At 33.3% G+C, this 72,089-nt stretch overlaps 1 protein-coding gene across 3 annotated transcripts; it reads right to left on the bottom strand.

The window, feature by feature from the left end:
• Positions 1–13,619: 13,619 nt before the first annotated feature.
• LOC107868120 (OVARIAN TUMOR DOMAIN-containing deubiquitinating enzyme 7) lies at positions 13,620–43,549 on the bottom strand. 3 transcript variants are annotated; one of them, XM_016714713.2, is made up of 12 exons: positions 43,330–43,549; positions 42,773–42,879; positions 41,657–41,732; positions 39,916–40,065; positions 39,726–39,787; positions 32,602–32,686; positions 32,348–32,494; positions 32,112–32,232; positions 30,627–30,730; positions 30,394–30,491; positions 26,949–27,091; positions 13,620–14,475 (listed from the first exon to the last, which is right to left on the bottom strand). In XM_016714713.2, exons 1-11 carry the CDS (start codon positions 43,375–43,377, stop codon positions 26,962–26,964), a joined length of 1,128 nt encoding a protein of 375 aa, XP_016570199.1. In that variant the 5' UTR covers positions 43,378–43,549; the 3' UTR covers positions 13,620–14,475; positions 26,949–26,961. The 3 variants fall into 3 exon arrangements, with proteins under 3 accessions (XP_016570199.1, XP_047266759.1, XP_047266760.1); XM_047410803.1 differs by lacking the exon at positions 13,620–14,475 and adding an exon at positions 14,512–15,098; XM_047410804.1 differs by lacking the exon at positions 13,620–14,475 and adding an exon at positions 21,389–21,526.
• Between the last annotated feature and the right edge of the window lie 28,540 nt (positions 43,550–72,089).

The raw sequence follows: 72,089 nt of genomic DNA, 5'->3' as shown, positions 1-72,089 counted from the left end.
ATTTATTACAATAATGATGGGATCTAAACTTTATTAAAATGGGATTTATAGTTTTTTTTAATTAAAAAAAGGATAGATAATAACTCAAAAAAATTATAAATAGACGAAGAACAATTCAAGTATCAAGAAATAGGCTCAAGATGAAAAGGCTTTACGAATAGTCGAGAAAGAAGAGGAGAGAAAAAAAGAAGCAAGAAAGTAGCAGGAGAAAAAAAGAAGTGAGAATTGGTGTGTTTTATTGAAGAAGACAATGAAGAAAAGAATTGATATACAAAATAAAACAAATAAAGCAAAAGAAGAGTATTTTTTATGTTGATGAAATAAATGCTGAAATATATATATATATTGAGAGAGGGGGGGTGGTAAGCCACTCGTTGTACCATCTGCCTCATAAGGGGATAATAGATGCATTCTAAATATGAATGAGGGGGTTTCTAGAACTTTTACAAAGTTGAAGCATTTTTAAAAAAAGTGTTACATTTGAAGAGGGTAATTATATATTAGCTCATTGAGCTAACTGACATATATAAATTAACCACATAATCATTTAAGGTTTATAATTAGGATGAAATGAAGAAGTCATATTATGAGGGGATGGGCACTAGACAGGCAATGGTGAAATGAAGATTCAACGATGGAGCAGAGAAGATGAGAGCCAGCAAAACCCGTTTTGACCTAATTCTTTTTATGGGTCTTTTTGGGTTCAATCCATAGGGCCAATTTAACAAACAGGTCATAACTAGTAGAAATATAAGACAGGTTTGGGATATTTTGCCACACCTACTTCAAAACAATAATGGTTGTTTGGTGTAAGGTATTAAAATATATAGTTTTGAGATAAAAATTTAGTGCTATGTTTAATTATCAAAATCAGAATAACTTATTTCCAGAGGCAATCATTACCTAAAGCTGGTGAAGCAAGAGTTTTAGACCCCCAAATTAGGGGAGCCCCATATTTCTATCATGACCTCTATATATATAGACTTAATATTTTAATAAAATATTAATTTTTTCATGGTAAAAAGGTAAATATAAAACTACAAGGAAAGATATTTTAGATTTAATCGTTTGATTAGGAAAATGAAAAGTTGATTGGATATTTAATATGACTTTACTTTTTACTCTCTTTTTTTCTTCTTGGAAAGTGTTTGGAAGATTGAACACTCTTTTTTCTTTTTCTTTTTTTTAGGCTGAGATACTTTCTTTTTTCTTATATATAGAACAAAAATTTTTTACCTTTTTCATTAGAAATTTTATTTATTTACTCCATTGTTTCAATTGCTTAAAAAGTGCAAAATTTTATTATTTCTAATAAGAGTTGAAAAATACTGTTAAGTGTTGATTTTAAAAAATATTATTTATTGTTATTTCTCAAATTTCAAGTTCCGAAAGAAAAACATCAAAGCAGTCACAACATATCGTGGAATCTATTCTTCAAATTTCTAATCAGGCTCCATCATTTAATATTCTAGTTTTATTTTTAAATTTTATCTTATATTTGTTATTTTTGTTATTTGTATTGTAGGTAGTTTTAATTATTTTATTTATAATGTAAATATGTCAACTAGAAAATATGAATTCGGTCATTCAAAACTCAAGGAAGAGAGAAATCAAAAATCTAATAGCATCTCAAAAAGGAGCTCTTGATAAATTATTTACAAACAATAAAAGAAATAAATCGAAAAATATAGGAGAGGGTTCTCTAAATGAACAAGTCACTAACTTTGTTGAGTTAGATAATAATAAAGTTCAAGAAGAAGAAATTATTGAGAAATTCGATTCCAACCAAGATTCTCAAGAAAAAAAAACTTTTAAATGAGTTAAATAGTTGCACTCCAAAAAATATATATGATTCTAGTCAATGGACTAATATCAATACAATGTTGAGAGATTTATTAATAGAAAAGGAATCAATTAAAATCACCAACCTAAATTTTCCTAAGGATAAATTCTTAAGGTCATTTTCTAATGCACATTATTTTCAAAAATTAGCAAATGGAGAAAGACATGAAAGAAAATGGCTAGTTTATTTTAAAGATTTAAACAGAATATTTTATTTTTGTTGCAAGTTGTTTGATACAACTTCTAATGCTAGAAATAATAAACTAGCTAATGAAGGTAGTAGAGATTGGAGAAATCTTAGTACTAAGCTTAAAGCTCATGAAACAACAAATGACATATAATTAATATGAGCACAAGGATTGAATTAGAAATGAGATTGCACAAAAATAAAATAATCGATAAAGATGTTCAAGAACAAATTAATAGAGATAGAGAACATTGTAAAAAATGTATTGTCAAGGATTATTGCCGTCACAAAAATTCTTGGGAAAAATAATTTGGCATTTAAAGGAAAGAATGAAAAGATCTATCAGGAAAATAATGAAAACTTTTTAAGTTTAATTGAAATGATTGCAGAATTTGATCCAGTCATGCAAGAGCATGATCGGCGAATTAAAAATGACAAAATTCATAACATTATCTTGGACATAATATACAAAATGAATTGATAAATTTATTGGAAAGTGAAATCAAGAATTGAATTATTTAAAAAGTTATAGAAACAAAGTATTTCTCAATCATACTTGACTGCACTCCAGATACAAGTTATCAAGAACAAATGTCTTTTATATTACGAAGTGCAGATATTTTAATAACTTTAATAAAAGTTAATGAGTATCTTTTAGAGTTTTTAAAAATAAATGATACAAGTGGAAAGGGTCTTTTTGAAGTTATTGTAGATGAGATAAAAAATATTGGACTTGATATTGATAATTTAAGAGGACAAGGATATGATAATGGATCCAATATGAAGGAAAAACACTAAGGCATGTAAAAAAGACTTTTAGATATAAATCCAAGAGCATTTTATACTCCATGTGGTTGTCATAATCTAAATTTAGTACTTTGTGACATGGCCAGTTCTTGCATAAAAGTTATTTCATTCTTTGGAGTGGTACAACGTATATATTCACTATTTTCTTCTTCAACTAAATGATGAAAGTTTTAAAAGATAATGTGTCCAGTCTAACTCTTAAATCATTGTCACAAACGTGATGAAAAAATCGTATTGAAAGTATTAAAGCAATACAATTTCAAACTCTAAAAATTAGAGATATTTTATTGAAATTAGTAGAAGTTAGTGAGGATCCAAAAATAAAAAGTGAAGCCAATTGTTTAGCAATACTTGAGCTTGAAAATTTTGAATTTTTATTAGGTATTATTATTATTTGGTATGATATATTATTTGCGGTTAACTCGGTTAGCAAATCATTACAGTCACAAGATATGCAAATTGATGCTGCCATAGATCAATTAAAAGGTTAGATTTCTTTTTAAAAAAATATAGAGAAGAAAGACGTATAACTGCTATGATTTCTGCTAAAGATATTGCATCTGAAATGAATATAGAACCTGAATTTCATTCTAAACGTGTAATTTATAAAAAGAGACAGTTTGATGATAATGCTCAAAATTAAATCACAAAGTCTCTTAAAGAATCTTTTAGAACTGATTATTTTTTATACATAGTAGATCAAGTCATATCTTCACTTCAAAATAGATTTGAACAATTCGAAACTTATGAAAGTACTTTTAATTTTTTATTTAATGGTAAAAAATTAAAATCACTAAATGACGAGATTTTGAAAAAATACTTAATCATGAATGTTTTTTAAAGTATAATAATCACTCAGATATTGATGGTCTAGACTTATATTCTGAATTAAAAGTGTTACAGAAAATAGTATAAGTAAATGATAATAATCTACTCGATATTCTCAACCAAATAAAAAGACTAGATTCTTTTTCAAATGCATACATTGCTTATAGAGTAATGTTAACCGTTCCTGCTACAGTTGCCTCGCTAAAAGAAGTTTTTCAAAATTAAAATTAATAAAATCTTATTTAAGATGAACAATGTCTCAAGAAAGATTGAATGGATTAGGTATACTATCAACCGAGAAAGAATTATTAGAAGAAATTAATTGTAAAACCATTATTCATAACTTTGCATATCAAAAAGTTAGAAAAATATACTTCAAATAAAGAAAAATTCTTAAATAAAAAATTATTTAAGACCTCTCATTGAAGTCTCGCTTTAGGCCCCGTCAACGTTGAGTCGCCCCTGCTTATCCCGTGATTAACAAATAGTACTGAGATAAGTTATCCCACCCAAAGGGTGATATAAATAACCTCACCATAATTTACCTTGAAAAAAATCATAAAATAACAAAATTACCCTCCAAACCCTTTAATTATCACTTTTCATATATGTATATATATATATATATAAGAAAGAACGAGAGCTTTTGATAGTCCTCACATCAAATTTTTTTGTTAATTTTATCCCTAATTTAAATTTTAATTATTCTACAAATTTTTAACTATTTTGATAAATCTGAACAATTATATGGGCTTATTAAATGCTACAAAAGTGACGTGTCATGAAAGAATGATAGTGACACCATAAAAACTATTTATACAATCAAATTCAAAATTGATCCAAGGATTTATTGTCTTTCTATTTTGTAGTTATTAATTTTACTTTAAATTTCATTTTTCCTAACAAATTTATCATGGACAAGTAATTAAAGTATTTTGACATTTTCTTTCTAACTTAGTACATACTTAATTATTAAATAAAAAATATTTTTTATATATATTTAAACATGTTTGAAAATTTAAGTTTTAAAAAAAAATAAAACTCAACTTTTCAAATATTAATGATACTAAATAATGTAAAATGAAAGTAATTCATTTTCACCTTTTTTATGATGAATTTAAAAAAAAAAATGGGATTATCAACATTTTGTAGAATTAAGGAGAAAATAAGTAATTTAACATGAAATATTAAGCTAAATAAGTTAAAGGATATTTTTATAAATAAACTATATATTCTTAGAAAAAATGCAATGTATATCATTTTTAGTACTACAAACCAAACAATCACTAAAAAATAATATCAGGATAATTTATCCCAGGACAACTAATTACAATACAACTAATCCCAACATAACTTATTTCCCACGACCCCTAATAATTGTATGATAAAAACCACAAGATACCTGTGAATACTATGGGGCTGTTTGGTTTGCGGTATTAAAGTCAATAATCTCAGAATAAAATAATAATCCCGGAATAAACTTTTTATCACACGTTTGGTTGTAAATATTTGGGATAGCTTATCCCGGGACTAATAATTAGTCCCGGGATAAGTTATCCACCCAATTGGTGGGATAACAATCCCAAGACTATTTCTCTTTGGTATAAAATTATACAATGACTAAAATACCCTCAAAATCTATGATTTCATTTCACTCATCTATATATATATACTAGTATTTTAATTATGAATTTTAATAAAATTTAAATACTTAATAATTTTGACATAAATTTTATATTTACATGAAAAACTTATTAATAATATATAATAATTTATCAAAAATTTAAATCTAAAATTCAAAATTCTTATTCCATCATTATCTCCAATTATCCGCTTTCATTGACCCGCCTTAGATAAAGTATTTCTTTTAATTCACCCATATATATATATATATATATATATATATATATATATTTCATTTATGAATATATTATACGTTAAATTTATTTGAATAATTATTCTCTAAAAAATAATAAAAATATCAACACCATTGTTGAATTACATATTTTAAATTAAATAGTTTTTTAATCACTTGAAAATTGATTATTATGGTATATATCAATTAAAATGAATTTTAATATATTATATGAGTGATATGTGTTTAAATGAAATGAAATAAACAATAAATCCTCTTTTACTTTAACAAACTTAAGTTGAAAGTTATCATTTCAAACTAAATAAGATGTAGTAAGATTTTTTTAAACACATACGGCATAATCATGGAAAGGCACACACAAAAAAATTAAAGCTAAATAAGATGAAATTTTTATTTTTAAAAATAACTATTTAAAGCTTGAAAAGAAATTATATAAAAAAGAGCTAAATAAGATGGAGGGTATTTTTGTAATCATTTAATTTATTCTTAGAAATTATATCATGCATATTACTTTAAATACAACAAATCAAACACTCAATAAAAAATAATCTCAGCATAACTAATCCCACTATAACGTATCCCATCATAACTAATCTCAGCATAACTTATTTTTCAACCAAATGAGGGCATGCTCTTGTAACTTTAATCAGATAAAAACCACAAGATACCGGTGAATACTATATGCGCTTGTAACTTTAATCAAACACGGCTTTTAAATGACAAATTTATTCGATGAAATAAGTGTTAGACAAAAGCTCAATCACCACATTAAACATGACTGCTAAGCGTCTGAAATATGAGTTAAACTACTGGTACTATTGCGTATAGAATAATGTTAAATAGGTTGTATTAGTAATGTTGGAATTAGCAATGATGAGATTAATAGTGTTGAACTTATTTCTTATTCAGTGTGTATGACGTTTTAAAAATAACATATACTGTTGTATTTTTATTTTAAAAAAAATATATATTATTTATTTACAAAAATACCATCCACATTCTATTTTTTTAATTTTTTTAACAAAGCTTCATTATTCCTTCTTAAAGATGGAAAACAAAAAAAATGGAATTCTCATTTGAATTATATGGGGGTAAATTGTCATCTTGATAAATTAAAAAGATATGATCCACCAATTTCTTTAGTCTTTGCAAAACTTGCTCAAATGTTTTTTTTTTCTTTTGCAACAAATCTTCAAGGCTCTTATTCTAGATTCTCAACATAAAAGGCAACAACAGCTGTATTCATTAGACTGTGCAGAAAAGAACAAAATGTAGCACTTGTTAATAAATTTTATTTGCCTATGTTTCTTTAATAAATTTCACTTGCCTATGTTTCTCTCATACGGGACTTGTAGCCAATTTAACATAATACCGATAGTAATATTAATAACAATTAGAATTCATATTCGCGCGATGAGCGGACAACATTATTAATAATAAATTTTTTTATATGATTTATTTGCATATGAACTTATATTTTAATGTGAAAGAAGAAACCTATGATTAAAGAGAAAATTGACCTAAAGGAGATGTATCTCATGAAATAATCTTTTGAAATCCAGAGAAAATTGACCTAAAGGAGATGTATCTCATGAAATAATCTTTTGAAATCCAGCAAATAGGGAGTGTCTTACAGTTTGTTGGAGTTAAGAGGTAAAAATAAAAATGTAATATTTCTTTATGGATCGACATTAAACTGATAAAAATTAGATAAATCGTACTTGACTCCAATTAATAATTAAGTACAAAATGGTTCAACCAAATCTGGCAGTATTCGTTAGACGTGAGAATTATACTGATATTCACTCCATTCCAGAGATGAGGCAGTTTACTGTCCATTGTAGTAGAAGGAGAGTTTTATAAAAAAAGATCTGCAACAAAAGAAATATTGCTTTGTGATTAATACCACATTGTGTTATTGTGTAATCTAAAGACAATGAGTGCACATCTGAATATTCAATATATTTAAATTTTAACCTAAAATCTTCTATATACATAGTGTCCCGGTCTAAGCATTGGTGAGGACACACCTTTACTTATGATAGCTACTAATTTTGTCGAGTTGGATTAAAAAAAAGTACATGGTCTTCATCTTGTAGTGAAAGTAGAAAACACACAGTAGATTATGGAGGTTTTATATCTGCATTATCAAGTTTTGAAAACACGCATTGAGCGACACCATTAAAGGACAAATGTGGCAATCAAGCATACAGAAGTTATTATGTCATGACAGCATCTCTCGCATCAGTAAACAAGCCAGCATTGCCCCAGTGATTCTATAGAGCAGTAACCATAACATTTCTCTGTTTTGTCTCATCACCCACATGGCGTTGTGAAATCAGTTTAAAGATCTATCATTCAATACTTCAAATGTTGGTAGGAAGATTTTGACCCATTAAATTCTTCAAATAATCACGAAAATAGGACCAATAAAGAAAGAATTAAATCGCTCGCAGATTATGATCCAGGTGTTTTCAGAAAGGCAAAAAATTAAAAACAGAGCGGCACCATCACGTGTAAATTCAGAAAATTCAATAGTTATTGAAAACCCACCAATTTCGATAGTAATTTCAAAAGATTTGAAAAACAGATGTTAATTCAAAATACAAACCTCTAAATTGTCCCTATATAGAGTGAATCATAAAATGTTACGACTTACAGATTAAATTTGTAAAATGTGTTGTCAATACTACATCAAATGATTAAGAAGAGTAAATTGAAATAAACAATCATGCCACCGGGGCTGAAACTTGATCTAAATTTATTTCTCTAAATTAGCTATGAGAGAATTATGTTATGAAATGGTATAATAAAATAATGAAACAACTTCCTAACATATATCAGCATATGCACATCTGCAATTGAGTATCTTATGCCGGAGTACAGAGAAAATTATAATATTGTTATACATATTTTAACTTTTTTTGAAATCAATGCACGAAAAACAACAATACTTTGGTAAGAATAAAATTACAGCAAATTCAAAATATGATCATATAGAGATACATATGGAAACATGCACGAAACAGAAGGGAACCACCAATGTTGTCTAACAATAGCATAGTGGAGAATAGTGGTAAGAATTTATAAAGTACGTCTTCATTAAAAAATTTATTATGCATCATATTCTACTTAATTTTTATTCAAATGTAAGAATCACTTTATTTTATAGCAACAACAGTAAATGCAAAACTATCTTGTATACCTTCATCTCGAATGTGCAATGGTAAAAAACACATAAATACGGAAAAATCAAACGGTAATATTCAATGAATACCCATGGATTTCATGATTCAAATTTGGTTAGAAAATTAACAAAAGTGTAGCAATCTGTTAAGATAACTATGTGGAGATATATCAAAATCACAAACTTAAAATTGTTTATCATATTTAGGTCTAGAAAATCTGATTAGTGAAAAACTAACATTGCGAAATTTACAAAGATCTCTTTCTTCGATCAAACATTGAGGAATAATCTCTATATAAATAAATAGAGATAGACAAACAATAATTGAAAAAGTAATTGATGAAAATAAGATTTACTAAGTAACGACATTAATATTTTAATTTGCAGTTAGAATTGTTAAAACTTATGAAAAGTCCTGTTAATAGAAAGAAATTAAGTTGAAGAAGAAGAATAGTGATTTGACCTTTGATATTTTCATCATCACATGCCTCTTGATTTGCAGAAGTTCAACAAAAAACTGAATTGTGATATCGCACGAACATAAAAAAACATTTATGGCTAAATTACAAAACAAAGTGTAACTACTTAGAAGATGAGGGTTGTGTGGAGAAGTTAAAGACATGGTTATTGAAATTACCTTTGATGACTAAGAAGAGTAAATTGAAATCAACAATAGTGCCACAGGGGCTGAAATATGATCTAACTTTATTTCTGTAAATTATCTACGAAAGAACTCTATTAAAAAATAGTATAAATAAAATAATGAAACAACTTCCTAATATCTATAGTATATGCACATCTGCAATAAAATATCTTATGCTAGAGTATATAGAAAAGTATAACATTGTTATACGTATATGATAACTTTTTTTTTGGAATTAATGCACCAAGATTTATAAATATCTCTATACTTGGTGATAACTATTAGCAGTAACTATACTCTATCTTGGTGTCATAGCCATCTTGAATCAAATAAAGAAACCAGAACGATGAACTAAACCTCAAATTTTCACTTCCCAACTCTATCAAAAACAATACAGATAGTACCTGGTTTCCTACCTGCAACCCAATATTGTGAAAAGTAACGCCTTCACCTCAACAATTAAAATGTGAGGCGAGGTGAGGGGAAGATTGTTTATTGTTTGACCATCACATGCTATCAAGTTACAAATTTCTGTGGAAGCCAAACATATGATTACGCACAAAGCATTAACTGTCGTTGTCAAATATTCCATTTCTCTTGGGAAGCTTTCGGCATACATGAAATATTTTAAAAATCTTTACTTGTCATTAAATGAATAAGAAAGGTTGTTATATATTGAGAGTGACCAACAGCTAATTTGTCATTGGATGTTAACATCTGAATATGTAATGATTATTTGAATTAATCTTCTCTAAATAAAATATCCTTATCATGAATGAATTTGAAAATGCACCTCTTAATTCATGCCTCAATAAAACCCAAAAGATGATTGTTGTAATTTTTGTAAAAAACTATTATGTCCAGCGAACTTTCGTATCTTTTTGTTGTGAGAACCAACAAGTATGGAGAGCTAACACAATATAAAATACTGAGTCAATAATGAACAAACTGAAGGATGTTTCAAAAAAGAGAAAGGAGTGATATGATCTTACAATAAAAGATAATTACACATACAATGTCGTTATCCATTTGTAGAAAGTTACTGGTGAGAAGTATAATGAACGTACTTTTAATGTAGTGTGCATTCCATGTCTATAGCGGTAAATGCATATGTCAGAAAAATTTTAGATGAGGCAAAAGGATAAAGGGCGTCTAATCACATTGCAACTGAAAATCAAATGTAGTTATAATTTTCAGTTATCAAGCTACAACATATAATAGTATTATAGTTCAGATAGAATTAGAGCACTTTCTGGGGTATTTCTTCTAAGAATTTATCAAGAACTGAGTTAAAAACTCTGTGTGATTGATTAAAACAAAATAGGTATTGCACCAGAGATATATCTAAACAGAAATAAAAGAATTACATTTGTTTTGAGATTTAGACCATTCACTTGTATATATTTTTGCTTTACTTACTATCATCGTCTTGTCTAGTTTGGAGCTAATAAAAAGAATCAAGCCGCTTGACTTTTTGTGGATCCAATATAAGATTTGATAAGAAACAAAGGAAAGAGAAAATAGATTAGTACACCAAACGCTAGAGAAAGAATCAAGTAAAGAAACTCTTTAGAGGTAAGACGACGTACCATTGATCATCTTCAGAAGATTCACAAAGAATCCTTATTTATGTGGATATTGGTAGTTTTGTTCCAAAATGTAAGTGCTGAATTACAATGTATACCAGCATCATCAGACTTTTCCTTTCATCTGTTAAATCCAACAATGTAAAGATGATGATTTTCTAAATCAATTACAACTATCTTCAGTAGAACTACTTGAGAAAACAAATCAACTAAGGTCTGATAGAATAGGAAATCAAGTAATTAGAGGTTGTGCATATTTTAAATTTCCGTCTTTGTTGTTGCTCCTCTTCTAAAAAGCAAATAAAATTTATTATTTCTTATTTAATTACAGAAAAGAGAGAAGCTTGAAGGAGTAATTAGGGTTTCGATTGAAAGAGGAAAATAAGTTTTTAAGTTAATTGAAGGAAAAGACACTTCCCATGAAGAAGGAAAATGCTGAAAATATAGAAGTCCAACAAAGAGATAAGATGCATTAGTAGTTTTATTTTAAAACTGACATCATTGTTGTAGAGGAACGTGAAAGTAGGAAGGGGGTTATATTTGATATTAGTAACTACCCAATTTAAAAAATATAAATTAAAATAACAAATAGGAGTATTAGTTTTTCAACAATCAGTTCTAAAATTAACTTTTTTGTTTAGTAATTTAATTTTTGTTAAAAAATAGTACCATTACTTTTTTTCTTTTAACAATAAAAATATTAGTATTACCAAGGTTAAGAAATAACATTTTAAAAAGTTATTATTACTTTGTTTTAAAAGTATGAAATGATTTTATTAAAATTTGATCAAAAGGAAGGCTAATTATGTAATCAGATTTAAATTTCAAACAGATAAGATGAGAGATCTTATCAAATTGATAGAGGATAAATTCAAATGCAATTTAACTAACTGTCAAATTTTGTTTTATCTTTTAAACAAAAAAAGTAAATTCAAATTAGTAACTATAAACTAACTTAACCAGTTTTTTGTCCTAAACTGTCAAGTGACTTATTTTTATGTTGCCACTTGACTTAATGTGAAGACTTTGTACTCTTTTTTTAATAATATATAGAAAAGGAACCAAGTGAAAATGAAGTCGCCCGTGCTCTAGAGAGCAAAGACCATCGCTTTGTTTTGTTTCTTGGAAAAATTGAGATCATTTGTTTCTTGAAAAAATAGACGGATAGAGAAAAACCAAAAGAATTTGAGGAATATTTTTATCTTTATATATATAAATTCATGGTATCAAATCCTGTCTTATGTATTACTAATACCATCAAATGAAATGTATTAGTAATACATCCTATAATATCAAATAGGGTGTATAACTAATATATGTATTAGTTATACAGTGTTAAAATTGCTACAATACAAAGTTATTAAATAATACTACACTCAATACATTTATTATTTATTTAAGAGTTAATAGTCCGAAAAATATTTGTACTTTGCCTAAATTTGCAGTTGCGCATACTGAATTTTGCGGGGGTCCTATTACCCCCTGAATATTTTAAAAATAAAATATATACCCATCTAAAAGCTCATACCCAGATTTTGTTTCAAGTAGTGACCTGCACGCGCTGTCACATAAAATATTACTTTTTTTAATATAAAAAACTGATTACTTTTATTTATTACATTTTTTCCTTTGTATTTTTTTTTTAAAAAATCTTTTTCATTTCATTTTGTTTTTTTTATACCCTGTTCTCATCCTTTTCTTTAACTTCTCCACATTTTTTTGTCATTTTTGGGTCAAAATTTTTTAGGAAAACACATTAGGATGATTAGATTGAGGGATTAATAAGAAATTACTATAATTTAAATAGGGCTTGCAAGTGAAAGGTTAGATTTGAGATAAAGCCATGGAAGAATAAAAATGAATTCTTGAAAATTTGAACATTGATGAATAGAGAAAAGAAAATAAAAATAAAAAATAATCAAAAGCTTACATGGCAAATGTGTTTTGGTGAAAGAGAGTCAAAGAAAAAAGAAAATGAAATTGATGAGACTCATTGGCGATGAGGAAGATATGAAATTAATTTTAAACACCATTGATGAATTTTGAAGCTTTTTAGTTTTGTGAGAGAGAAAAAGAAAAAAGAAATTGAATATAACAAAAAAAAAAAAAACCCAATGTATTCCCACCAAGTGGAGTCTGGGGAGGGTAGAGTGTACACAGTCCCTACCACTACCTCCAGAGAAGTAGAGAGGATGTTTCCGATAGACCCCCGACTCACGATAAAGAAAAGTAGACCAAAGCGTAATTAAATAAGAAGCAAGATGGGTGGCATAACATGACAAGGAATAAGACACATAAAAATAGAAGTCAGAGCAATAAAAAAAAAAAAGAAATTGAATAAAGAAAAATAATAATTGAAATTATATATATTTATGTAAAGAAATATTAAAAATAAATTTTTAATATATAATTTTCGTTCTCACAGAAAGAGTGAAATGCACTCACTTTGCCACCTCAGCATTTGGGGAGCAAATAATTTCATTTTTAAAATGTTTCAGTATGCGCAACTGCAAATTTAAGCAAAGTACAGATATTTTTCAAACTATTATTCCTTTATTTAACACACTACCAAACAACCCCGTGCATTGAAAATTTACGCTGCCGGATCACTTATAGCTAGCCGCAGGTAATTATTTTATAGTAAAACGTAGTAAGTGAAGTGAGGCATCACAACAGGTAAAATTACTTGATAGTCTAAAAATCATTTACATCGTTAATGTAAAATATAAATCTTAGAATTGCTGGATATCGGAGGATCCACCGTGGGAGTAATTTTAACAACACCAAATGATTTGAAGGAAACACTGGAAGACCCAAGTTACCTATTTCACTGAGGCAACAGCAATGCATTAAAGCAAATACTTAAAAACATCACAAAAATTGAAGAAATGTTGACGCCGTTAAAAATATAAACTATACCACCAGTCTAAGAGGGAAAATTGCTGTTAAGGCACCAACAAGCATTCTATATGCAACCAATTCAGTTTCTCCCATACTCCATATTTCATTTAGTTCAATATCTCAAGGAAATGCTGGATTTTGTTGAGTAAGTCCACTGTTCTCCAGAAAAATTGAGCTGGTTCCAGTTCACACTTCTCACTCCAACTTACCAAAGCAACTAAGCAGAAATAGGACTGGAAACTAGATATGTTTAAGTCATGAAGAATATAACATAGGATCCGTGTGTTGCCCCATCGAATACCAAGGTACTCCTGAAAATGAATGGAAGTCCATTCCTCACAAATATAATCAGTTGATTCAAATTCCTCTTGGATTCTCACCTCCACGTTCTCACTTCCAATGAATCAAGTCCTTGGATCACAAAGCACTGTAGCATTTTTGATGGTCCTCCAAGGCAATATATCAAATAATCAGCAACTACGAAATATAAAGTATAGTACTTCAGGAGATCAAGCCTCCAGAAATCATGCTTGTGACTTGTGAGTCATCCATAGGAAAGATATGGCATCCCATCCATGCTCTAAATCATAGGAGAAGATGGTATCAACATGGAAAAACCTACACGCATTATTTGTTTGAAAACAGTGAGTACAGGCCTGATACATCAGATGAACAAGATTACAAACTAGCTACAATAAAAACGGGAGTACGGAACCATTAGGATGAAAGAAATATATAGTAGCACTTGTTTAACCAATGCCACTGTTTCAACCAAAACACACACAAATGCTATCCGTTTTGGTCTGCAACTGTGACAATGACATTTATTTTTATACTCCCGTTTCACAAATAAAACCATTGCGCAAAGCTCAGGGAAAAGAGTAAACATTAAGGGGTCATTTGGCTGCTGATTAGGAGGTGCTTATTCATGTATTAAATTCTGCATAATTTATACCATGTTCAGTAGCATTCTTTTGCTATGTATAAAATTCAATACAACAAATACAGTATGATTAGCAATTTACACTCCCCCATAACTAATACATGTATAAGTTATGGGTGAATATGTGCATCATCTTATGCAGAATAGAAGATGGAAAAATTAATGGAGTACATGAATAACTAAAAAAAGGCAGTCCGGTGCACTTAAGCTCCCGCTATTCGCAGGGTCCAGAGAACGGCTCCACTACAAGGATGTATTGTACGCAGCCTTAGTTTCCAAGGTTTGACCCCGTGACCTCCTGTAATACAAGTTTGGGAAGTACTTATTGCATTAAAAGATTTCAACTTAACATCAAGAGTCTAGAGTGTTCAAGAGAGTGTGGATGCCACAGAACCAATACAAGAGAAGATAAACATTATATTTTAGGTACTTTTGATCATAGTATAATGTACATGTAATTAAGGGGCATTTATGTTTTTTCTTATTTTAAGTTAGCCCTAGTAGTATAAAACTTTAAATAGAATATGATCAATATTTTTAGGACGGACAATATTTTCAGGTCAACTCTCTTGGTGAGGTTTATGGATTGGATCTCTCTTGAATATCTTTTGGTAAGATTATTCATGTATGAGTTTAATTCTCTTCGCCATTGAATGCAATAATGTAATTGTTTGTTCAAATTAGGAAATTACAAATCTATATTTGTTTCTAATTTACTTCAATTGTGGGATTGTTTCATTCTTTTTTTTCTATCTTCCATCTATTTTTTGATTATCCATTCAATCTATTTATCTTGTATCTCGTTTTAAATCAATTGGTATCAGAGCAAGGTTAAAGAATTGTTCCTACAATTCTTAATCTTAGGCTTGTATCATTTGAAAATTCACAAACAAATACAGAAAAATCAGAAAAAATTTAAAAAAGAAAAAAATTGGACTGAAAATTGAAGAAATTTTCAAGTGGTTATTGTTGGGAATAGTTTAAAGTGCTTGAATATCAAATTCGGGAGCATTTAAAGTTGATTTGAAGTTGATTTTGCCTCAGTTTCTTCGATTTTCGCAGCTGAAATTTCAGTACTTTCTAGAGTGAAAATTTTGAGTTTTTGAGCTCTCTTGTGTTTACCCCCATCTTTTGGATCTAAGTTGTTTTGATCATGGGTAAATTATATTAGCTTTCAATTTTGGGATCTAAGGATGAATTTGGGGTAAATTTTGGATTCAAAAATTGGGCAATCTTTTCTTGTGTGAATTATAGTGAAATTTTGAAGTTTGAGTTAAATTCTTACTTCGAAAACTATTAGGTGATGCTTAAAGTATCTCATATTGATTGGGTAAACTTGATTTGAGTTGGGTCTTGATAGATTTGATGAATGTGGTGTTTTGAGTGATCTTTCTTCCCAAACTCTATATTTGAATTGTTTCATTTATGGGTCAATCATATCGTATGTAAATTTCTTTAGCAAGATTACATTGAGTATTAGTTCTACTTGTGTTTTCTAGTTATTCTTGTGTTCGTATTTCATTTCGCGTCAATTTCTTTCGTACTTTTCTCTTTTTAGTTTCATAGAAGGGGAGCCTTGGAGTAACTGGTAAAGTTGTTGTCGTGTGACCAGGAGGTCACACGGGTTCAAGCCTTGGAAACAGCCTCTGGCAGAAATGCAAGGTAAGGCAGCGTACGATACACCCTTGTGGTGGGGCCCTTCCCCGACACCGCGCATAGCGGTAGCTTTAGTGCACCGGGTTGCCCTTTTTTTTTGCCTCTTTTTAGTTTCATTGTGTGTTTAATCCATTTCTTGTCTGTTAGTGTGTTTTGTCATTCTTTTCTATTGATATAAACTCTACTCCGAAACGATCCTAGAAAGCTTACTTTGAGATTATAGAACCGTGAAGAGACTAAAGAATACCCTTGAGTGGTAAAAGGCTTGAGTAGTGAGATCATTTGAGGGTGGCCCTAAAAGCCTACGACCTTTGAGGGTATACACGAGCGGAAAGAAAATTGAGTGTCATCGTTTGAGTAATACACGTGAGAGAGTGAATTGTGAGGTCCATTTTACTAACCATTTTTCTGGTCTTAATTATATCTTAAAGGGAGGTTTGGATTCAATGGAGAAAGGAGAACTTCATCTTATAATTCTACTTCTAGTAAGAATTACTGTGAAGTTTTTCATGATTATTATAATAGTGCTTCTACATGATTAAATTTGACGTAATTGTAAAGGGATATGAAAGCAGTTATGATTAAATTTGACGTCATTGTAAAGGGATATAAAAGCAGTTGCACATTGATTGCATCTTAGGTGTATATAAATTATGTTATACCAACTTCATTGATCCTTCTTTGGTTGAGTGGTTGGGAATACCATGTCATACAAAAAGTTCACAATACAAATTTGGTGGGCGGGTGGTTGACAAAGAGGCAAACATCATTGTTTACCATGAGAGCTATCAAGGGGGAATTTGGTGCGATATCTATCATTTGTCTACTTGTTTGATGTGTTTAGGAGCTCATTGGTTCAACCATAATAAATTTTGGTTTGATAGAAATTTGAAAAAGTTTGTTGCGTTAGATTCTATGGAAAGAAAGCATGTCTTAACTCCCATGGAATAACAAATGAGAAGGTCAAGAAAGTGAAAATGTAGACTACTAACTTGAAATTTGATATGCAAAGTCATTCAAATAATTCAAGTAAAGTCTTTGAAGCTTCTAAAGATGCCAAGTTGAAATTTGATGTGAAGTGTCATCTCAATGACTCAAAGGGGATCCTTGGAGCCTATTGCCCTCCTAATGAAATGAATGAAAAAGAAAAGAAAGACAGGAATAAGGGAATGGATGGTGACAATTCAAGAGAGCAAAAAAATATATATATTTGGAATGAAGTGAGTGAGTGGTTACAAGCACAAAAGAAAAGGAAGTTGAAAAGTGAGTGGCTACAAGCACAAACGAAAAGAAAGTTCAAAAATTAGAGTGAATTGTCACAAGAAAAGAAGAAAAGTGAAGCAAGTGAGAAAAAAAAACGAGATAATAGAAAAATAAGAAATTGTGAGTGAGAAGTCTTCTTGTTCTAATTCTACCATTTTGAATTTTTCTTCTTCTAGTGTTTCCACTTCTTTTATAGGTATTCTTGAAGAAGAGCACAAAAAGAACGATTCAACATGGAAAGAAACTCAAGAATCGAAAGAAGCAAGTCAAGTTAGGACTACTTCAAGAGAACAAGTGAGCTTAATTTTAGAAAATCAAGGTAAAGAAGATTCGTTAAGTGTTCAGCAAGGTAAAAAGGCCAATCTTTAACTCTTTAGTTACTTCAAATGAACTTGATAGTGACTTGAGTGTGAATGTTAGACCATCTTTTGGTGAGGTTGATGATTCTTTACTTTGTGTCAATAGACAAATGAATGATGATCATACACTAGTTGAATATGATTGTGGAGCTAAAATTGTTATTGATTGTGAGCTTAAAATGTTTCAAGCTAGTGTTATGTCAAACGCGAATAAACATGATGTTTCCTTGAATTCTTATGATGAAGATTGATAAAGAAATGGACCTCGGGCCTAACTCAACCTCAAAAGCTAGCTCATGAGAGGAGGATTGCACAAGACCATATAAGGAACCAAGGACCCTTTAACCCACCGATGTGGGACTCCAACACCCCCCGACGCCTAGGGTTGGACATCTAGAGCGTGGACAATATAAGACGGGGGCCCAACATCGGAAACAATGAACTGGGTGGGCCTGAAATATTATTGAATTGTTGTCTCTAAATTATTACATTGAGACATATTTATAGACACTACATTCCAATCCTATTCCTAATAGGACACTACATTACAATCTCTTTCCAAGTAGAATTCAATATGCTATTCCTATTCTTATTCTAACACTCCCCCTCAAGCTGGTGCATACAAGTCATATGTACCAAGCTTGTCACAAATGTAATTAATACGAGGACTGGTGAGGGACTTGGTAAAGATATCTGCAAGTTGATCACTTGACTTCACAAATTTTGTAACAATATCTCTCGAGAGTATCTTTTCTCTGACAAAGTGACAATCAATCTCTATGTGCTTGGTCCTCTCATGGAACACTGGATTAGATGCAATATGAAGGGCTGCCTGATTATCACATACAAATTCCATCTTACCAGTTTCTCCAAATTTTAATTCTCTCAGCTTGATCCAAACTAGCTCGCAAGTTGCTGCAGCCATTGCTCAATACTCTGCTTCGGCACTAGATCGAGCAACCACACTCTGTTTCTTACTATTCCAGGATACCAAATTTACCTCCTACTAGAACACAATATCCAGATGTAGAACGTCTATCAGAGGGTGATCCTGCCCAATCAGCATCTGTATATCCAATGATATGCTCATGACCTCGATCCTCGAAGAGTAGTCCTTTACCTGGAGATGACTTTATATATCGCAAAATCCGAACAACTGCATCCCAATGACTATCACAGGGGGAAGTCATAAACTGACTTACAACACTCACAGGAAAAGAGATGTCAGGTCTAGTCACTGTGAGATAATTCAACTTTCCAACCAACCGCCTATACCTACCAGGATCACTAAGTGGCTCCCCTTGTCTTGGCAGAAGTTTAGCATTTGGATCCATAGGAGTGTCAATGGGTCGACATCCCATCATTCCTATTTCCTCAAGAATGTCTAAAGCATACTAGCATTGAGAAATAACAATACCTGAGCTGGACTGGGCAACCTCAATCCCTAGAAAGTATTTCAATCTGCCAAGGTCAAGGTCTTTAGTCTGAAAATGTTGAAAAAGATGTTGCTTCAAGTCAGTGATACCATCTTGATCATTGCCGGTAATAACAATATCGTCAACATAAACCACCAAATAAATACACAGATTTGGTTCAGAATAGCGATAAAACACTGAATGATCAGCTCCACTACGAATCATGCCAAACTTCTGAATAACTGTGCTAAACTTTCCGAACGAGGCTCGAGGGGATTGTTTCAAACCATAGAGTGACTTGCCCAATAGACATACAAGGCTACTAGACTCCCCCTGAGCAACAAAATCAAGTGGTTGCTCCATAAAAACTTCTTCCTCAAGATCACCATGCAGAAAAGCATTCTTAATGTCCAACAGATAAGAGGCCAATGACGAACGGCAGCCATAGAGGGAAAAAGACGGACTAATGCTATTGTAGCCACGGGAAAGAACGTTTCACTATAATCAAGCCCAAATATCTCTGTATACCCTTTGGCAACAAGGCGAGCCTTCAGCCGATCAACCTGACCATCTGGACCAACTTTGACTGTATAAACCCAACGACAACCAACAGTAGATTTACCTCCAGGAAGGGAAACAAGCTCCCAAGTACCACTCGTATGTAAAGCAGACATCTCATCGATCATAGCCTGTTTCTATCCTGAATGGGAAAGTGTTTCACCTGTAGTCTTAAAAATGGAAATAGAGGACAAAGATGATACAAAAGCATAATGGGGTGATGACAAACGATGATAACTCAAGAAAGTATAATGTGGGTTAGCATTACGAGTGGATCTTATACCTTTTTGAAGTGCAACTGATTGACTAGGAAGAGGTAGGTCCGCAGTAGGGGAAGCGTCAGGCGCAGGACATGAATTATCTGGGACTGATACTAGACGTGGGCGCCGGTGATAGGTCAAAAGTGGTGGCACTGTGGCTGGAGATGGAGAAGTAACCCTAGATTCCTCAAAGATTGGTGTGGGTAAGATTGGAGGTATAGGTAAAACCTCAGAGATATTAAGATAATCAGAAGATGTATAGTAAGGTTGAGATTTAAAGAATGTGACATCAGCGGACATAAGGTAGCGACCCAGATTAGGTGAATAGCACCGATACCCTTTTTGAACTCAAGAGTAACCAAGGAAGACACATTTGAGAGCACGAGGGGCTAATTTATCTTTTCCTAGGGCTAAGTTATGAACAAAACATGTGCTTCCAAAAACACAAGAGGGGATAGAGTAGAGATATGACTGAGGAAATAGTATGGAATGGGGAACCTTATTCTGGATCGAAGATGATGGCATTCTGTTAATGAGATAGCAAGATGTGAGGACCGCATCGCCCCAAAAACGCAATGGAACATGGGATTCAATGAGAAGAGTGCGAGCAGTCTCAATGAGATGCCTATTTTTTCTTTCTACTATACCGTTCTGCTGAGGGGTGTATGGACATGATGTTTGGTGAATGATTCCTTGATGAGTCATAAACTCCTGAAAATGGGAGGATAAGTATTCTAACGCATTATCACTACGAAAAGCACGAATAAAAACACCAAATTGATTTTGTATTTCAGCGCAAAAACTTTTGAATATAGAGAATAACTCGAAACGATCTTTCATTAAGTAAACCCAAGTACATCTTGAAAAATCATCGATGAAAGTAACAAAGTAACGAAATCCTAACGGTGAACTGACTCTACTAGGACCCCAAATATCGGAATGAACTAATGAGAAAATAGACTCTGAGAGACTTTCAATACTACGTGAAAATGTAGCACGGGTGTGTTTCTCAAGTTGACACGACTCATAATCTAATGTGGATAGGCTAGACAAACTAGGCACCATCTTTTGTAGCTTGGATAGATTAGAATGTCCCAAATGTATAAGGTTGGGAGGATCTGTAGCGGAGCATGCTGTGAAAGAATTAGAAGCGGTAAGATGGAAAAGGCCTTGTGATTCATGTCCTATGCCAATTGTCTATCCTGTTTTGCGGTCCTGCATTAGAAAAGAATCATCAAAAAAAGTTATACTACAATCAAGGGCACATGTCAAACGACTAATAGATACAAGATTAAAAGGACAACCAAGGACATAAAGAACAGAGTCTAGAGTGACAGAAGATAGGAGTTTGGCTTGTCCAACTCCTTTTGGCTCTGTTCGAATTCCATTAGCTAAAGTAATAGCTGGAAGAGATTGCGAATAAACAATATCAGACAAAAGTGATTTATCACCAGAAATGAAGAAGCACCTTAGTCCACAACCCATGATCCAAAGGTAGGAGATTGTGCAATTGAGGCTATTGGTAGAAATATATTCTTACTTGCTTGATACTGAAGATACTCATTATATTCCTTGTCAGATAAATACACCCGTTGATCACCTGTGGTGTTAGACTGAGCAATATGAGCATTTTTAGTTGGTTGACTATGCAAAGAATAGCATATTCCACGAGTATGTCCAAGCCTATTACAATAACTACACTTAGGTCTAGAATAACATACGCCATGAGTATGTCCAAGCCTTTTACAATAACTATACCTAGGACGAGATCTTCCAAATCGACCTTCCCCTCGTCGATTCTTCATATACTGTGACGTTTGACTTTCTGATCTTCTCATTAAGGGCTCAGATTTAATCATAAGACTTGAACTTCCAATTTCAATATTTTTGGAGCCAAAAAAAAAAATATCACGCCTAAAATATATCTTGGGAATTTGACTTGAAAATTCCAAGAACCAGATCTGAATTTCTGGAAAAAAAATCCCCGAAAAAAAACTGATGTCGCCGGAATTAGGGTTCCAGCAGTCGGAATCTCAAAATAATTGTCGGAATCTGAAAAGGAGCAAGTGGTCGGAGTCAGATTAGATCGGCGACCCCAACAGAAAAAAAAACTCAAATCGATTGGAGATGGGCTCACGTACCGGCGCGTGACGCAGATCTCGCCGGAATTTCTGGATTCCGGCTGGCACGTGGAGGGTAATTTTTTGACGGTTTTCGTCGGGTTTTTTGTCGCCTGATCTTTCCGATCCTTTTGTTGATCTATTTGTGAAACACCATCAAGAGAGGATCTACAACAAGGTAAGATACTTGGGAGCATCTTCTTGGGCTACAAAAAGATTTGAGGTATCTTTGCCTTCTAAATCCAAGAATGATTTGTTTGAATGGCTAGTGATTATTTTTAGACTTTCTAAAGCCACGAAGGTAAATTTCTATGCCTTTGACCTTTATAGTAGCAACTTCGTTGTGATTAGTGAGAATTTTTTGATGTTGCTATTTGATTCATGTTGTGAGTTACTAAATGAGAAATACAAGAAAGTTTTGAGATTGATGTTTGTGTTTGATTTCGGGAATGCATACTTGTATTCAAGGTTTGTGGATGATATTGTTAGTTTTCTTAATCATGTGGTTAGAAGAGTACAATTCAATTGTGAATTAAAAAACTATTTGGTCCAAGTTGTTGAAGAAACTAGTTTTGATTTGAAAGTTCTAAGATATAAAATTATTAGTTTCTTTAACCTTTTTATAAGTGTGATATTACTTTTGAGTAAAGTTATTGATACTATGTTTGAAAAGTTGATTTTATGGGACTTCAGGATTCTTGGCTCTATCACAAAAGTGTGTATTTTTGGTAGTGGTATGTAACTTTTTTGAAAGACAATTTTTTGGTTTGTGTACTAATTTCTCTCTATGATCTGCAAGGCTCGAATTCGAGGTCGAATTCTTTTCAACAAGAGGAGAATGATGCAAGTTGGTACTTATTGCATTAAAAAATTTCAACTTGATATCAAGAGTAAAGAGTGTGTCAAGAGAGTGCGGAAGCCAAAGAACCAATACAAGAGAAGATAAACATTATATTTTAGGTTCTTTTGATTATAGTGTAATGTACATGTAGTTAAGGGGCATTTATATTTATTCTTATTTTAAGTTAGCCCCAATAGTATAAATAGAATATGATGAACACTTTTAGGGTGGACAATATTTTTAGGTTAACTCTCTTGGTGAGGTTTATGGGTTGAATCCATTTGTGTAGAATCTCTCTTGAATATTTTTTGGTAAGATTATTCATGTATAAGTTCAATTCTCTTCTCTCTTGAACTCAATCATGTAATTGTTTGTTCAAATTAGGGAATTACAAATCTATATTTGTCTCTAATTTACTTCAATTGTGGGATTGTTTCATGTTTTGTTCTCTGTCTTCCATTTATTTCTTGATTATCCATTCAATCTCTTTATCTTGTATCTCGTTTTATATCATCCTGGTCACATGAAAGTACATGAATAACTAAACCTTGCATAACCAAACCCTATACAACTAGTACATATATAATTAATCCTTGAATAACTAATATTTCCATAACTCATTCCTACATTACTAATATGTGCACAACTGTAACCAGCAACCAAATGATCCCCTAACTGATGACTCAATCCAGAACCTTTAGGAGTCGTTTGGTTGGGAACAAGTTATCCCGGGATAATTAATCCCGTGACTAATTATCCCACCATATATATGGGATAACTTATCCCATCACTAAAGCATAAATGGTGCAATAAATAATCTCTTGGCTAACTAATCCCTCCAACCAAACATGGGATAAAATAATCCTACATTTTATTCCGAGACTATTATAACTTATACCTCACACCAAACGACCCCTTAGAATGTGAATCGACCTAATATCAACTTTTTGACTTGAAATATGCTTACCTTGCCTCTTTGGTAAACTTTGCTCTGACTACAACGCCTGCTTAGGTACCAAATGAGATTGAAGAAATGTTTTCTTGTTGTATTTTTTTTTATAACTGCAAAATCCCCGAGAAATGTTCCCATAGTTTATTCATACCTAGAATATATCCTCAGTTTATGAATTATACTCAAAAGGTACATAAATCCTACTTATAACTGTCCACTTCACCAAGTATCTTCACAGATTGGAATTAGAACAACTGCTCTACTTTAAGACAAAGAAGTACAATGATGGATTAATCGATTAAGAATGTATCACCAAGGCTTAAACGCAAGTTCTCCAGAGTAGTGGTTACACCTACTTTGTTGTATGGATCAGAACGTTGGCCAATCAAGAATGTACATGTTCAGAAGATGGAGGTGGTGGAGATAAGGATGCTCAGATGGATGTGGGCATATAAGATTAGGAACGAGGATAAGGTATAAGATTGGAGTGGCCTTCATAGCGGATAAGATGAAGGAAGAGAGACTCGGATGGCTTGGGCATGTGACGAGGAAGAGCGCAAATGCACGAGTGACGAGTGAGAGGTTGGCTATAATAGGTTTTATGAGGCAAAGATAGGCGGAAAAGAACTAGAGAGAGATGATTAGACAGAACATGACACATTTTCAGTCCTAGATAGGAAGATTTGGAGGTCGAGGATAAGGTTAGAAGGGTAATAGGTAGACGACCGGTGTAGTATTAGTTAGCGTGATGTATCTTTTTCTCCTAAGTTTCGCTATTACCTTTTGATTCATTTGTTTTGTTCATCTTTGCTATATTGTTGCGGCTTTTTTATTTCTATAATGTTTTGGTTACATTTGTTTGAGCCAAGGGTCTTATCAGAAACAGTCTCTTTACCCCAGGCTACCCCACAAAGGTAGGGGTAAGGTCTTTCTACATCCTAGAGTCCCTCAGACCTCACTTGTGGGATTATCTAGGTATGTTGTTGTTGGACATAGAGGAAGTACAAAGGGAATGTAAACAACGGATCCCCTTTTGTCTCAATGATGCCCTAAGTGTACAAAGATGGATGAAACGTGCACTTGAGCCTGCAACTGATGAAATTCGGAGAAAGAATGTTGAGACGCCATTAAAATGGAGCACGAGGCTAGCAGATCTTGCTGCAGTGTCAGCTTGATGGCTTGTCTTATTTACTATTTCCTTAGTGGGTGGTTTATGTCACATCCAAGCCTGTGGTCACAACGCTGCCTCCATGCAAAACCTCAGTCATCAAGCCGACCAATATGATTGATAGTTTAAGTTTACTATTTGCAGGTTTACAAAGTCTCAAATTTAGGGCTGGAGTGAAGAGCCACAAAAAAACGTGTCAGGAACTATATAAAAAGGACACAGACAGATTGAATTGTCAGAGTTGGCACTTTGCTGGGATCAGAGGCCCAATCCTTGGGGCCTGAATGCACTTCCGTAAATTAAAAAGGTTTTCCTGGGCAAGAAACCAATCCAACTTAACTTACAGTTTTCAAAGCTCAGGACAACAGTGACTTGCAACTTAACAATTTATGACTTCACGCCGGCAGCTCCTAGAAAGACATTCCTAATATACATGGGGAAGGACACTATTTTTTCATATTCAAGAAAGGAACACACTAACACCAACATCATTATTATCAACACAATAGTGCAAACAATGACATTGATGTAAGAAATACATTGCCTTTATGCCACTGTTAACTACCTACCCATTAGTCATAAGCCATATGCGAGTGGACAAATTCATAATATCGATTCATTTGCCACAGACTAGGCCGATGTTGCAACATCTTCGATGTACAAGGCTACAAGACAAACTGAACCAATTAATACTACTGATCTAACAGAATCAGTACACTTAGGGCATCAATTCATATAAAAGCCTTCTCTTCCCCGTCAACACCACTCTTTTACCATCTTAAACCTTTCTTATCACTTCTTAAATACTTCCCTTTTCCACCACCTTCCCCGAACCCAGCGCATAGCGGGAGCTTTAGTGCAACGGGTTGCCCTTTATCTTTTTTTAAAAGTAAAAGTATTTTCATTCATAATCATGACCAAAAAGACCGTATACACAGGTTATACCAAAAGATAAAGACTCTACAAGATATGATTCTCTACAAACTCCTTCCAATCCTCTAAGCAACAACCATAAATTATCATCCTATCTCCATTCCCATTCAACCATCTTCTCCACCATATCTGTTTCCCTCCCTTGTCATGCACCACTGTGACTCTTTCAACGAACCTGCTCCCCTCCCCCCCTATTTAGTCTAGCTACCCCTCACTTTCCTTCTTCTCTAACTTCCATGGCAGAAATATCCTTTCCCAACTCTTTCTAAGATTTTCCTCTCCATATCCTCCCTCACCTTTGATATAGAGAAGCTCCCATTAACCAAGGTTAACACCAGGATCTGCTTTGAGTCCTCATTTTCCCATAGTAATGCATTAATTAACCAACAGTATACAAGACAAGATTTCGTGATCCATTTGAAAATAATGTTGTGCTAATTGACAAACTAGCTAGGGTCGGGAATCAACCAAAAATTTGATCTAGCAGGATATCCAGTTTTGCCTCAATTTCTGAAGCTATAAGCCACACAAACCAAAATCCTGATTAGTTGCCTGGCCATACAGATAAAAAGAAAGACAAGACAATAGAGCATGGACAGAACTGATTATAGAAAGAAAGTTACCTCAAAATACAGCCTATATACAGAGAGCGCCCATGTCAGGCGGCCTACCATCAGATTGTTTTGAACTCACAACATTGACAGGTGGAACTTTCTTTCCTTGCTTCTTGTCTCTGCGGCCCTTTCCATAACCAATTGTGTGATTGCTGAAAAAATATACTTGCATGAGAAAATGAAGAGAATCTGAAATTCAAGTGGCCGGAACATTAAATTAGTTCGGAAACAGAAGAGGGAGCAATTGATCATTAAGCCAACACTATATACGGGTTTTTTTTATTTAATCCAAAAGAAAATGGGCGGAAGATAGATCCATGTCTCTGAGAAATATTGCTATATTGTCATACTTGTGCTGACAAACTTCATAATTAAAGAGCCCACAAATCCACTAATGTATCCACAAATCCACTAATATATCTTTAGCACAGAGGCTGTGCTAGAAGCCATACTCACAATTCACAACCAAAATATGTCTTCCATGTATGAACGAACTTGGACAACACAACAACAACAACATACCCAATGTATTCCCACAAAATGGGGCTGGGTAGGATAAAGTGTACGCAGTCCATACACTACCTTAGATGAAGTAGAGAGGTTATTTCCGATAGACCCTAGGCTCATGACAAATAACAGTATAACAAGCTATAAATATAAAAACAAACAACAAAATGGGGTAATACACCACTAGATAATAAAAGAAACAAGACACCACAGAGTAATACTATGAACTATCTATCAGATATCCCAATCATTACCAAAAACCACAAATAAGAAACTACAAAATACATACATAACACTATGACTTCAGGTATATCGACAAAAAAAAAATACTCCTCTCTACTAGTAAGGACGCACTCCTATCCACTAACCCTCTACCCTAATTGCGTCCTCCACACCTTCCTATCAAGGGTCATGTCATATCTAATCACTTCCCTTCAATATTTCTTCGCCTACCTCTCCCGTCTGGAACCATCCATAGCGAGCCTCTCACACCTCACACCTCTGTACTGGGCATTCGTGCACCACTTCATCACATGCCCAAACTATCTCAACCTTACTTCCTACATCTTATCTTCCACCGATAATCTCATTTCTAATCCTATCCACATTTCTAATCTCACATCTTATCTTCTCTCGAATAATCTCATTTCTAATCCTATCCATCCTAGTAGATCGACATATCCATCTCAACATCCTCATCTCCGTCATCCACAACTTTTGGATATGGGAGTTCTTAACTGGCCAACACTCCGTTCCATACAACATAGCTGGTCAAACTGTCACTCTATAGAACTTACCTTTAAGCTTAAGAGGCACATTCTTATCACACAAGACTCCCGACGTGAGCCTCCATTTCAACCACCCTGCACAGTACGGTGTATGACATCCTCAACAATCTCTCCATTCTCCTGAAACATAGACCCAAGATACTTGAAGCTATCTCTCTTTCGAATGGCCTGAGAATCCAGCTTTACTACCACGTCAGTCTTATGCGTCAAATCACTGAACTTACACTATATACTCTGTCTTGGTCCTGCTCCAACCTAAACCTTTTAGACTCTAAGATCTATCTCCAAACCTCCAACTCATCATTAACTGCTCCCCGGGTCTCGTCAATAAGCACTACATCATCAGCAAATAACATACATCAAGGCACCTCCCCTTGAATATGTCATGTCAATACATCCATCACCAAGGAAAAAAAAATGAACTAAGAGTCGATCCCTGGTGCAACCCAGTCAAAACAAGAAAGTGCTTTGAATCTCCTCCTACTATCCTCACACACGTCTTCGCTCCATCGTACATGTCCTAAATTGACCTAGTGTACGCCACAGGCACACCGCTAACCTCCAAGCACCTCCGCAAGATCTCCTTAGGGACTTTGTCGTACGTCTTCTCAAGATCGATAAACACCATGCAAGTCCTTCTTCCTCTCCCTATAGTGCTCCACTAATCTCCTCACAAGATGAATGACTTCGTTAGTCGAACGACCTGTCATGAAACCAAATTGATTCTTGAAAATAGTCACAATCCTCCTTAGACTTAACTCTACCACTTTTTTCCAAACCTTCATAGTATGACTCAATAACTTGATACCCCTATAGTTGTTGCAACTCTGAATGTCCCCCTTGTTCTTATATAAAGAAATCATCGTACTCCATCTCCAAGCTTCTGCCATCTTTACCGTCCTAAAAATGATGTTAAACAACTTTGTCAGCCACTCCATACCTGCCCTGTCAATGCTCTTCCAAAAATCCACCGAAATCTCGTTTGGCCTAGTCGCCCTACCCCTACATATCCTACGAATAGCATCCTTGACCTCTTCAATCTTAATGCGCCTACAATAACCATAATCGTGACACCTCTCTGAATGCTCCAAGTCCCCCAGCACTAAACCTTCGCCCCCCCCCCCCCCCCCTCAATGCCCCCACCCCCCCACCACCAACCCCTCCCCCCCCCCCCCCCCCCATCGTTCAAAAGTCTACGAAAATAAGACGACCACCTCCTCCTAATAAGGGTGTCATCCACCAACACTTTGCCATCCTCACCCTTGATGCACTACACTAGGTCAAGCTCACGGACCCTCCGCTCCCTCGCCTTGGCTAGCCTATAAAACTTCTTATCCCCACCTTTCTCCTCTAAAGCCGCATACAAGCTCTCGAAAGTTATTGTCTTAACCGTAGTAACCGCTAACTTAGCCTCTTTCCTAGCTAACTTATACTCCTTCCCATTCGTCCGTTTCTCCTTGTCATCCTTGCTCTTTACCAACTTCGCATAAGCCACCTTCTTAACCTTTCTCTTAACTTCTTCGTTCCACCACCAATCCCCCCAGTGCTTGCCGAATCGGCCTCTCGAGACACCCAATACCTATCTAGTTGTCTAGTTGTCTGTGTGATGCAACTGGCAGTCGTCTCCCACATACCATCCACATCCCTTCTACTCTCTCAAACCCCTTTAGTCGTTAACTTCTCCCTTATCTTCAAAGCACTAAGCAATGGCCAAAGTCAAGCTACCCCACTTAATCCTGGGTCGATCCTCCACAACCCTCTTCTTTCTGCACTTCTTGATTTTCAAGTCTATCACCAAAAGCTTATGTTGGGCCGAAAGATTCTCGCTAGGTATGACTTTACAGTCTTTACATAGCACTCTATCACCCTTCCTGAGGAGCAAGAACTTAGACAACACAATTTCAAAAATTATCCTATCAAAAGCTCTCCAAGATATCCTTGCAGACTATTGCAAATACATTCTAGTGCAAATATATGCATATTAGAAGAAGATAAACACATGCATAGAGCAAGCAAAACTCCAATAGCATCCCACAAGTTACAACAAGATAACGGCATTAAGCTGTAGAAAAAAATTTACCACAAAAAAGAGTTAACAAAATAAACTACAACAAAAACTCATGAATAAACAAAAACACAGTGATCTTTGACAACCATACACTGTGTAGATAGTGGGATTTTTCCCAGCAACAGATCCACAGCAAGACTTGTATTTCTTCTTTGAACCGCAGGGACAGGCCTTATTTCTTGGAATTTTCTACAGAATCAAAAGAAGATGAAGCTTTTATTGTCTCAGAAACTAAATCCAAGTCAAGTTTCCAATTAGCTATGCACTTAAGAAAAAGACAAACACATATGTTAAAAAGATACAAAAGGATTCTGATTGCTTTACCTTTTCATCTTCCTGGGAGGTATGTTTATCAGAAGCTCCTTTTACACTACAGTCCGAGGAACCTTTTTTGCAAGGTGAGTCGCCAGATCTGATATCATGCTCTTCTGGAGACCCGAAAAAGAGTGAAAAGTATGAGAAGACAAAGTGCCAGCACCACCAGCCATGATAAACGCAATAGAAAGGTACTTCAAGTGTTTGTTAACAAAAAACTTATGACCTTTTTCTCTCACTCTGGGACAAAATTCTGGTAGAACTAAGTGGATTTTTTAACATAAAGGTGTTTCATCCCAAAGCAGCAAGCCCTAAATATTACTGGAGAAACTGGTGCATGGAAAGGGGTCACCGTTACAGAGCCAGGGCTAAGAATACAATTCCAGCTCACTGAGCATCAAAGCATGAGAAGGATGGGTTCCCCAGAGTAAAAACCATTATCAAAGAGAATGTAGAAAGAGTATCCACCTAATAACAAAGTTTTGACAATAATAATAAGTAGATGAAGAAAAATATGTCATTTTTATATCTAGAAACCCAAGGTACCAGAAATGTATCTTGTCTCCTTCTACTATGCATTGAGGCAGCCCAAAAAGGGGCTACTGTGCAGATGATTCCTCGTCGAACATTACTGAGTATATAGGAGAAAAAGCTTTCTACCTAAATCCCACGGCTCTCACTATCTAAGATGGCACATTAGCTTCTCTCTCATGCGGGCACATGCAGATGGATTTTTCATAGCAGTAGGAAAAGGTGGAACAGATGTCAAGGAAAGATCCAATAATAGAACCACCCCTCACCCCCGCAAAAAGAAAAGGGGAGAGAAAGGGAAACGTGATTTGGCTTTTTCAATTAGGTCAAGAAAGTCGACTAGCAAAGCAGGAAGTAAAATGAACGGTTCTCTAGCTCCTTAATGGTTCTCTAGCTTTTATAACGTAAAATCCGACTTGACGTTACACAGCACTGAAATCTGTCCCCTTTTTTCGAACTGGTTAGTATATGAAGAGACAAATAAGTTCCTCCTTGACCACAATTCTTAAAGTTCCTTTCTATTATTTCTAATCCTAAAGTTAAATCCCGGTATTACTCACATAGCTACAAAGTCTAAAAATTTAAACAAATTTAAACTAGGTTAGTCAATTTGAATAAGATGACCAGGCATCAAAAATCAAGACTAGTAGAAGTAGAGAAAAAGGGGAAAAAGAAATGAGTCGCAAAAGATGTTTCATGGTCAATCCTGGGCAACCCACTATCATATGGACAGAAGTTCGTATATTTTCAATAGAATTCATTAAATGTTAAATATCTTCATATGCAAAGGCTGACACGAGTATGTTAGTCGTGTTGAATAACCAGCCTTCCTGTTTCTATTTTCAGGTTCTTGGGGGTCCCGATGATTATGAAAACCAGAATTTACAAGGATTGCAATCTCAGGGATACGAAATAGGCATAATTATTTCAAAAGCAAGTGGAAAAGAACTGACTACCCATTACCTTGTGAAATGCTTGTCAGACAAGAAAAGTTATCATTTGCATTTAACTGGTCATCGGATCCTTGTTCTGTGATTAAAAATTCTATTGCAGCATCAACATCAGCACCAACTTGTCGTAAAACCTAGAGAAGAACAGATAAATAAGAAACAGATATCAAGTACAGAGATATGTAAGTTTCTTTTAATGCTCAACAAGTTCCACATCATCGACCAAGGAAAGAGCTACCAACAAATGACCTGCTCCACTTTTTCCCTATCATCACACCCACTTCCAGCCATAACCACTTTGATTGATCCTGCTTGAACCATATTTCGACTAGTGTCTCCTTTAGACTTAGCAGCAGCTATAGCTTCACGAGATTTTGCTGAAAGATCAGCATCAGCCTTTAAATAACTGAAGGTTATTAGAATTCTTGCAAGAAATCCTAACTCATTGTTATAATATCGCTACAACTGTCACGATAAAAATGAAAATTTGAAATGTTGTAAACCTTGATAATGATTGGGCTAGCTGGTCCAGTGCAAGGATCTTCCTTCAGCCGGACACTATTGTAATGCTCTCCGTCGTGATAAGAACTGATGGTATATAAGCAAGTCAGGCAATAAAAGTGTACAAAATAGAAGGAGCTAAGAAGTAATGGGTGAAGGGGAATAGTAGCACAGAAGAAATGCCAAAGGATGTTCCTTTTTAACCCAAATAAGCGGCTCTTGCTTCAGTAGACAACCAATTATATCAGAAGGTTGAAGATGCCACCACTATAATCATTAGCGTTGCTAATAATCAATTACTTATAAACAAATACGAAGTTGAGGTTAACCTCTACATGATCTGGAAGTGTCCTTTGTTAGTAAATGAAAGTGGATCAGAACAGTCGGTCAATCACAGTACAGTAAAAAGCTAGATACACCACTCCCGACAATGGAGAAATAAAGAGTGTAACGACCATCATGGTCATTTTGTATTTTCTGCGTAATTGTGGACACGAATCCCAAGGGCATCGAAGGTGAGTTTTTCAAGTTTGAAATTTGGAAAGTTTGGCCAAAGTCATTATCCAGGTAAACAAGCTGGTAATAGAACTCCAACGGTTCCATTAGATCCGGAAGGTGATTCTTGAATTAGTTGGAAAGTTGGATCGGGTCTCATGCATTTGGGAGTGATTCGGGTCATCAATTGGAATTTTGAAGTTCAAGAAACTTAGAGTTGACCTCAGTCAACATTCGGCCAAGACAACCTGACTCGGTGATTTGATGATTCAAACAAGTCCGATTGGATTGCGTTAGCAAAGCTTTGCCAGCGTTCGCAAAGGCTCTGGCCAGGTTGGATCGCGTTCATGATGGAGTACGCAAAGAACAAGTTACCTGAACAGAATTTAAAACCCCATTTTCGAACTTAAGACTTCAAAACTCAATTTTGGGAGCTTGGGACCTTGGTTTGGAACGATTCAGAAGATGATTTTCGAGATTTCTCCCTGAGGTATGAACCTAACCCATAAATTTACGGGTTCTTCGCTAATATATCGTCAACTTAGTGATTAAATATAGTGTTAGAAATTGATAATATTGGGAACTATTGCCCCAAAGTGAAATTACTGAAATTCTTTAATTTGGGGGCCAATTAGTGGCCCGATTTGGCTTATTTTCAATAGTGAGTTCCCCAAGTTATGGATAAACCATTTTAAAAGAAATGTCCAGATTCAACGTCAGAGCTCAAGGTTGACTTTTTGACCCAATTTCGAGCTGATTCTTTTTATGGCAACATGGGTGTCTGAACTCATTTACTCACCTAGATTATATATTTGATCCGACTGGGACCATTCGGAGGCTTTAAGGAAGGGAAAAGTTCTAATTGGACTTGTTAGGACTACGGTTAAGTTAAGCTTGAGACTTTCTTTGACTCTTTACACTTTGTTTGGATGGTGGTTTGCCATGGTTTCATAATGTACGGTACGGTAGGTATGGTATGGTATAGTACTGTATAGTATAGTACAATACAAATGGTATAGTACTGTATAGTATAGTACAATACAACATTGGGATGGACTGTATCTTTCACAGTTGTTTCATAACAATTTTGTTGTTTGATTTGATGGTATGGTACTATATCGTAATGGGTAAGTTTACTAAAATGTCCCTAATTATTTTCTTTCGATCACTTACAGCTTGCTTATACATGTGTTTAAGCCCACTAAATGCATTGTATTTCTACCAGAATCCTAGTGGGAATGCCGGACTAAATGCTGGATCATCTGCAGAAAGGCCGGGAAGGGCGTCAGGTATTATTGGTGAAGTTGTAGATATTCTCAAATAAGGCATGATGTCTATGTTTAGCAGGTCGTTATAGGGATTACTCAACAACGCAGAAGAGAGAATAAGCAGAAAAGCGTAAAAATAAAAATAAATTAGGGTTGGAAGTAATATAGGATAAAGGGTAAAATAGAATTAAATAATATTATATAAGGGCATAATTTGAAAAAAATAACAAAACCATGGGATACCACCAAATCGATGGTTCTGTAAATTGAGGGGGATTTCATGGTTACCAAACCATGAAAAGATACCATACCATTCCATGCCTTTTAGAAAACAATCAAAACAAACATGGTTCCCTTAGTAACCATTCCATACCATACCATACCATACCATGGGAAACCACCATCCAAACAAGGGGTTACGAGGAGTTAGTGTATCGTTTGACTCATAACGGGGGAATGGTCCCGCATAAATAGAAAGATGAGATGGAATGGCCGTTTAGAGGCCGCAACGGAACTACCATAAGAAAGCCTGCCCCTACTATTATTTGATGAGCACTCATGCGGGTACCGATGCCATGTTATAGGTTTATGTGATCATTTTACTTGTTTTGAATGATTCCTTGACGTGTGAGCATGATTTATATAACTTGTGACTTGCTTTTATTCATGCACATGCTAGTCTATGATTTTCTCTTCTTTATGGATTCAGAGTCGGATTAAGGTAATAGCAAGTGATAACTGCTGTCCTAATTGTACATTGAACTAATATGAGGTTTCTAACTTTCTATATGAACTGGAAGATTGAAAATTGAATTTGAAGTATAAGTGAATAGGTTGATAAGTGAATAGGTTTACTTCTATGAATTATATTGTCTTGAAAGTGTATTTGTTATTCTGGGAACGATATTGCATGCCTACATTGCATTTCTTTAGGATCGATGTACACTTCCGCATATGTTATGTTATTGGGATCAGTCTGCACGTCACGAGCTATATTATTGGGATCGAGGGGCACATCAATACAATATATATATACATGGATCGAATTGGCACGACTGCAAAGTATATGGATCTTATGAGTCCCCTGTGGGTAGCGACAATCTGACAGACATGCTGCTCGGACTCTTCAAAAATGCCAGCAAGCGCGTGACAGATTCTCCAAAAGTTGTGTCTTTTTGGAGAATCCGACACGGATGCGGCATCGAAAGAAAAGAGTCAGTGACTTACACTGAAAGAGAAATTGGATTTATACACAGCATATGCATTGCCATTTGTTCTGCTATTGTAAGGATTCCATGAAGTTACATGCTTAAGTGTTGAGAAATTGGCTTAGAGCTTATTTGACATTAATTGAGAGTTTGTTATTGTGTGGAATATATTGTTGTTAACTTTAGTTGTTAGTCCGGGTCTTTAGGGGTTGTTTGGTAAATAGAATGGGTGAGGAGGGATATCCCATGGGACTATTTTATTAGAGCTAATCTCACCATTTTAATACAAATAGTGGGATAAAATAATCTCGTGATTAGTTAATATCTCAGACCAAACATGGGATAAAGTTAATCCCAAATTTTATCTCGCATACCGACAACCCCTTATAGAAAGGAAATAATATCTATGTTGAGCACTGATCAAAGCAAAGCAATATATAACAAAACCTCGTCATCGCGTCATTTTAGGGTCTGTCGATGATGCTGATGACTGATGAGTACACGTGTTTTCATACTCATCCTTACCTTTTCTGCACCTTTGTTGGGCAGCTGTTGAGCCAAGCACCAGTAGTAGGTGATCCTAGTAGGTTATCCTCATGCTAGCCGAGCATTCAAGATTTAGACTTAAGAGGTAGTTGCTTGGATGTTCTGCAGCCTTTAGATTTCCTCTATATTTATGTTTTTGTCCCTGTCTTTCTCATTCTTAGACAGTGTAGGTTGTCATATTTTGAGATTCTTAGAGGCTTGTACTTCTTTCATCAAGGGTAGGGATAATGATATTGTCTTTTTCCGCATTTCTAATTGGTTTTACGAAAGAATTTATTTAAAGTTTACTTCTTCTTCTGAGTATTTAAATTTGTGTTTTCTATCAAATTAATTGGATGTTTAAAGGTTGACTTGGATTGGGATAGGTGTCATCACGGTCTTGGATTTTGGGTCATGACCGAGAGAGACATTAATGTTGAGGAAAAAAAGGAGGGGGAAGGGGGGTCTAAGATTTTTATAAAACTTGTCTGTTGTTTCACAAGAATGTGTATATCCATAGTCATATACTCCCTTCGTTCCTAAATAAGTGGTTATTTAGCCTTTTCATTATGTTCCTATCCTAAATAAATGGTGTTTAAGATAATCAAGAAGACATTAATAATGTTCTTCCCGTTTATTCCTTCTTTAAATAAAAAAACGTTTTACAAAGCCAAGAAACTACTAAAGAGTTACATCCTTTTCAAGTATTTATTAAGGGCAACAACAACATACCCAGTGTACTCCCACAAAGTGGAGTCGGAGTCTGGGGAGGGTAAAGTGTACGCAGTCCATACCACTACCTTAGATGAAGTAGAGAGGTTGTTTCCGATAGAACCCCGGCTCAGAACATATAACAGTATACCAAACAAAAAACATAAAACCACACACAACAAGGTACTACTATAAACTATCTATCCAAAATCATGGACATCACGAAACACCACAAACAAGAAACTCCAAACACAGATACAAACAAAGAGCTCTTCCCTACTAAAACGGTTGAACTCCTACCACTAACCCTCTACCCTAATTCGCGTCCTCCACACCTTCCTATCAAGAGTCATGTCCTCCGTAAGTTGCAAATGCTCCATATCATGCCTAATCACCTTCCTCCAATATTTCTTCGGCCTACCTCTACCCTACATAAAACCATCTGTAAAGAATAAATCTTTGGCCTAAATCAACCTCAAAAGCTAGCTCATGAGCGAAAGATTGTCCAAGTCCATATAAGGAGACCAATTACCCATCCCTTTCCTGATATGGGATACTTAACATTCCCCCACACATCCAGGCCTCATTAACTAGAGCGTGGACAATATAATATGGGGGCCCAACATCAGTGAACAAAGATTTGGAGTGGGCCTGGCTCTGATACTATGTAAAGAATAAATCTTGGGTCTTAACTCAACCTCAAAAACTAACTCATGAGTGGAGGATTTCCCAAGTCCATATAAGGAGACCAATTACTCACCCCTATTTCGATATAGGATGCTTAACATCATCCATAGCCAGCCTCTCACACCTCGATACTGGAGCATTTGTGCACCTTCTCATCACATGTCCGAACCATCGCAACCTCACTTCCCGAATCTTGTTCTCCATCGAAGCCACTCCCACCTTCTCCCGAATGATTTCATTTCTAATCTTATCTTTCCTGGTAAGTCCATACATCTATCTCATCATCCTCACCTCCGCCACCTTCAACTTTTGGATGTGGGAGTTCTTAACTGGCCAACATTCCGCTCCATACAACATAGTCGGTCAGACTGTCACTCTATAGAACTTACCTTTAAGCTTAGGAGGCACCTTCTTATCACACAAGACTCCCGAAGCGAGCCTCCATTTCAACCACCCTGCACCAATACGATGTGTGACATCCTCGTCAATCTCACCATTCCCCTGAATCATAGACCCAAGATACTTGAAACTCTCCCTCTTCTGAATGACCTGAGAATTCAACTTCACGACCAAATCAGCCTCATGCGACAAATCATTAAACTTACATTCCAAGTACTCCGTCCCTGCTCAACCTAAATCCTTTAGACTCAAAGGTCTGTCTCCAAACCTCCAACTTAGCAATAACTCCTCCCCGAGTCTCGTCAATCAGTACAACATCATTCGCAAATAACATACACCAAGGCACCTCCCCTTGAATACGCCGCGTCAAAACACCCATCGCCAAGGCAAATAAAAAGGGCTAATAATCGATCCCTGGTGCAACCTTGTCAAAACAGGAAAGGGCACTGAATCTCCTCCTACCGTCCTCACACGTGTCTGCGCTCCGTCATACATGTCCGGAATCGACCTAATATACGCCACGGGCACCTCTCTAGCCTCCAAGCACCTCCACAGAATCTTCGTAGGGACTTTGTCATATGTCTTCTCAAGATCAATGAACACCATGTGCAAGTCCTTCTTCCTCTCCCTAAACTGCTCCATTAATCTCCTCACGGGGTGAATGGCCTCAATAGTCGAGCGACCTGACATAAAACCAAACTAATTCTCGAAAATAGTCGCAATCCTCCTCAGCCTCAACTCTACCAGTATTTATTAAGGCAATTTAGTAAAAATACTTTTTGTTTTTAGGAATGAGTAGTTTCTTAAAGGGTGAACCCAAGCTAAAAAATCACTTATTTAGGAACAGAAGGAGTAGGATTAAACTTTTGCCTTGGAACAAGAGAATTATACTGAATGTAACCTTAAATCTCTCGAACAACCATAGAGAGAGAATGATGTGAACTTTACAACTACTTGAAAAGAAAAGGAAAATAACACATATTAAGAGAAGTATGGGAAAAATATTATTTAAAATGAGCTTCTTATGTTTTCTCCAATCCCCGTCTGGTATGCAACATCTGTGTACATGCACAAGAAAAGAGAAGGAGAGACGAAGAAGTTCATGCAGCAGGATCAAGTGCTTAGAAAATCACATCACTTGTCATGAACTTTTTCAGAACGCTCATAACAGCTAAAAGAGAAAGTTCTACGTACACGTGTTCTTATTAGCCGAAACAACAATTCTTCCATCAACCCCCCCCCCCCCCCCCAAAAAAATAGAAAGAAGACCCTGAAGTGAAGAAATAAACAACAGGTGTGAGAACAACCAGGAGCGTACTGATGAAGGGACTAAGTTGCAACATTCAATTGGGTCTTTGACAGAAGAGAAGCTTCAAAAAAGAGGAGAAAGGACGAGAAGCATTGTGGCATTTAATAGCTTAGCACTATAGTGAACTTGCTCATCCTCCTACAGTTAAGATAATAATTATGAACATGAGATCTTCTTTTTTCTCTATATGGATGTAGTTAGAAAATACAAAACTAGTCTAGTCCCAGAGAATGTAAACCCAGACCAAAAATAAAACAACTTTTAAGTAAAGTACCAGATTGTCCATTCCGCATAGAGGTCTTTTCTTCCAACAGCTAGTATACTAAAATTCATCTCCCATAAATGCCAATTCTAAATGATCTAAGTGTAATGAAAATGAGCCGTATAAGTCCTCCAATAATTCTATCCTAGCTAAGAGACATTTCTGTTATAAAAACTAAAGAAATCATGCAGTGGAGGGGCTCAAGACCATACAAAAGCATAAGAAAGTGAAAACCAAAATCGCATACTCTTTCGGCACTTACAGATGAAGCATTTGAGACTGACGGTTGTCAAAATTCTGTATGTACCAGCGAGGTGACATATGCTGTCCACATTGGATTTAAATAATCAGTCAATCTAAAATCCCTTGAACGGCAACTTTGACGTTTAAAAACTAGTTGTTCTATATTTTCAAGAACTGCTTATCAGAGGGATAAGGGGTAGAAGACATACTCGGTGAATGCATATATTGGTATGAGTAACAAGAGAAGCTGCTTGTAATTCCATATGTCCAGCCCAAGTGCCATCCTTCTCCATGGACTCACAATATTCATCAAATGGTACATCATCTTCAATAAAAGGCTCAAATGTATCACGGTTATTCTGCACAATTACCATTGTCAAAAAAAAATGTTATTCCGTTAAATATAGCTTCATGATGAGTTTACCTTAAAAATCTCTTTGGTGTTTTAAGTACTAGAGAACATGACGTAACAGCAGATGTAGGATGTAATCTAAAACGAAGTAATGTTTGTGCTACACTTTATCATGTGGCATGGATAATCATATGTTTAAACTTCACCCATACGAAGTCACATAAATAACATCTCCTCAATACGGGATCTTCTTAAGAAAGCAAGTGTTTACTCACCAGCTTAGTAATATTCTAGGTTATTTTCAATCTATTCCAGCTTGCCACTAGTAAGAATTGTGACAAAAACTCATACTTACAACTGGTTGCAATAGAGTTTATTAGCAATTATGACTACTCATTTCTAAATCAAAAGAGCCTGCTGAAAACAAGAAACTTAGACACCAAATATCCGATAATAACAATAATAACAATAACAACAATAATAATAATGACAATAATGATAATAACAATAATAATTCTGCAATCAAAGTTGAAGCAGAAGAAAAGCTCCAAAACAATGTCAGCAGAGATTCTACCACCCTTCTCACCAACCCAGCGCACATTAGTCGCAGGACAGAACTATGAATCAAAATATCAAAATATAGAAGTAATGCAGTGGTATCTGTCAGAGTATAATATAGAAAAGACTGGCGAGGTAGCGACTTTGGTGACAAATAATGGGATATAAGCTCAACGAAGAGAATAAAGGTAGGCAGAGAGAGGGAAAAAGAAAAAGGGGATAAAAATCAGTAGCTCTGGAAGAAACTCAAGTTTCTTGGCTGCAATTTCTTCCCCTGTCAAAATGGAATTACTCCGCGGTAGAATCGCAATTGATCCATCCAAGTTAAGTCTCTACACAATTAAATATCATGACCTTGCGTAATTTTACACAAAATCCATCTCTCACATCAATCATTTGTGTGACAGAACCAAACTAGTTGGAATCAATTATATGAACCCTCTAATTACGTCCTCAATCCTCAATTATTTAGGAGTTTTTGGTGGTCTTAAATAAGGGTTTTTAGAGTACTGCCTATTAATAAACTCAAAAGTGTATCCCTTGAACAAATATTTTTAACTATATAGTCTGGATACGAACATGATTATATAAAATACAGATACCATTGAAAGATGCGAACCTTTGGCGAATAAGATTGGATTGCACTCCTTATATCAATATTTAAGCCTAAATCACCTTTTTCTTTGGAATCCCAAAAACAGACAACTTTAATCTTGCTCCTACCCTTCCTCTTTCGGAATCTCATATGAAACCCTCGGTAGTAGCTGCGAAATTTCATGTGTCTGAATCCCTAGTTCAGTCCGTTTTGCTAATTATGCAGTCACCCCTCCTTTATTTGTTTGTACCTATTTTTTTATGTACAACAGGACACTCACAACCATAATACAAATAAACCCAACATGATAGGTACAGAGTACTATTTCTAGGCGTATCCTGAATGTTTCATGCCTTAAACGGACAAGGTTGCATGGGAATAGTTCTATCTCACCTGATAGTATAGTATGTTGAAGAAAAATCAAGTCTTCTAAAGAAACACATACCCTGATAAATTTTACAGTCATATCTCGATATTTCTCATGTTCCTCCTTATTGCCTTCCAACTGATCACCTAATGCCCTGCATAAACACAATGATTGCTTAGTCTTTATTCCACCTCCAGTTACTATAACATCTATCATGGAAATCCCAAGAAATTATTGAGTATTCAATAATCAATACTCTCTCTGCCCCAATTTATGTGAGTTACTTTGACTTAGCACGTAGTTTAAGAAAGAACGAAAGACTTTTGAAATTTGTGGTGTAAAATAAGTGTAAGATGTTTGTGTGGCTATAAATCATTTCATTAAGAAAAAAATGGGCACTTTAAAGTTGAATTGTTACTAAATATAGAAATATGTCATTCTTTTTGGGACTAACTAAAATGGAAAGTAAGTCATATAAATTGAGACAGAGAAAGTACATTACTTTGATAAGAATTCGGTTTAACCAAATCCCAAAAGATAGCTCAAGAGGTCAAGAAACACAAGATTATCCAACCCTCTGAAGAGACCAAAGAATCAATATCCACCTAACATCAACAACATACCCAGTATAATCCGCAAAATTGGGATCTGGGGAAGGCATAGTGTACGTAGACCTTACATCTACCTTAGAGGTAGAGAGGTTGTTTCTAATAGACCCCCCGCTCAAGGAAAAATTGTCCAAAGCAATGCAGAAAAAGAAGTAAAAGAAGTAAAGGAAGTACAAGAGATATCAAACATTAACAAAACAGCAGATAGTAACTGGACAGTAACTACAACTAAATAGAATGATAGTCGAAGTACATAAAACAACAGGTGATAACACAATCTAAGGACGGGCAACTACAGGAGCAATATTACAACTACTAGTAGGGATGTGTAACAAGACAGACACACTGCTACCTACTAAAAATCCTTACCCGCCCAATGTGGCCTGTTGGATATTTGACATACTTAGAAATACAAGGGTAATGAGATGGTACTTTAATATTATAGATTCACATGATGTCTTGCGCATCTCTCAACCAAACTATAAATGTGCATTGAGTTCACATAATGCACATTCATGCTGATTCGTATACAAGTCTAATAAGCAGACCAATATGTAGGAAAAGGGCAATCTTACTAAGCACAAACCTGAAGAAACAATTTCCATCTGATGTCACTTGAATAATCTTTAAGCCCAATGCATCAAGCTGAGCTCGAAATTCAGAAATATCAGCCTGTTTTCCGTGCTTTTTAGCCTGCCGTATGAATCAGCAAAAGGACAGTAATAAAGACAAAGCAGCACATAGACTTTTTAGCGAAGCTTGTGGGAAAAAATAAGTACTTGTGCTGTTTATTTTTCAGAAGCTAAAAAAAAGGTAGTTCTTAGACAGAGATAGAGGCATTTATCGAACGTCAAACATTGTTGCTCAAAAGTGTTTTTTAAATTTGTTAGTCGGATACAAACTGCTTCTCACTAACATACATTTTTGTAAGTTAATTGTAGAAACCTCCGCCAAATAGGCTATGAATCAATTACCGGAAAGCACACTCAATTTTTACACCATGTGAAGTAAAATCTACTCCTATTAGGCTAAGATTGCAGGAAAATCAGATATACCAATTAATCAACAATGTTTCAATCCCAAACAAACTAAGACGATTAGGTTTTCAACAATAAATTTGATTAACAAATAAAGAAAACATACATGGGATTGTTTGTTGGGTTTGGATTTTTGATGCTTTGCTTTGACCATCTCTGCTTTCAATAGTCAATTGATTATTTCTCACCTGGTCTGTATTTGATTAGTAGTATAAACAACTATATACCGCATAATAATTTCCCTTGAGATTTTCTCTCTCTCTGCTATGCAAAATATTGTTATACATTGGAATTTGATTGATTGTTATACGTTCACTGAATGATAAATCTGATTTAGTTAAAATTATGGGATAAAATCAGTAAATATATCCTTATTCCTTAAATTAAGTTATTTAACTATCTATATTAATTATTATATGAGTTAAAATAGTAATTGAAATTTTGAATTTCAAAAATAAAAAATCTTAAACACTACCTTTAATTGTCTTCTTTTCTCATTTACTATTCTGGATAAAAAAATATTTGCTCGTAAGTTCTTCTAAGAAAAAATATGAACATTCCAATATAATTGCATCATTCCGGTGTATGGAAGACGAAAATAAGTTTTAAAGCATACAAAAGTGATGCAATTGTTATTTTGAAAGTATTAACTTTGTAAAATTGGTTGCGACAATTGTGATGGAATTGGGTATTGATGAGGTTCGAAAAAAATTGAAGTAAAAGTATTTGGCTCAAAAACACCCCTCCCAGCCCCGTCCCCACCTCCAGCCCCTACACCCCACCCCAACACTCCTCTAGCCCCCCCACCCCTCACCACCACCTTCACTTTTTATTTTTTATTTTAATTTTTCCTCAATTCAATTCTTTTCATTTTTTTTTATAAAAATTTAAATTTGAAATCTTTTTTTTTATTAAAATTTAAATTTGAATTGAAATTGAGTGATGTTGAATATTGAAAAAAATTAATGAATTTCTCATGAAAAAAATTAAAATTTTTGTGAATTTTTTAAAGATATTCAAATTTAAAAATCGAAAATTTATTATGTTTGTATATATGAATTTATAGTTAAAAATTTATATTAGTTGGAGAAGAATTTTAATTATTTGGAATGAATTTGATGTTTAATTTGTGAGCAAAAATAAAAACATGATTATTCAAATTTTTCTACAATTATAAATTTTTCTTATTTAATTAAATTAATTTTAATATTTAATTTGTTATTTAGCATTTTAAAAATGACTTGAAATTTAATGTAATACTTTTTTAAAAAAATATTTTTATTATTTTTTAAAATGACGTGACAGATGAGACTGACGTGGGGAGATCGTATTACACTCACCAAAAAAGGGTTAAAAATGTTGTTTTTTAGTGGATTCAATGGTCCAGATGACAAACATGTAAGTAAAAGTATCCAACTTACAAAAACAACATGGTACAAGGGTCCAGAAGGTCATTTTGCCTTATATCATCAAGGGAAAATTGCATGCTTATCAAAAAAAATCTACTTCCTCCGTTTCATATTAGTTGGTCCTAAATTTTACCAAATAAACCTTATTAATTATGTTTTTAAAATATAAATTTCAGTAAATACACTTTATTTAGTCATTTAATGAGAGTGCAAATTTTGGTCTACTTACCCAAAGCTTCGCAACCAGAAAATTACATGTCATAGACCCAAATATGGATGACTTTAGATTTTTGATCTCAATAACAAAATTCTTTAAAAACTAGCCTTTCTTCATTTTTAAGTATTGTACAAGTACAATTTTATCCCTCTAAACCTCAAATATATTTTTATACTTTACATACTTATTTGTTTCTTAAATTTTATTTTTTATTATTTTCACTTTTTTAATTCTTTTTCTTTAATTTTATTTTCATGTTTTAATTCATTTGTCTCAACCTTTATTTCTCTCTCTTTTTTTTTTCTCAACCATTATCTATTTCTTCTTTTTTTTTCTTTTTATTAATTCATTTGTCTTTAACTTTTGTTTTTTGTTTTTATTATTTCTCTTTTTTTCTTGATTTTTCTCAAATACCTCCGCTACACCTCAAATATTTTTAAACGTTCCATACTCATTTGTCTTTCATTCTCGATTTTTTATTTTTTTTATTTTTTATTTTTTATTTTTTCCTTTAATTTTTTTTCATGTTTTAATTTATTTGTCTCAACCTTTCTTTTTTCCTTGTTTTTCTTTTCTTTTTTTCACAAGCATTATATATTTCTTCCTTTTTTTAGTATAATACAAGTACAATTTTGTCCGCTACACCTCAAATATTTTTTAACTTTTCATACTCATTTGTCTCTCAAATTTTATTTTTATTTTTATTATTTTTACTTTTTACAAATTTTTATTTTCATGTTTTAATTCATTTATCTCAACCTTTATTTTTTCTCTCTTTTCTTTTGTGATAATACCCTATTACCCCTCTGAACTATACCAAAAACGGCAGAGACACACCTCAACTTAAAGGGGGTCCTATTACCCCTGAACTAATTAAAAGTGTAATTTTGACACCCTTAGTGCCTACGTGGCACAACATACTAAAGTGTCCACGTAGGCACACGTGTGTACCACGTATGTGCGATGTAGGCACTAAGGGTATCAAAATTACATTTTTAATTAGTTCATGGGTAATAGGACCCCCTTTAAGTTAATGCGTGTCACATCCGTCTTGGGTATAGTTCAGGGGGTAATAGGGTATTCTTTTTCTTTTTTTTCAAACATTATCTATTTTTTTATTTTTATTTTTATTTTTTTTAATTCATTTGTCTCAACCTTTATTTTTCTTTTATTTTTGGTTTTTATCATTTCTCTTTTTTCCCCACATTTTTTTCAAACTTTTTTTTTTCCTCTGATTTTTATTTTTGTCAAGTTTTTAAATTCTTCATTTTTTTTAATCTTTTTTTTTTGCTTTTTTTTCTCAATCTTTTTTTTAATTTCTCTATTCTATTTGATTGTTTTTTTCTCAACTTCTATTTTAGTTTGCTAATAAATAAAAAATTAGATAATCCACAAAAAAATCTTCTTTTTTTGACATCAAAGCAAATTTAAAGGCATGAAAACATAATGTGGTAGAGTCAACTCTTGCTCGTGTTTGTTGTTTGAAAGTTTTTGAGCTAAATCTTGCCTCTAATGTAATAATTGTAGAACATCTCCAAAATGAAAACATAATGTGGCAAAGTCAACTCTTGCCCGTAGGGCATAATTTGTAGTTTGAAAGTCCTTGAGCCAAGTTTTGCCTCTAAAGCAATAGTTGTAGAACATCTCATAAATGAAAACATAATGTGGTAGAGTCAACTCTTGCCCTTGGAGCATAATTTGTAATTTGAAAGTCCTTAAGTCAAGTCTTGCCTTTAAGACAATAGTTGTAGAACATCTCATAAATGAAAACATAACGTGGTAGAGTCAACTCTTGTCCATGGGACATAATTTGTAGCTTGAAAGTCCTTGAGCCAAGTCTTGCCTCTAAGGCAATAGTTATAGAACATCTCATAAATGAAAACATAACGCGGTAGAGTCAACTCTTGCCCGTGGGGTATAATTTGTAGTTTGAAAGTCTTTGAGCCAAATCTTGCCTCTAAGGAAATAGTTGTAGAACATCTTATAAATAAAAACATAACGTGGTAGGGTCAACTCTTGCCCGTTGAGCATAATTTGTAGTTTGAAAGTCCCTGAGCTAAGTCTTACCTCTAAGGTAAAAGTTGTAGAGCATCTCATAAATCAAAATACAATGTGGTAGTGTCAACTCTTGCCCATGAAACATAACTTGTTGTTTGAAAGTTATAAGTCTTGCCTCTTCAATGTAGTAGTGTCAACTCCTACCCATGAAACGTAGCTTGTTGTTCGAAAGTCACAAGTCTTCTCTTTATAATTTGATAGTGTCAACTCTTGCTCATGAGATGTAACTTGAATGGAAGAAATCGAAGAAAAGAACAAGAAAATTATAAAAAATGTAGAAAAAGAAGAAAATGAAGAAAAATATTAAAAAAATAAAAATCAAAGAAAATGAAGAAGTTGAGAGAGATAGAAAAAAAATAAAGGTTGATAAAAAAAAAGATTAAATAAAAATAAAGGTCGAGAAAAAATAAAAAATAAAAATAAAAAAATAAAAATCAAAGAAAAATAAAAAAAAAGTTCTTTTTTTTATAAAAGTAGATGTTGAGAGGTGTAAAGAAAAAAAATAAGAGTTGAGAAAAAATAAAAAGAACAAAAAAAAATGAGGATAGAAAAAATTAAGAATCAAAAATCAAAATAATATAAAAAAAGAAGAAGTTGATTGGAAAAAAGGACGAAAGTAAGGGATTGAGAAAAATTAAAAATAAAAAATAAAAATCAAAGTAAAATTAAAAAAAGAAAATATAAATATGAAGTTGTTATCCATCACGAGGATCATTTATGTAATTTACTCCATTGATCGGAGGCAATTTCACTCAAAAAAATATTAGTTAATAGGTAAGGCTATTTTAAGAAAGCCTTTTTATTTGGGGTTAAAATTTAAAAGGTACCCCAATTGGGATCTATTTTTGAGATTCACCTTTGCAACCACTATTAAGGCCCGTTTCAAAATAAATATTTTTTAAAGGAAAATTTAAATAAATATACATCCTAACTTTCTATTATTACATAAAAATCTCATTTACTAAAATTAATTACAAATATTTCATTTTTTACACTTTCTCTCTCCAACCTCTCTCTATATCTATTAAGTTACGTGAAAATGCAGAATCAAAATGAATTCATTTATTCATTTTATTTTTTATTATTTATATAAATAAATTATTTATTTATTATATTAATTATTTATATTAATTAACATAATATTTATTAGTTAATATAATATGTATTAGTTAATATAATATGATGTATTAATTAATCCATATGCATATCTCACCTCCACAATTTATGTCTAAAATCAAACAATCATAATAAAAGGATTTCATTTGAATTTACAAACCTTATCTTATCAAATGTTGAACATCATCATCTTTGTCAATTTATCTTTGAGGTTAGTTTAATTTTTTAATTTTTTCAACTTTACTAGATAAAAATATAGGGGTTACTTGTTGGGTGTGCGTAATTCTCAAAACTTAAGCATGGTAATGGAGTCTAGTTCGAATTTTAGAGAAAATGGATCGAAACATCAAAACAACCCAGCTAAGAAGAAGAAGTTAAGGGAAGTTGCTCGTACAAGCTCTAAAAAGTTTGTTGCTAAACCTTCAAGTAAGATAAAAAGTGAAGAATCATCACGATTGCGTCTTCCAAAGGTATAATAATTTGTTGCTGAATGTGTATTTGTTTGTCGATTTACGTATTCTTATACATTATTATATAAGAGTATTTTGTTGTTATTTCAAACTTATACGTAAATTAGTTATGTATAGTATTAGAGACGTCTTCTAATACATTAAATTTGTTATGTATATGATTAGATTACTTAGTAAATCCATGTTGTTATTTTGAACTATAATACATAGCGAGTTATGTATATTTACAGTTATGTCATTTGTTGGACGTTTTATTTCAATTCATATACATAAATCTATTATGTATATGTATTGAAACAAGACACTACTGGGCTGTTTAGTTTCAAATCATATATATTACAGAGTTATGTATATGTTATGCATCAGTAGTGTTATACGCAACTGTATGGCTTTGTTAGACAAGACGAGTTGTGTGTATTTCAACCCATATACATAGCAGTGTTTTGTATATAAAAGAACGTTAGACATGCATATGATGTGTTATCTTTATATTTTCAAGTTTGTTTCATATTGTTATGTATATATGATGGCCGGGATGTGTATTTTGCAAACCTATATGCATGAGAGTTGGAGCTCACTGTTGTCATATTTTTCAAATCTTATAGGAATTCATTTTTTTCGTTTCAAATTTTTCATACTTACGTAGTAAAATTTTCTTTATATGTAGACTAGGTAGTAAAACTTTTTGTAGACTTACGTAGTAAAATTTTCTTTATACGAGTCTTTTTTTGTTTATTTTGCAAGGATTTTTTTTTTTGTTTTAAAATTTTCTAGGTGATTTATGTAGTAAATTTCATTTTAGAAGTTTATTTTTTGAAAAATTTACATAATTAAGGGATTCATTAATCACACATTAATAAGATATAATATTGAATAATGAAAAAAGACATCTTTTCACCCCTGAATATGTCCGTTCAACTTACTTTAGCACTTAAACTAAACTTTCATTTATTTACCTACTTAATATTTTTATAGTGAATTAATTTCAATCCTTAATGTTGATGTGTCATTAAAAAAAAGAAAAGGAAAAAAATGTGTGGATCTTTTTTTTTTTTTAAAAAAAAAGGGCCTACTAATATATATATATAGAGGGAGAGAGAAAGAGAGAGAAAAAAATTCCCATCCTCTTCTTCTACCCCCCACCCCCATCCCACTCCCACCCTAATTTCTCCTCCCCAAATCCGCCTACCTCCACCACACTCCTCCTTCAGACTATCAATTCCACCCCTCATCTTCTCAAACCCCAATTTCTTCTTCTTCAATTACCAAATCCTTCACCCCCACCTCCAATTTTTTCTCCTTCAACCCCTTGGCTTAAGATCATTAAAAAAAGAATGAAATTTGATTTGAAAAATTTAAAACTATCTTTGTGGATTTGAAAATTTAAAATGAAACTGAAATTGAAGAAAAGTTATTAATGATGGTGCTAATGTGGCGGCGGTGATGTGCGTATATTTTTTGTGGGTTTGTTTTAATCGTTTTCTGGTGATTTTCACAGGAATATGAGAAGGAAATAACATAAATTATTTTGCCAATGTTTATATAGGCAAAATAAAGTGAAATATAGCTGGTAAAGATTGCTTCTTACTTGAAAATTCTTTCAACTTTGGCTTTGTGTTATTCATATATCATGTTAAAAAATCGACGTGATTTAGATATTTAGTTGTTGATTTTAGAGAATTTGGTGTTAGTTTGGTCGGATTTATCAAGTGAATTGAGTTTTTGATCACTAATTTATAGTACTTTTGATGGGGTTAGATTTGGTCGCCGGTTTCAGGCGAGTTTGGGGTGGAGAAATTGGAGATTTGGTAGGTAAAGATGGCGTTTTCCGGTGGAAATTTGCCGAAAAATCTAAGTTCCTTGGCTATATATATATATATATAACACTTTTTAAATAATTTGTGACGTGGCATCGATGTGGCGCTAATATGTGGGCGCGTGTAATACACTCTCCATTATGAGAGTAATATTATATCGTTAGGGTGGTATTTAATTCACTATAAAATTGTTAAGGGGGTAAAAAATTATTAGTGAAGTTAAAGGGCTAAAGTAAGTTGAGTGGACAAGTTCACGGGAGAAAAAATGTCTTTTCTCTTGAATAATTATTAGACTTAATTTATTTCCTTAAATATCATCTTGGATAATTATTAGACTTGATTTATTTCCTTAAATATCGTTTTGGATAATTATTAGACTTGATTTATTTCCTTAAATATCGTTAAGGAAGTTAGGATACGATACATAAGATACTTATCTATATATATAATAAAACAAAGAAGTTAGCCTAAAATTAAGCCAAGTGGCATATTGAGAACTAACCACTAGGTATTTTGCCAACAAAAATCTATTTTATTGGCAACAAATTTATTTTGCTGATTATTTTGGTGAATAACCAATTAATAATCAAGCAACTTATATGGAAAAAATTACTATGACCAAAATTCATTCAAAATAATAAATATTTCAATAGAGATGTCATTCCTTAAAATATGTGAACAATTAATTTAAACAACATAATCTATATATACAATAAAGGAGAATAGTCTAGCCTATAATTATGCTAAGTGGCATTTTAAGAACTAGCATCTTACAACAAAAACTATTTTCTAGATTATTTAAATATTTTATATTAATTTCATATTTCTTTCATATCTATCTATCTATATATATAATTAAGCAAAGAAGTTAGCCTAAAATAAAGCCAAGTGGCATATTGAGAACTAGCCACTTGGTATTTTAGCAACAAAAATCTATTTTGTTGGCAACAAAATTTATTTTGATGATTATTTTGATGAATAAACAATTAGTAATCAAGGAACTTATATGAAAAAAATTACTATGACCAAAAAGTCATTCCAAAATAAAAAATATTTCAATAGAGATGTCATTCCTTAAAATATGTGAACAATTAATTTAAACAACATAAATAATAATATTATAAAAAGTAAATATTTATGATTTTACTATAATTGAGTAACTCAAGAAAATATTACAAAAAATCAATTAGTAAATAGTAATCATGTAACTTATATGAACAAGATTATAATAATCAAAAAGTCATTTCATAATAAGAAAAATATTGTGAAAAATATGTTATCCATCAAAAAATATACACAATTAATTTAAATAATAATATTATTTTAAAAAATATTTATGATTTCACTACAATTTAATAAATTAAGAAGGTATTACAAGAAAATCAATTAGAGAATAACTAATTAATAATCAAGTAACTTATATGAAAAATATTATTATGACAAATGAGTCTTTCCAAAATTAAAAAAAATTTATGAAAAAGATGTCATCATTCAAAATGTGTATATAATTAATTTAAATAATAATATTATATAAAAAATATTTATTATTTTATTACAATTGACTAAATCAAGAAAGTCTCAAAAAATATCAATTAAGAGAATAACCAATTAGTTATCAAACAACTTATATGAAAAAAATATAATAACCAAAGAGTTATTACAAAATTAAAAATATTATGAAAAAGATGTGATCACTCAAATAGTAACTTTAGACTATAAAATGGAAGAAATTTATTTCAAGTAATTTTATTTTTAAAATATGCATGCATATTTATTGGAAGAATTTTCATTCAATATATTTTTGGTAATCTATATTTAAAACAATATGCATTCACATTTAATGAAAGGATTTTCATAATTAAGAATAACTATCAATGAGTAATTACACTATCATTCTATATTAGAAAATGAATAAATGATAGTCTTGAATTTAAAAGGAGAGCGGGTTGAAAATAAATAAATATTGAAAAAAATTTAAATGAATATTACTACACAGAAAAGATTGCATAATGTTTATCGAAAATAACTACTAAAATTACATAGTCTTAATTAATATTCGAAGTCAAATAAAATTTTACCTTACGAAGTTATTCTTTAATTAACCAATTATATAACCTTATATACATTTGTAAGAATAATTTCGGATTTTAAAATAATCAAATTTGAAAAAGATACATCATTTTGATGAACAAAAATTAATTAAAAAAGATTAAATTATCTTATATAAAAATTTAAACGTGCAGATCAATAAAATAAATTAGGAATGAATATTTCTTAATAATAAAAATATCAATAAACATTTATAATAATTTTTATTTGATGAAATGAAGGTGCGAGTTACTAATAAATTAGAATATATGCAATTAATATTTATATGACAAAAAGTATTTATGATTTCATTCAATGTAAGTCAATTAAGGAAGCATTACGAAATTGATTGAGAAATATAAATAGAAAATGAATAATCAATTAACAATTATATACATATATATATATGGAAAAGAATATTATACCAACTGCAATTAATCTAGAAGTTCTAATGCCAGAATAATTTACCACTATATAAGAAGTTTACACTCGGCAGAAGCTAATTAATTCCTATCATAACATGATAGAGAAGATGAATTGTGCAAGTGATTTCTGCCACAACTTACCTTATCGTGATAGTAGCTAGAATCTCAATTTACTGTGAGTATTGTTTTAGAATATATTTTTCTTGATTTATCAAGTCAACTAAATATACAGGTTGTGTTGCATATTCATTTTATTTTCTACATGTTTGGTGAAAATTTTATGAGTCAGTATTCATGTACTTTATGTTTTATAAAAAAATATAATATGTACTCTTTTAAAAAATTAAGTTAGTGATCTTTTAATATGTCACCCATTTTTAAAGACTTATAAAAAAATTTCTTGGTCAAAACGTGCAATGAGAATCTTAGCAATAACATAAAAATTTACAAGTTATACAGTAAATATGAAGAAACTAATATTGATATTAGATAGTTGATTTTCTTGCATTGAAAATATTGTTGCTTTAGATTTTAGTGAAATAATAATATGATTTCAAAAATTAATAAACTATGATACTCAATTACTAATCCATTATGATTCTATATATTAGGATTAACACTTGATTTGTCTATACTATATTTTCATATGTTATGATTAACAATTGATTTGTAAAGTAAATTGTGTGATTTTAATAGTATATTAAAAGTTTTGTGATATATTAGGAATGATAGTTAAGTGACCTTAGTAAAAAAAATGATAGTTGTATAACTATATATGAAATTTACCTGACACTATGATTACTATCTCAATAGCTATATATCGAAGATCAAAATTTGGATGAGTATCTCGTGGTTGATGCTCAATGGGTCATGCTCAAATTCAATAAATCAAATACTCATGAATGTTGATTTTTTCAAATTCATTATATTTAAATTCTTACTGCAAATATTATTGTACTTTTACGTAGTATATTGTACTAATGTGAAAGTAAAGGTCTTTTGTCATTTGTTATTTATAAACATTCTTATTTTTTTTGTTTTAGTTGATATAAATAGTCAATGAGTTCAATCATGTTTATCTTTATATTTGCAACTCCAATTTTAGAATATTGTAGATCTTTTGGTGCAATAATTATTTTGATCTACTTTGTACAATATAAAGAATAAAGATGAATAAGATTAATATCTTATTGTACTGATGACATGAGGGGTTAAGAATTAGTTGAATGTTCTAAGATGGGAGGGAATTCAATTTCTTTAGCGATTAATATTTATAATTTCATTCAAATTGAGTAAATTGAGAAAATATGATAGGGTTGATAAAAAATAGAGTTGAAAAGTGAATATTCAAACCTATGAAGGACTAAACCATTTATTTTTTTTTAAAAAAAATATACAATAAGATTCATTAATATTTGTTGGTCCATTATCATAAGAGAATAAGTGAACATCGTGAAATCGTGCAAACAAGTTATGACTTTAGATAATGTTATAAGTTATTTGTTGAAAAAATGATAATAAAAAAATATGAGAGAAGAAAAATTGACTATTATTGAGACTTTGCTCAAAATATTTACCTTGACACAAAAATATTTTAAATTTATAAAAAATATACTATGACTAAGATCGTGCAAAGAAATACAAAATTTACTTGAAAAAAAATAATCCATTAAGACAAAAAAAGAGAAGAAGAAACTCCTTTATTTAAGACAAAAAAAGAGAAGAGGAAACTCCTTTATTCCTCTTGATAAGAGGGTGCAAATTAAAATATTTGATATAAAAGAATTTAAATTTCAAGTTAAATTTTACAAAGAAGCCTCACGTGCATAACTCTAAAACATATCTTTCATTAGTTCTTTATTTTTCTAACCAAATTTAGAAGTAAGTCACTTAACTAATAATAATTATGTTAAATATGCATTTTCTTTTGTAATTATATGATTTTTTTACAAAATAAATCAATATAGATCACAATATTATCTAATATTCTCAAAAAATTATATTACAATATAATATTATTTGCACGCGGATACTAACTTTCGAAAAGAAATGTTTAAGTTTTATGTAATTAATGATATTAAGTTTAATATTGAAGGGGAGCCTTGGAGTAACTGGTAAAGTTGCTGCCATGTGACCAGGAGGTCACGGGTTCAAGCCTTAGAAACAACCTCGGGCAGAAATGCAAGGTAAGGCTGCGTACGATACACCCTTGTGGTGGGGCCCTTCCCTGGACACTGCGCATAGTGGTAGCTTTAGTGCACCGGGCTGCCCTTTTTTTTTAAGTTTAATATTTTAATAGTTATTTTTTGTATTGCATAAATTTATTAATTTCAAATATGTGAACGATATTGAATAAATTTTTTATTATATAAAATCAATAAGATAATAATTTCTATAATTAATTTCATTTAATATTGACCACGCATCGCGTGGGTACTAATGTATCAACGTTCAGTTATGTATATGAACAATTAAAATCTGGGAGAGAAACAATTTATTACATAAATCGGGAAAGAAGGTAATTAAGAAGAAACCTGATGGGATTTGTGAAAATTGCCTTTTTTAAAAAGGAAAAAAAAGAATCATTGAATAAAGGATTTTAAAACGAGTGTTTTAAGCTTTGAATTGAAAAAGGAATTTTTGACCCATTTTCAAGTGAAATTGTTTTTCTCACAAAACTTCTGCTTTTTCAAGTCAAATGCACATGTAAACAGAAATATAATTTTTAAACATCCTTGTTTTCAACCTCTTTTTCCTATACTACGTTTTTTTACTCAAATATTAGACCCTTTATGTCCTAACACCAACTAAGTCAAATGTGAAGATTAAACTTAAAAAAGTATTTGAACTGAAATTAAATAAGAGAGATTCAAAAGTTATAGTTGTGTTTAAACATACAAATACCGTTAACATTTTGTAGGTGAAAAGTTTAGAAAATTTTAAAAAAATCCTAAAATTTATGTTTCATATTTAAGTTTGAGTTGGTATAGTGGTTAAATTTGATAAATAAAAATCTATTTGAAGTAATCTTCAAGTATTATTTTTAAATTTTAAAACATAATTATGGATAAACGGAGCCTTAAGATGTTTGAATTTTCATACATATCTAATTTCTAAGATGTGGCTTTTCAATCTAAACATTAGATAATGAAAATTGTGTGTTCTCTATTAAGGCGAACTTACCCTATAGTTATTTTTGGTTAATGGTTAAGAAGTTAAATTATTCATGTATTAAAAATCAGCGTGACTAGTACTATATTTGGTAGCATTTTTAGTTGTTATGTATAAATTTCTATGTATCAAGTGTTGTGTTTGATTACTAATTATGACTCTGCATAACTATTGCGTTTAAAATCTAAACGCGAACACAAATGTACGCAGTCATGCAAGTAATATAGAATTTTGAGTCTGGATATTATACCCACGAGGACTTGTTGATTAATATTTACTAAATTAAACTAATGTTAGCTATTTACTCAAGCGATATAACCTAATGATATATTTATAAATTAATTCAACTAAGAATAAAAATAAGGTACCTAATGAACAAATGACTGGATGAAGAGCATTTTTTTACGTAATCAATGAGATGAAATCGATCTATGGTTATGAAATCACTAACAATTATGTTGGGTAATCACTTGAACCGACTCTGATTGGTTATTGGATTACTAGTTCAGGGTTGATATTTCTGATATTGAGTGTCTTTTCAAACAAACTCTATACTTACTTGACTATTCCTAACAACATATATTAAAATGGCCGGCCAATAGTGAAGTGGATGTGATTTCTCTTTCATATCAACTGGACAATGCTAAGTGTTTATTTTTATCCACGTTAGCGAATTGTTCCCTTTTCCTATAGAGTTCAGAATCAAGCCCTACTTTTTCTTATTGCGTACGTAAATTTACTATTCTTAGTCCAATCTACGCACCATAGATTGTATTTGAATGGTGATCAAACAAACACATATTTAAGCTCAAGAAAAAGTAAGTAATTGCACGTGTCGTAGCACGACGATAACTATCTTAACAAATCAATTCAAGTTCATACAACAACAGTCATGAAGCTTTCATAACCCTACATGAGAAGTTTAGCTCCTCATAGACATGGAGAAATTACTATAAATCATCCAAAGAAAATCTAAAAAAAAAATATTAAGAAGAAAAGATGAAACCAAAATTTTCTGACCTCTACGACAGCTCCAAGCTCTTCCTAGGTTAAAAGTTATGTTACTGTTGTGTTTAGGATGTATTTACAAAGTTACAAAAGGTCTGGGATGGTTTCATTCATTTAAAATCTTATTGGGCCAAACTTGGCTTGAGGGGATGCCTTAGGCAGAACCTCACTTGTAGCATGTGGGAGGCATAATTTTGTGATAGGGTGCCTTGATATAGTCCAAATTACACCTCGATATTGAAGTATAAAGCGATCGTAGAATCAATATAGAACCCAACTAGGCTGGAGTTGATCCCACAAATATTTAAGCTATTAATTGATCATTTTCGAAGGGGGAATTGAAAGTAACAAGTATTAAGTAGCAAGATTTTAGTAACCAAGTAACACGTTTATGTTGTTTTTAAATCAGTGAGAGAGTTGAATAGAATTGTGTTCTCCATGATTTCACAACACAGTACGCATGTCATACTAACGATATATCCTAGTGCTAAAAATGCAAAATCGGCAAGTTAAGTTCACCTAAATGGTTGGTCCCGATGAAAGATGAATGTCACCACGCAACTTGATCCGTCTAAAGGTGTTTGCTTTACTAACCCTTATCTTTGATCTCAGATTAGTTATTCCCTAACAAGATCAGGCTATTACATGAGCGTTAGTGGCCTCAAATCTCCATTGTTAATCCCTTCCCATTCGTTGCCCCTTTAGTACAACAAACAAGAATAAGGCAAGTTTTAATATTCGCAGCCATACTTCGCCTACTTTATTAATTCATCATGATTTTCACAATTCTAATTGCGGGATTTAGTTACTCATGCTTGAAGGATCATAATTAAAAATTATAAATAAATTTAAAACTATCTTGCAAGAATTGAGTAGAAGACATTCAGACACTTGAATTATCAAAAGAAATTTCAATAACCTAGAATTAGTATATGAGTAATCCAAGGACGAAACAATATTGTATGTTTCTAAGACTTTAGAGGCAATAATAATGGGTAAAAGATAAAATAAAACCTAGCGAAGGTATTTGTAGACAAGACAAATTCGATCCTAAATAAAATTGATTGCAGGTTCGGCAGCTTCAACGATAGCATGGCACGACTCGTGCTAAAATTGCACGAGTTATCCGTTTTGGTCATGTTTGGGATGTCACTTTTTGCAAGCCCTCTGATGTCTCTAGGACACCTCTTCACGATGCCTCATTCTTTCATGGAACAATCCATGCCATCTGTTTGTTGTTACTAACTTGGATTTTAATCTTTTCAAGATATCAACCCACAACTCTCAGGACAAGCCCCCGGTAAGAACCAACGAATCATGGGTTATGATCATATTAAACATCTGAATTTACATTCTCTACTTCTCAAACTAAGGTAGCTGGTACCACCCGTGTCAAGATTCAACAGGTCACCCCAAGGCTTGTCTGATCCACTTCTGTCTCCATTTTTATATTTTTCTATAATCGAACTCCTTGAACCTATTTTCCATGCAAAACCAATAAAAACACATCATATCCATACATACATTCCTCAGAATTAGTATATTTTCCATGTTTTAAGTGTTAAAAGTGTGTAAAATCATGGCATATCAACACTTTTAACTTAAAACCAAAACACAATAAAGCTTAACCAAAAGAAACCCAGGATACCTATGGTAGTCACTAAAACACTTGGCATCCATGATTTTTCAACTTTCGAACCCTTCCTATATCATTAAAACAAAACCACTAGGTTTTTGCAAAGCTCCTTATCATGACACAAAGTGATCAAAGAATGACATTGTATTATCAACAAACAAACATACACGCGTCCTAATGACACTTACCCAGACAACTAGTAGATAACAACGTAACCCTTGTATCCTTACCACAAATAAATCCTATACTCATAATATTTATCAAAACAGAGACTGGTACAAAGACATTCACTCCCATAAAGAAGTTTAAATCGTGTAAGTACAATACCATAGGCTTTCTCTTATTTTCTATACCTCAGTTTTCGAATAGTTGGATTAAGATAACTATAGTACTTTACTTGGTTTTTAATACAGGCTTAGGGATGGGCGTGGTAAATATGAATAAAGTGACTCAACCCCCATGGTACTACACTATTTTGGTTCCACCTTTTAATTTTTTTTCTTTGATTTTCTTCCCCTTTTCTCTTTTATTCTTATTTAAACTTCGGGAGTGGTTTTATTTTTTCTTCTTTTGCTTTTCTTTTGTATTTTACTACTCATACCACACCCAAATATTTTTTTAGTAATCAACATCTTCTTCTCCATACCCAACCTCTCTTATGCGCCCCTATAGTAGTCATCATCAACTTAAATAATTTGTTTGTGTTGAGTTATACAATGTCTAAGGAGGGACTAGACCAAATGTAACACCCCGATTCCCGAGAACCGAAACGCCACACGGTGCTTATGATTCCGAAGGACCACAAGCTCCGAAGGACCACAAGCTAACCCTTTTTCTGATATCTGTACCTGTTCACTGCATAATATAATAAAATACATGCAAAAACTGGCTAACACTTGCCATAAGGTTCAAACATCTAGAAATATACAATACCTTAAACCACACACTAATACATCTGTCTGAAAAGCCTCTATACTGCCTGAACTGTGGAGTTGAAGGGACAATTCCCCCAACTAACTCCGTCCACTAAAATCAAATACTATAATAACAACATCCTCGGATGATGAGGACTTACTGCTGCACCCACTGCTGCTATACAAGTGACTTCTAAGATGCTCCAAGTTTTACTCCTCGGAACCTATGGTGCCCCAAAATAAAAGAACACCATAACGCGAATGCGTCAGTACTAAGATATACTGAGTATGCAAGCAGGGAAGGCTAAATGCAAGAGCTTATGCATGAACATTTAATCAACAGAATAATCATGAGAATAACGAACGAGTACACATATATGAATGCGCATTTCACAACCACTATAACAATTATAACGACTCCAGATACCACAGCTCGGATACCACTTTACTGTCCTCGGAACTCACTACTGTACTGGGGTACTGCATTACTGAATCACAGGATACCAACACTGATCAATCGAATACACTCACACCCCTGACTCCTGAAGATTTATACTGACACAGAAACCGTGGGAAGTAGTTACATAACTCACCATGACTCTTCATAAGCAACTGAATATATGGGGTGCACGCAATAATTTGAATAATATCTTTGATTTCGTAAAATATGCGTACGGAAAATGAAGACTCACATGGCTTGAATTTCATTATCCGTACTTCTCATAATATTATAGAGAGGGAAACATAAGTAAAATCCCATAAATAATCATAAAATCATCAATATTCATCATAAATTCTCATGACTCATCATAGACAACCAAACTCAACAACTCAAGACTCGGAGCGACTCGATAGTTCAAGAAACATACTCTTATGGATAGGGGAGTTTCCTATAACCGACAACCCCACGTGAGCCACGTAGAATACCAACATTTGCCCTCTTAGGGAGAGCACTCCCATTGGCGGGAGTGTTGTACTCTTGCCAGGGAGTACAACCTTAAAGCTTTCATAATCACAATTCGGCTCTCTGGCCAATAATATCATCATCAACAACCCTACGGTGGCACATAGGTTTGGGGAAATACCAAATTTCCCTCTCGGTGCTAAGTAATACTCCCCGACTAGCTCAGAATGCATTAGGAAATCCACTACGACATCACAAGGGTCTATCATAAAGACCAAATCAAATCTCTTTCTCATTTATCAAATCATATCAATTTGTGGATTCCTAACTCAACACATTTAGCTCAAAACATTTTAATTTTCCTCAACATCAACATGGTAACAATAACACAACATTTCATCTCTGCAAGCTTAAAATCAATATAAATCATTCCGACTCTGCGGATGCAAATCAATATTCTCAAATGATCATTCTTTCATTCCAATATTCAAATCATGACAATAACTTTTGAAAAGCATTTAAGATCTTCAAATCATAGTAAGATTTTGTATGTCGTAATGCAACTCAAATCATGGCTCTTATATCAAGAATCCTCAAAATAATAATTTCATAGTAGTGGTATGCAATTTATGGCATAAAATCTCAATTCAACAAAACAAGATAATAAGGTTATTATGTATACCAATATTGGACGATTCAAAGTTCCATAAATCATATCTTGAAAACACTTGAAATATCAACTTATGGTAGAAATATGAAATTCACCATATCAAATCATAACTTGGGAATAATAAAGTAATCATGTACATCAAAGCTTAAACAATTTATATTTTTCATAACCTCATAATTCGTCATTAAAACATCTTGGGTATTTACCCACTTTACAAAATCATGAAATTCCAATGATAAAATCAATTCTTTGGGCACAAGAATGAAAAGATATTCTTGTTCAAAACCCCACATACTAAGTTCTCACGAAATTCATGTTAAGTTCTCAAATCATCGAAAATTCATCGACCGTAGCATGACTAAGATTATCGCGGAACTGACTTAGCTCTAGACCAGCAGACTATTTCGGGCATACGTACCCCCATCAATCAATAACATAAGTAATACGTAGTATACAACAATGCATACTCACATGCCCACATTCCATCATGCACCATGCATTCATTAACACCTCACACCAATCGTTTGAAGATCATATTCATATACAAGTATTGGGATCTCATGCCATTACATCATAGATCATTCAACAAGGATGCATATGGTTAAGGAAGAATACAACATAACATAGTTCATCCAATCGGGATACACACAAATAACATACATTCAACACATTATGGTTCACTTCTTAAGGTTCTTTCCTTTAAGATCTTGATATATGCAATTCGACCCATAATTAGACATTTCACACTTAGCGTGGCCTAATGGCCTTACCATTTCCCTCAAGCATCATAGTAAACACGTAGCATGCAAGTATGGTATGAACTCATCACTTCGATCACAAGGGGTCATACGATCCATTTTTCTTCAACTAGTCATTTCTACAATTACATTGCATGCACCATTTAGGCATAGGTCAGTATGAACAAGTACATGTGCTACAACACCATCATTCATCTTAATTCCACCAACTAAATCCCTCGTCCGCACTTACAACCATATCATAAGCCTTCCACACAACATCCCCAATTTTAGACAATAACATGGAGTTCATGTTGAACGTATACATAGAAAGTAGTCTAGTCATTTAGAACTTATTATATCCTAAGAACGTAAATTTATAGCCTCTTAGACAATTCCACAAACATCTTACATGCACTTTTAGGCATTGGTGAATTCGTCAAATTCTCATGTTTTCCGCCACCCCATGTATCTCATCCAACACACATAATCATCACATGCATGTATCAACTAACATACACCATCACTACACACATATATATATCAACCAACATGCATAAGGCATCGTTTCCACCCTAAACTATACTCGAAAAGTCTAAGCCACACCTAAACTATACTAGTGACCTATTACACACCTTAACTATAAAAAAGTGATATTATTACCTCCCCGCGACCCCCATTCTAAGGCGCGTGTGTTACACTTATTTTAGGCACGTCCAGCCTATTAAATAACAAAAGTAAACGGCTAAAAACATTAAGGGAAAAGTCATCGTTTCCACCCCAAACTATAGTCGAAAAGTCGAATCCACACCTAAACTATATAAGTGACCTATTACACACCTTAACTATAAGAAAGTGATACTTTTTGCTGACGTGGTGCTGACGTGGCAACGCGTATAAAACACTACACCACATGCAAGTGGTGGTAGCCTGACAGGGTGTAAATAGTTTCACTTTTTTATAGTTTAGGTGTGTAATAGGTCACTAGTATAGTTTAGGTGTGACTTTGACTTTTTGGGTATAGTTTGGTGTGGAAATGATGTCTTTTCATGTACATCATCAAAGTCTAGAATATATATATATATATATATATATATATATATATATATATATATATACATATTATATACATATTATATACATATATACATATAAGAGAAATGAGAGGAAAATAATATAAGTTCTCAGCTGAATGGGGTATTTATAGAGGTTTAAAAGAGTGGTGAAAGACCAAAATGCCCCTAATAAACAAATAAAACTCGAATCTGTCCTTCAGTGATCTATCCGATAGGCTGAAGTAAATTGGCCATAACTTTTTACTCCGATGTCCAAATTGGATGAAACCAATTTTATTGGAAAGAAGACTCTTAGAGATTTCCGTTGATATATAGCAGCTCACACAGTTCATTATGTACAAGGAGTTATGATCGTTTGAAGTTGACCAAAAAAATTGCCTGGCTGCAGTATTTTTTTTTCCTGCACATTTTACTGTTCACAGTTGGATCGGAATGGTCGTAGTTTGATTGGAATGGTCGTAGCTCATCGCTCGAGTGTCCGTTTTGGGTGATCCACATACCGTTTTGGGTGATCCACATATCGTTGGAAAGCTTATTTGACGCTCTACAAAATGGTGGGTCGAAATCCAAGAAACGACACACAGAAAAATGATAAATCATTCTCGAAGATAGGATCCAATACGTTTACGCACAAAATTTCGACGAAAAATTTTCCGGGGTATTACACCAAAGCAGATTCATTATAACAAAGGTGTAAAGGTGAATTTTCTAATCAAAGAAAAAGTTTATCTTTGGCTCAAAGTTCGGAATCCGGAGGCACTTATTTCATTTAATAGGTATTTAGGTCCAATTTTTTGACTATTCAAAAATAGCCTATGATCCTTCTAACCAACTACCCTGTGACTTTGTATGACTAATCAGACAAGTTCTAGATTGTACACACAGAGTGGAACTCTGTAAGTACCCCCAACACGGCACAGGACCATATTATCAACTACGAATTATCCAATTTATGCACAATTAAGCATAGATTATCACATCCATGATTCTAATGCTATGCAAAGAGCCACAATAGTCATCATTATCGAAACCAAACACACAACATAAAAATTTCTAGGAGGGGTATCATTAAACCTTTCAAAACGAAAAATAAAATTTATGTGTCATTTTATTCGACTGCCTAATTCTCTTATTTCCGCTCTAATTAAACATACAACATAAATACAAACTAAAATAAAAAACCTAAACATGTTAATTCTACTAGATAAACCACTTGATAAAAGAGAAATACAACAACAAAAATCTTCGAATGTTGGTACAACCCCACCCCTAACTAAGAGAACATGCAATGTCTTCAATGCATGAAAATAAGAAGGTAAAGCATATGATAGGGACATACCTATGGTGCTCTAGGATCCTTGACTAGACTGATCCAGGGGGTCGTAGATGCAACCCCTCCATACTTTACAACTACTTGGCCATAAGTGTAGCCCCAACCTCAGATCTCGTGGCGCCGACGGTGGCTGGTGCACTTCGTGATATAGTAATCATGGAGGATACCTTCATACCCCCACTACTCTCTATAACAATAATTGTAGCATCCATCAAAACGTCACTAGCTTTGAAGCTCTCGACTTCTCTCACCTTCTTGAATGTCTAGGTCGTGAGTAGCTTGGAGGTTTACTTTCTCTCCTTTATATCCTATTTCAAACCATGCTTTGCTTTTTTCTTTTTCTTTGGGTTGGCTTCTCACTCTCCTCAATTCTCTTTTCTTTCCTTTCGAGAAGTCAGGTACTAAATATCGTTAAATACCTCTTCACTCATGGGCATGGAATGTGGTTGCACCACTGAAAACTATTTAGATGACAACACTATAACTATTTCTCTAAGTGAAGCTAGCTCATCCGTAATCCCAATCAAATTTGGTGACTAAATATCTGATAGTCTATCAATTATACATACCTAGAACCCATCAAATCTAGCGCATATCTAACCAGTACAACTTTTTTGATTTCATCTTGACCCATGGTTTAACCCCTTCTTGTAGCTTGTCTATATTTATTTCGGCGACAACTAACCGATTGACCATATTTTACAAAAACTCCTGGGCACCAAAATATAGTCTACAGGTGTTGGATGACGTGCACTATAAGACACGAATGACTACTATGAAGAAGTGGTTGCAGTGGTACTTAGGGTGGCTATTATATCACTGACTTTAGTATCCTAAATCTTACCACTCGGATTAATATGAGCAACCTCTTTGACTATTCTTGGCCCAAACCACTTGGCTGACCTCGAAATTTAGCTATAGGGTTCATGTAGTCCTTGATCAATACAATATCGATTGTCTTAGTTATCGTGATTATGCAGTCCAAATCTAGCAAAAAGAGCACCTACGAATTACAACATATCTAAAGACGAGGCTTATAAATGGGATTCTAGTGCTATATAAGATAGCCTACTTCTTAATCTCATCGTTTGTAATCTTTGGGGCGTTCAGGTCAAACTTTGACATAATATATGTTATTATCCCTACTCGGTCGACACTAAAAGTGTTATCATTACTCATCGGTGATAACCAATGTTTAACCAATGTCCATCATGATTTTGCAGTGAAGTTCAAGGAGGCCTTTGTAATTGAATTGCCATTAGTCACCCATTCAGCTTCTTCTTTGGATTCGGCGATGTGGTTTACCAACCACTTGAAATGCATTTGTTTATCCTCAACATCAACTGCTTCACCTTTTTTTAACTTTGTCATCCTATAATCGTACTCCTGGGTAGTTGTCGAAGCCACAAAATCTAGACCATAAAGAAATCTAAAAATGGTATACTCAGAGATATTAACCTCTTTTCCTCAAACCATCACCGAATCAAGCCTTGGGTACTTCTGCATATCCTTTTCTTTTCTTGAAGAAGTTATATTCTCCAGAGTGGCTACATAGTTGGCGTAGAACTCTCAAATATTTCAACACTATACTTTTTAAGAGATTTTTCCATCTACCCAAACCCATATTTATCAAATAACCTATGTATCTTTGGGGCCCAATTCAATACCCTAGTTAGAATTCAGGGTTTCTTTTGGTTACTATGGTTTAGATTCCCCTTTTGTATAATGGATAAGACATCTTATAGAAATATCGACAACCTAGAACACCGCACTACATTGTGTTTCTTTTCTTAGGAAAAACTAGCTTTGTTGGAAGATTCTTCACTAGTCTTTTTGGAACCCTCTTCCAACTCTTCATCTCTTCACCCATCTTTCTCATCAGATTCTTTCTTACTCCCATTGATGATTTGCCTCCCTTTTAAACTAGAGAGATTCAATAAAAATGGCCACGACCACAATTGCCTTGGATTTAGCCTTAGATCTAGTGGTTCTAGGCTCATGTTGTTAATCGGGGCCTATTTCGTACTCCTCCCCAGAACTACTAGAGTCTTTAGATTTAGACTCTGATCGATTAGTCCTTTAGCTTTCACTTGGAAGTTATCTCTTGTCGGGTTGTTTCCTCTTGTTGTTTCTTGCTTTATTTTGGTACCATAGTACCTGCGCAATACATACTAGTCCCAATGATCAAAAAGTAAAATATAAAAATAGTGTGTACATGTGTAATGGACGACCCTCAAGATGAGTTGCTATGAGAAGGTACAACCCATCTTAGGGGTCTTAGTTTAGAAATGCTAAAATTGTAAAAGTAGTCTTATCAGGACTCGTGGTGAGATACCACGATTGAAGGATGGCTCATCCTAAGTAACCTATAGTAAAGTTCATAGACAACCCCGATGATCCAACTTACGAGCAGTTGTGAGATACCACGAGTTATAGGTTGTCTTGTAAATTTTATCCTCCCTTTATCATGTATATAATTTAGAATATTTACTAAGTTTTAACATTTTGGGGGTTTACTCAAACTTCACCCCCGTCAAAATCATCATTTAAACACTCTACCAAAACAGACACAACACTTTTCAAAGCCATCTCCCTCTAAATTAATTTTTGCAGACTCTAGCCTCATTCAAGGTACAAACCCTCGTTGTTAGCTTTTCATTTAGTGTTATCCTATTCTATAGTCCATTTAGTCCATTCTAATGTCTACAATTCTAATGAACAAAAACAATAAAGAGAATAAGAGCATTTAACTTACTTCATAGAGCTTTTGAATAATGAAGATGCTTAGAGTTGGTAGTTGAGCACTAGGTTTGATAAGTCATAACCTATCTCGAACGTCGAAACACGAGCTTGAACTCCTCAATAAGAAGCCTTTCGCTTTTGAAGGTCTTTAAAACTCTCACAATCTATCAAAAATGGATGCTATATGTAATTAGGAGCCTATTAATACTCAAATTGGCATACATTAGTTTCATGTCCAAAATCACATAAAAAATCGACCCTGAAAATAAAAGGGTGAAAAACTAAAATTATAATAAAGAATCATGTTACCAATAATTTAAGAGTTCTAAATCTAAAATCGCACCAAAATTGAGTTGAAATTGGATTAGAAATTATTGAAATACTTTACTGGGTAGAACCCAAAATCTCAAGTTTAAAATCTAAGTTTTAAAGATAACTTTGCAGTTCAATAGATAATGATTAAAATTAGGTTTATAAGCTTACCTAAATCAAATTTGATTAAAAAAGACTCACTTGAAATCGCTCAAAATCATATTTTCCAAGTTTGAAAATGGTTAAAATGTAGTAAAATGACAAAATTGAGGTTTTTATATCATCTTGTGAATATTACCTAGCAATCATGGCACCCTACACGATCGCAAGGGTCAAAGTTTGACCACCATTTAATTGGCCATCACTGCCATAGGAAGAGGTAAGGCAATCGCTATGAATACCTAATCCAAACCTCGCGATCACGGTAACCTACCTCGCAATCGCGATGCACAACTATCCGACTTCTTGCGATCACGATCTCTACCACACGATCATGATGAATAAATTATTGGTACAACAGAAACTAAGCACCAACATTCAGTCCAAGTCTAAAAATATTCCCAATGGATCCTCGGAATTCATTCGAACCCCATAAAATTAACTTGATAATGCTACTAGGCTAATTTTGATGTTTCATACATAACGGAACTATCAAATTTACCAAAAGAGATCATTATTTATAAGCTTAACCCTTGGAACCCCTAAAGCCGAATAAACTAGTTTCTCCTCAACCACTCAAAAAGTCATAGCCTCAACCCTCGAACCAACCATTCTATTACCCGAAAATCAACATTTTAAATCTAATAGAATTGCCAAAATCATCATTTATTGCTCGAATTATAAGATTGTCACGATCCAAAAACCAAGGGTCATGATGACACTTGTCGCCGCAAGCCTTGACAAGTAAGCCTACCACCCCAAACTAATATAATAAGGGAAATAATACCAAAACCAAGGCAAGACCTCTAGAGCGAAGCGAAACCACATATTTATATGTCACAACCCGATTTATGAGTCATAATGGCACCTACTAGATCATGCCAGTAGGAAAGCCATACCCTAATCGGGAGCAAACACAATGGGTTAATTCGGTTGGAAATACCTAACATATGAGAAATAAAGGAATACAATTTATAATTACACAAAGGTTATAGATAGATAAACAATCCATACAAGATACCATTCCACGACCTGGTAGAGCCATTACAAGAGCATCTAGTAATAATAAAACACAACCCAAGTATCTAGAAAAGTCAATACATCTATCTTAAAACAAAAGACTGAATAATAAAGATAGAGGAAAATGGGCAACTTAAACTCCTTATCTTTGGAAATCAATACTTCATGAACGTCGATCAATGATGGCAACTAGTACTCGGATCTGTACCCAAAAGGTATGAAAGTGTATTATGAGTATCAAAACAACAGGTACTCAGTAGGCATCATCGACCGACTAAGCTAAATCATGATATAAGTATGATAAAATACAAGGTAATATAAATAAGTCAAGGTACAGAAAATGAACCTGAATCATCTTCAATATCGTCGAGTATAATATGTAAATAACCAAAATAATAACATAACGTAACACAATATCATACAAGTAATCACAAACTACAAAATTAGCCCCCATATGACAATTGGTGCAGAAAAGTAAAGAACTCGTCACAACCTCCCATACAACTAAAGAGTACACTCAAGAGAAGAATAAACAATCAATCGACATTATAACTAACCTTCATTGTCATTTAACCATCATTCCATAACTTACCCATATTTGATAATGTTACTATCATTTAATAACCTTATCATCGTTACTCACTAATCACCATTTATTAGCTAAAAACCACTTATTAACCATATTATAACCATTTTTCTCATTTTTTGACTTAGCCAAATTGCTACCTTCAATCTCGCATATCAATATTGTCAATCATTAAAAACATGTCATCATAGCATAATATACATATCCTAGCTCGGTAAATATAGTCAATAGCTAGACTTGAATCGATAAATAATTAATAACCAAACTCAAACAGTAAATGTAATCAATATCCAGACTTGAACCGGTAAATAATCAATAGCTGAACTCGAACTGGTAGATATAATAAATAGCTGAAATTGAACCGATAATTATATCATTAGTGCCATAGTATTCCCTGGACTTAAATCGAATATATATACATAATCAACAGCATAAATAGTATCATTAATATGCATAAATACTAGCATAATCAATATGCATCAACACTAACATTAAACAACATAACCATCAAGTATTAAGATTCCTCAATATTACCTCAATACACATTTCCAAGGGTGTAATAAACATAACGATTTTACTAAAGCTAACATATGTCATAGTCTAACGTGGGTTAAGAGTCCACTTCTAATTCTTAAGTTCCATTTTAGGAAAAATTCTACCCAAACTAGGCTTATAACATCCAAATCTACTTTTTAGATGTATAGCGTGCCACACTAGTACTAATGTAAAGATTCTTCCCAAATACATTAACTAAGTCCAATAGAAACTAAGCAACCTTCATGAGTGTAAGCAACTAAGGCCAAACTTACCCTAAGCATGATTAACTAGAGACTTTTACTTATCTTATATCACACTAAGTCATTCTTATGCTAAACATGAGTAATGAAGTCTAATTCACTTACGGCATAAGGGACAAGTCAAGTATTTCAACTCTGTAGTTTTAATTTAGTCTAAATGGTCTGAATAACCCAAGTCTTGCATTTCATCAATACAATACCTAAAAACCATCCCAATCTAACACAATATCATAAGAATACTATGACATAGCTCAATCTAACAAGGGATAAACCTAGTCTACCTCGACATCGAAGAAAGCTCAATGAACTGCTAAAACTTTGCTTTCCCCTTCTGAGAAGCCTCCTCAAGAAGCCAAGCTATAAAAAACACATTCTACTCATCAATATAAGAATAACAATACCCATATTGCATCATTGTGCTTTGGGTCCAAAAGATGATATCAAAACCCCCATATGGGTCCTACTTATGAAAATTGCATTTTCAAATCAACCCAATATTCATACAAGCTTGAGAAATCATTACCCTCAAAATAGGCGACAACCAAGCTAAATTTAGGGCTAAAATCAAGCCCTACAGTTTTTGGAGTTTTGAGCAAATAATCAAGAGATTTCACCAAGAAAAGGGTGAATTCTTACCTCAAATTGGAAGATAATCACAAAAACAGATGTTACACAAGCTTCCCAATCACCAACAAGCTTTAATTTTAAGTTATCACACTAGTTAGGGCTTTTGCTCTCAAGAGAATGAGTGAAGAGTGACCAAAATTGGGCCAAAGCATTTAATTATACCCTTTTCATGTCCTCGGCAATTGCTATCGCGGTCTGAGGCCTTGCGATTGCGGTACTTCTTGTCTGTCAGATAAGTCACGATCGCGACACCCTTTTGCGATCACAACATCTCTGCTGAACAAGGAGTCGCGATTGCGGTGCACCAGAAACCTGATGCACCAAATTTTCCAAATCCAAAATGAACTTCAATCGGGTGCTCAAGATGCGTTTGGAATCTTGTATATGCAAATGAACTATATAACCACACTAAATTTGATGTTACAAACTCGATAGAAATCATATTTTACATTTGAGGTTATTTCAACGAAATATGGGTCCACACCCATATTTTATTTTCTTAACTTTCCGACCAACAGGTCAAAATGAGCTTGGGGGATCCAAAACAAATGTCTACCTAACCTAAAATTGACATTTTAAAGTTGTTGGCGCAGTCAGAATTTGCATAGAAGATCATTTTATTAAAGTTTTTGCCTAGTGGCCATTGATGAGTAGTGATTTTACTACTTAGTCGCACTCATTATTAATGGACATTACCTTTTTTTAAATGAGTAGATGAGACATAATTGTAATTTAATGCACTAATATCCACTCTTTGTAGGTATAGGAGTTGAAAAGACAAAAAGATATGGATTAAAGCTTGAAATGATTAAAAGGTAGCATAAAAAGTACAGCTAAAGTCCTGTAGTGAAACAGCCTCAGTTACCGTGGTCGCGGTCCATTGGCCGCGTTCGCGGTCAGTCAAGATGGTCAATCACCTGTGATTGCAGAAGTCAATCGTGTTCGCGTAGCGGAGATTACAGCCAGACTTACGTGATCGCGACTTGGCAAAAATGTTCAGCCCAAGGGCAAAACTGTAATTACACGTGCTGATCCTAATTTGAACAAAAGGACTCAAACCCTAATTTCATGTATCATTCATTTCATCACATTCTTTCTTCCCCAATTTTCTATTTTTTTATCTTGAGACTTTTTAGCCTTCATTTTTGGAAAAGAAAATAGTGTGTAAATTTTGAGTGAAGAATACATTGGAGAATTTCTAAGTGGAAGATTTGCTCACTTCCATTATTGATATTGTGGGAGAGCCAAGTTTGAAGTAACATTTACTTAAATCTTCTACAACTTTGATTCAATAGAGATTATGGGTATATCTATGTTTGTTTATCTTATGTGTAGCTAAATTTCCCTCTTAGGGTTATGTGTGAATAGGGGTTAAAATGTGTGGGGGTTATGATTGTTAGCATCTATTTGGTAGTTCATGTTTATGGGTTCTATTATTGCTATGCCATCTTGGTTGGAATTTGATGGGTGAAAGCTCCAAATACCCACATGGGTTTGATGAGTGAAAGCTCCAAGCTCTAGGAAGTTCAATACCATCTTTAAAAGAAAGGTTTGGGTGAACTTTAGAAATTCAT

The sequence above is a fragment of the Capsicum annuum genome, chromosome 4, assembly GCF_002878395.1.
Source record: "Capsicum annuum cultivar UCD-10X-F1 chromosome 4, UCD10Xv1.1, whole genome shotgun sequence".
NCBI classification, from domain to species: domain Eukaryota; kingdom Viridiplantae; phylum Streptophyta; class Magnoliopsida; order Solanales; family Solanaceae; genus Capsicum; species Capsicum annuum.
The sequence above is the reverse complement of the archived record's forward strand: the minus strand, read 5'-3'. Positions and strand labels throughout refer to the sequence as shown.

What these genes read in the sequence shown, in the direction of transcription:
- LOC107868120 (XM_016714713.2), bottom strand. Translation starts at nt 43,377, where the DNA reads ATGGTCAAAGCAAAGCATCAAAAATCCAAACCCAACAAACAATCCCAT. An exon ending in CCAATATATGCATTCACCGA is followed by an intron (nt 39,788 to 39,915) that starts GTATGTCTTCTA and finishes CAATGTGGACAG; the next exon opens with CATATGTCACCTCGCTGGTA. An exon ending in AATCCCACTATCTACACAGT is followed by an intron (nt 27,092 to 30,393) that starts GTATGGTTGTCA and finishes ATATTTTTTCAG; the next exon opens with CAATCACACAATTGGTTATG.